This window comes from Apium graveolens, unplaced genomic scaffold, assembly GCF_009905375.1.
Source record: "Apium graveolens cultivar Ventura unplaced genomic scaffold, ASM990537v1 ctg7324, whole genome shotgun sequence".
Taxonomy (NCBI): Eukaryota; Viridiplantae; Streptophyta; class Magnoliopsida; order Apiales; family Apiaceae; genus Apium; species Apium graveolens.
This window is the reverse complement of record NW_027420231.1, coordinates 1-70,123: the sequence shown is the minus strand read 5'-3', so window position 1 is coordinate 70,123 and position 70,123 is coordinate 1. Positions and strand designations below refer to the sequence as shown.

The following is a 70,123-nucleotide window of genomic DNA, read 5'->3' as shown; positions in this document are numbered from 1 at the left end:
AAGTTTCTGTTCATTCAAATCTCATAAGGAGTTTTCATGAAGTCTTTGTTGATTAGAGTTCGATTCTGAGTATAACATGCAGTATTGACAGCTTCAGCCCAAAAGTACATTGGAAGACCGGATTCACTTAACATCGTTCTTGCAGCTTCAACCAATGTACGATTCTTCCTTTCTACCACTCCATTTTGCTGAGGGGTTCTAGGAGCTGAAAATTGTCTGGTAATCCCTTTGTCTGTACAGAATTCATTGAGAAGTGCATTCTTGAAGTCTGTCCCATTATCTGACCTTATTGCTCTAACAGGGACGTTAGAATCTAACTCAATCATCTTGATATGATCAATCACAACTTGTGGTGTTTCATCCTTAGAGTGAAGAAATAAAACCCACGTATACTTGGAATAGTCATCAACTATCACAAGACAGTAACACTTCTTTGACATCGAAAGGACATTAACTGGTCCAAATAAATCCATGTGCAATAATTGCAGAACACCAGTTATGGAAGATGTGTTAGTGCCTCTGTGACTTGCTTTCTTTGACTTTCCTTTCTGGCAAGCCTCACATAGTCCTTCTGGAGAGAATTCCAGCTGAGGCAGACCTCTTACCAATTCTCTTTTTACAAGAGAATTCATTGTTTTAAAATTGAGATGAGAAAGTCTCTTGTGCCATATCCAACTTTCATCTGACGATGCCTTTGCATAGAAACAATTGACTTCAGGATTGCTTCCAGAGTTCATGTCAGCTACGAACAGATTTCCTTTCCGGATTCCCATTAAGGAGGGTTTTTCACTTTTCTTGTGCAAAATCTGACACTTCAGCTTGTCGAATAAAACATTGTAGCCGTTGTCACAGAACTGACTAATGCTAAGCAGATTGTGTTCAAGTCCTTGCACAACATACACATTTTCAATGATAACATTTCCAGCTAGCAAACAGCCATATCCCTCCGTTAAACCTTTGCTGTTATCTCCAAAGGTAACCACTGGGCCAGCTTTCTCAACCACATTTGATAGCAGGGCTCTATCTCCGGTCATATGTCTTGACGATCCGCTGTCAAGAATCCACACTACCGGTTGTACCTGTTTAATGCCCTGCAATACAAATGGATTAGACCTTCTTCGGAACCCAAGCTTGGCTGGGTCCGGCATACTTGTAAAATTGGCCTTTATCAGGCAAAACAACATTCTTAATTTTAATATTCTCAACGTTCTCAATGACTGAACATTTGACCTTGTGAACAGCCTTGACAAATTTCTGTTTAGGCTTAGGCACAAATGTCTCCTTTCTAGCTTTAGGAGGACTAGCAGTTTTAGACCTATCATGCTTTCTATTATTCACATGCTGACGAGGAGTAGTCTTATCATTAGAAACATGCTTACCATTAAAATAAGCAAACATCAGATTAAAAGCACAAGACATACAATCAGGAACACCACATGCTTTATGAGAAGGATTAACAGTAGGCAACTTATGCATGGTAGACATGGCATTTGTGTTATCCAACTCATGTGTGTCTGAGTTAGTCTCAGTTGCTTTCACAACCTTGACAGGAACTTTTGACACACTTGACTTGGAGACAGCTTTCTCATTAGCATTATCTTCAGCACGGATTTCTTCTTGAATAATAAAAGAGGTCTCATCAAATGGTTCAGCAATTGATTCTTTATAGAGGGGTTCATCAACACCCTTAAGCACATGTGGTACTTCTCTGCCTTTAGCACAGACATGAGGAGGGGAGTTTATGCCTAATTTTCCAATAGCAGCATTGTAATCATAACCTATACCAGATGTTTGATTAACAGCTTGCTTATTGTAAAACTCTTTGGACTTCGAACAAGAATTAAAGTAAGCTTTAACCTTAGCCTCAAGACCAGTGATCTTGTCTTTAAGAATAGTTTCAAGTTTTCTATAACAGTCAACTCTATTCTCTAGAAAAGACACTTGATCTTTTAATTTATCTTGATTAATGTGTACAAGTCTTAATTCATTGACCTCTTTCTCAAGGTCTTTGATTTGTTGATTTAACAATTCATTATCACGACGAGCACAATCTAAGGAACCTCCTAGATGATAAACTAATTCAGCATCAGTAAATTTTACCTCTTTTCTTGACGATGAGGTGCTTGCATCACTAGCCATGAGAGCAAGATTCCCAACTTCTTCATCTTCACTGTCAGTATCATCCCAGCTTCTTCCCTTTGCCAGGTAAGCCCTTTCAGATTTACTCTTCTGATTAGAATCGTAAGAGTTCTTCCTAGCTTCTTTTGGCTTCCTGCATTCTGTGGCAAAGTGTCCCAACTCATTGCAGTTGAAGCATCGAATGGTGCTTCGATCAACCATCCCTATTTTATACCCACCACTGCTGGTGTTAGAGGATGAAGATCCACCTTTCTGAAATCTGTTGTAGTTGGACTTGTACTTGAACTTGGGATTCCTTTTGAATCTGACATTTGAGAATCTCTTGACAATCAGGGCCATTGACTCATCCTCCAATTGCTCCAGTTCTTCCAAGGAATAATAATCATCTCCTGATTGATTAGTAGTAGGAGAATCAAATTCTGCTACTATCACATTATCTTCAACCTTGGAAGACTGTACCATTCTTTCTGACTGTTGAGATTGTTGTTGATATTGTGGTTGTTGTTGTTCATCAGCTACTAGAGCAGTAGACGTGCTGACCACTCTTCCTTTCCCGTAAACTTCCTTCTGCTGAATCTGCTCCAACTCATAAGTCTTTAACACACCATAGAGCCTTTCCAAAGAAATCTCACTCAGATCTCTTGCTTCTCTTATGGCAGTGATTCTATGTTCGAGATGAGTTGGCAGTGTTAAAAGGAACTTTTTGTTGACCTCCCTGATGGAATAGTATTTACCATTAATGTTCAGGTTGTTGATCAATGCATTATACCTCTCAAACACTTCAGTGATTCCTTCCTCTGGATTGGATTTAAAGTATTCATACTCAGAGGTTAGGATTTCTAGTTTGTTCTCCCTAACTTCCTCTGTGCCTTCATTAATAATCTCAATAGTTTCCCAGATATGTTTGGAATCTTTACAATTCATCACATGTCTATTCATCAAGGGATTAAGGGAATCTACTAAGATTAATTGAAGGCTAGCATCCAGGGAGGCTTCTTCTATTTCAGCAGGAGAGAAGTCCTCAGGATCCTTCACATAAGTTCTCGCTTTGGTGATCACCACATCATTTTCTATTACCTCTGGTTCAATAACCATAGGAATTTTTGGACCCTTCTTTAACACTTGCAAATATTTGGGATTAGCAACCTGTAAAAACAGTAGCATCTTCTTCTTCCACATAACATAATTTTCTTTATCGAAAAGTGGAATTTTAACGGTTCCAACTTTTTGTGTAGTCATTATGAATTTTTGAGTGAATAAAAAATTCAAGAAGTGAAAGAAACACAAAAGTCTAGGATCTAGATTTGTACGTTAATCAGAAGGCTCTGATACCAATTGTTAGGTCCCAATTTGTTTGTAGAAGGGGGGTTGAATGCAAACAATACCGTTTAAGCGAATAAAATGCGGAATAAAAAAGTGAAACAAAATTCAAGTTAAATAAAACTTTTATTAAACTTGAAAGGTGTTACAACTACGGTATCGGTTACAAGGGATTAATCTCAAATCAATTATTACAAATCTAGAATAAAATTCGACATGAACTTTTTCTATTTTTGCAATTAAAAGATCAAATGCTAAATGCGATCTGAGATTAAGTTCTAGGGATTTTAATCCGCTAGATTGATACACAAGAACAAGATAAAGATTTCTAGTTGATTGGATTTAACTTTACAATCTAGAAATTTAATCTTGAAGAAAGCAGATGAAAAATGAAAATGTTTTGCCTTTGTTTTCTGCTTCTTTTTCTCTTGACTTGTGTGTTCTGTATGTTGAATAATTGCATGAATGACTTCTGTTGTGTTTTGTTGTTTAAGTAAACAAAACAATCCAGTTGAATCAGCAAGACTTTCGGCAAGACAATCAAATGAACTAGCAAGACAATCCTTTGAACTGGAGAGACTTTCGGTGAGACAATCCAATTGTATTGGCAAGACAATCTGTTGAACTGGAGAGACTTTCGGTATGACAATTACTTGACTTGGAAAGACTATCCAGAATGACTTGGTAGGACTTTCGGTATGACAATCTAATTGTCATACCAGTTCAAATCTATTTTGCTGATTATCTTTTTGAATATAATTCCAAAATCATTTCTGAAAAATGCATAATATTAATTCAGATTTAATTAACCAATTAATTCAATTAATCAATAAATTAATCTTTGCAGATTTAATTTATTCTCTTAATTAAATTAAATGACTTAATTAATTAAAAGAGAATTAATACTACTCTTGAACAACAACCACTCTTCTGTAAATCTTCTGAAAATCACTGAAATATATGAATAAATTCCACCACTTCAATGTTGACACTCGATGTACTGACTGGTTCATGAGTGACTAACTTCCGTGACGTTTCTTCAAGCCTTGACCTTGATACTCTTGATTTTCTTCAGACTAAATCCTTGTAATTAATTGATACCCTGACGAGATCTCTGTCACTTGATTAAATCCACAATCTTGATTTATATCACTAAGGCTTGATCAATTTCTTGAGCTTCTTCCAGTGAATTAAGTCTTCAAGTCTGTAGATGAATAATGTTTCTTAACCCTTTGACAGATGTTACTTTGTGAGATCTCTCTGACGATAGATCCACTATTTACTTATTACATTCTTATTTGAGTTGAGTTAAATCCTCGAATATACAAATAGGCTATGCCATATGCCTTTCAAGGCTGGTTCTTCTAGAGCTCAGGAGGGTGCTGGGATGGCTGATGCCCAGTATAGGAGGCTGTCACGGAGGATGGATGTTATGTACGAGACAGAGAGCAGGTTTGCTCAGGAGCTCACCCTTGCGCTAGGGACCGCTTTTCGAGGCCTTGGAGCTGACATCCAGTGGCCAGTTTTTGGTGAGGACTCTGCATATCCGCCTCCTGATACACCACCCACTGAGGGTGATGATGATGATGATCTCTCCGAGTAGGTATACCCTGTGTTCCTTTCTACTACCTTCACTGGGGACAGTGAAGATTTTAAGTTTGGGGGTGGTAGTTAAAGAATATTTTGTGTGTGTGTCATATAGTTGCATATTCATGATAGTTTAGTTCATATAATTGCATAATTTTTGTCATATAATTTTTTTATTTATAGCTTTATTTGTTTATCATGTCATGTAGCTCATGCATATGCCATGATCCCTTTTGTGATGATTTGCCGACTGATTTGTGATGTTGAAGCGAGTGTAGTGATAGCATTAAAGTGATGTTGAGTCGTGTAGGTTGATATACATGCTAGAAATACTTGTATTTTCACTAAGTCTTAGAGAATACTTAAGGACTAGATTGTTGTTATGGTCTGATTGTTTTCAAGGTTAATCTATTTATTATGCTTAGAATTTTATAATAGGTTCTTAGTGATAAAAGGCATGAAAATAAAAAAAAATGGAGTAAAAAAATGGAATTCGTTGCTAATTGTGGCTAGGCGTCAAATGGCTAGTAGCCAGCTCGTATGTTTATGCGAGTAGTCTAGGATTGAGCAAGATGGAGCGAAACGCACTTGCTCAGAAATTTTGAAAAAAAAAAAGAAAAAAAGAAGAAGAAGAAAAAAAAAGAAAGATAAAGAGTTAATGCATAATTGATCACGAGTGGGCTCTTTGGTATTCGAGTTATTAAGTTCTTAGGGGACTTTGTGCCTAGTGACCTAAGGCTTTTAGAGTCTGGGATCCGCTAACCTAACGCTCGCTACATGGATACCATTGTATAAGTCTTTTGTGGACCTCACTCATTGCACGGTCAAATAAGTATTATTGTTATCAATAAAAAGCATGATTCCGTAATAAGCTCCAGGATTCTTGTAGTGTTATAAGTCACTTTGTGCTTAGAATTTTTATTCTTAGTATAATCATGTGATTGCCTTGATGATAGTTGAGTCATAATAATTGATCTAGTTCCGAAGTATATCTGTTAAGCATCTGCACACACCACGTTTCTGGCTGTATGTTAGTTTGCATGATTTGATTGATCTTTAGTCGCTTAATTGCATTTGTTGAAATATCGTGAGTTGGTTGGTTTTGTCGTAGTAAGAGGGATCGCTGCATTTCATATAGATTGCATTCATGCATGTTTTTATTTTGTTTTTGAGTCTGTGACGCTTGAGGACAAGCATCGATTTAAGTTTGGAGGTGTGATAAGTGGCATTTTATACCACTTAGAACGTCTTATAATAGCTTAAATTGGTGTCTTGAAATTAAGTATTTTGTGTATTTGATGCGTTTTTCTAGTGTTTATGCATTTCAGGGTATTAGTTGCATTTCGGGGGAGAATTCATCAATAATCAGCCTTGGCATGTGTCTAGCATTGCAAGAGGGAAGAGAGGAGCAGATTACAGCGAAGAAACGGAGCAAAATCAGACCATTTTCCAGTAGGGGTCTGAGCGCCCGCTCAATAGCTGAGCGGCCGCTCAGCATAGCTGAGTGGGCGCTCAACTTCCCGCGCGAAGGAGATAAGGAAGAAGACCGTTTTAGCACACCGTAACGAAGAGGAAGCATATTTTCTTGTGATTCTTTATTTTATTGTAATGTTGGATGCTAGTTTTCTTTTTTTTGAACCTATTTACTCTTGTGACATACTCTAGTTTAATATAGTTAGTTTAGTTATTATTCTTTTATGTTTATTTATCATGTTTTCATATGAACCCATGATGACGATAAGTGCTAACATGGGCTAATCGTGATCATGGGGTCGTAACGGATTTACTATGGAATTCTTTAGTTAGTTGTTTAATACCTTAGTGTGTGATGATTGTATGATATCTAGTATTGGTTGTGCGTATTCGTCTTATGTGCGTCGCGAACATATAAGATAGGGTGTTAATCTCTTGTGAAGTGACGGTGGATCTTGAGATTTAGAACTTGACATGCTAGCATAGGTTCATGTACGAGTCTGCATGATTAGTGGGTAACTCTAACCGTTTTATTCGCCCTGTGTAATCAAAAGGAATAACTTGTTCTTAAATCATTATGTTGTCAATTTCTGTAGACATATAGGGACTCAACAGAATTGATGCCTATTCAACTTCTATCTTAATTGTGGATGTTTGTTAGAATGGTATTAGTACAATAAAAGTTGGCTTTTATCAGTTTCGTGTTATTCAATTAATATCATCATTATTGCATACTAAGGGTAATAACAATGACTATTGAAGGAAGTAGTAATGAAGTTGTGATCTCATTAGTGTTTTAATATTATTAATTCGAAGTGTTAATTAAGTGGTTAATTTTAGTAGTTAATTGTAGTTAATAATTAGTTAATCAAATCTAAGTGTTATTGTCTTAACATTGAGAAGTAATCATACATTGGTGAGTGAGTTTAATTGAACATAATTAGTCTGAGTCTCCGTGGGAACGAACTAGAAAGTATTCTATATTACTTGTGAACGCGTATACTTGTGTGTATTTTAGCGCGTGATTTTGCCCTAACAATAGACAGAGGTTAAAAAAGACAACTACAGTCTTGAAGCTATACTCACTGACAGGAGTTCATTTATATGTTCAAGCGTCGGTGAAGAACAATGAATGAAGTATTCATGATTGTAATAGCAATAAAGACGTTATCTACAGTACCGGTAAGGATTCCAGTGAAAGTACATTTGTTTGTTGACAGTCAGTGTTCGAAGCGTTAAAGTTGTTGCAAGCTTAACAATATAATCAAGTCTATAATATGAAGACCTGAATTGGAGCTAGTCGTCTGTGAACCAGACCAGTTGTACTAGGCGTCAGCGTTTCATGAAAGGAATCTGAGTAGTATCATTAGAAGGATTGTTAAGTGAGGATTCGTATCAGGGAATACAGGTTTTATGATTCAGACGAAGACTCAATGGAGAAGACTTAAAGATGGGACAGCTCATGAAATACAATGCTCTACAGAAACTAAGTCAAGGTGATCACTACCTTGTAGTAGGAGTCATCCTAATTAGTATATTGATCTTCAGAAGCAATATCACGGATGTACAGTTCAATATTCCAGTACAGGAACTGATCTTGACTTAGTGTGGTACTTAGGGAATAAATGAGAGCAAGAATAATTTCACAAGTGCAGTATCCTGGATGTACAGTTCAATATTTCTAAGGCAAATTCACCCTAGGTTCACCTTGGTCACCACAGAGAAATTGAGTTGAATTTTTTTAAGGCAAAATTCACTATTGGTCGCCACAGAGCTTATATTACCTTGGTCGCCACAGAAACCTCATCCACAACTTTATTGAATTATTAATTAATTTATGTGGTTTATTCAGAGCCACATATTTCAACTGATATAAAGATTACACATCCGAAGCATAAGTAGTCATTTGTATTGTTCTGAGTTTTATCTTCTTCTCCGACAAGAAGAGATAAAAATAGCAGCAAAGATTTTCAGAGAAGCTCAAGCTTTTTCTCTATCTGTTTAACTTCTCACCGGAGTAACGTTATAATGCCTGATTTAATTCTTGTATATTCATAGGGGCATTATAATCGTTACCCGGTAATTAAATCCTTAGACAAACAAAAGCTAGATCATTGTATAGGATTTGATTTGTAAATCTTTGTAGAAGCTAGGAACCTTGTTGTTCTTAGATTGTAGTCGGTTAATTTATTTACCGGAGTATAGCAACACCCTTCAAGGATTTATATATTAATATATACTTCCCCCAATATCTTGTGTTCCTCATTTTATATTCCTAAACACTATTCAGCTCATGAACACGGAACCACTAACCGAGCACTAAATCTTATATCCACTAAAGATTCGAAAGAATTTTTGATTTAGTAATTATCGTATTCAACCCCCCCTTCTACGATAATTCGGTACCTAACACTGTTCATGCATTAAGCAGGGAAATTGAGATACTCGTTCGATCCCTTCTTGAACTTTCAATGTGTATTTGGGATACACAGCATAGCCACAATCAAATCCAAATCAAAGTCCTACCCCGTCTTATTAACCCACTCCTCCTGAGTTGGCTACCTCAGAGGTTGGTTGATAACCCTGCGAATAGCCTCCGGGCTGTAGTCCACCGTCAACCCACGCACTACCGAATACCCGTTCTTATCAGCTTTTGCGTTCGCATAGAACTCGCGAATGATACTCATAGGCACAGTCACGGGTGCCTCACAAAACGAAACTCATCCCATCTCCAAGATCATCTCGAGAAGATTACCATCCTTACCCGAAAGTAAAAAACCCCTATCTTTCATTATCTGCTTAGTTAACAACCTTGTGTACTCAGCTTCAGCCTCCAGAGTAAAAAATCGTGACCTCGTACCCCCAGCGCTCGAAGTATCGGTAGAGGCGGGGTTAGTGTTGCTGCTGTCTTGAGTACGGGCTCTCTTTGGTGCCATTGAAATAGATTAAGTGAGATAAGAGAGGTATGTAGAGATATTTAGGGTTTGGGAATAAAAGTATGGTGGAGATGGATGTATGGAGGTGTATGTATGTATAGAGAATTAGAATTAGATTAGGGTTATGGGGTAGTGATTGTAGGTTAGTGGGAGTAGTGGGATTATGAGAAAATAGAGTGTAAAAATCGGGGGGTTGAGAAAGGGTATAACTGCTGTATGTATATATTTTTTTTCTAATTTTTCTAATTTCTTTTATTTTTCTTTTGTCGGGGTTCAGCGCGACCGCCTCACCTGGGAGCGCGGACGCGCCGTGTCTTTGTTGTTTCAGCGCGGCCACCCCGTTTCCCAGCGCGGACGCGCGCACCTCCTGTAGTTCTAGCGCGGCCGCCCCGCTTCCCAGCGCGGGCGCGTCGTGCTCCTGTAGAAAATCCCCTATTTATTTATTTATTTATTTGTATTTTCTTCTGATTTTTCTTCCTTGTATCTTCTTTACTTTCCTACTAATATACAACAAGCTTGAGTTGCCTCCCAAGAAGCGCTTGGTTTACGTCGCTAGCTTGACGTAGAATTCTGAGATCAAGTTGACAATAAAACGGCACTAACCACCTCACGGTTTTCCGTATCTCCATAACAATGCTTCAAATGCTGTCCATTAACCTTGAATGCCTGGCCTAGATCATTCTCAAAAATTTCCACCGCTCCATGCGGAAACACATTTTTGACAACAAACGGCCCTGACCATCTCGACTTCAATTTTCCAGGAAAAAGATAGAGACGAGAGTTGAAACGGTGACATGCCTAGCGGAGTCTTGAATGCTGTTCGATAAGTCCAAACAACTTCATCCAGCTTCAAAGACCAATCCTTTCTCGATGGACATATAACTTTCTCTAGCATACGCTTGATCTATCTGTTAGACACCTCAGCTTGACCATTAGTTTGAGGATGGTAGACTGTAGCAATGTGATGATTCACATTAAATCTTTGCATTATAGCAGTGAACTTGCAATTGCAGAAATGCGATCCCTCGTCACTGATTATGACTCTTGGAGTCCCGAATATTGTGAATATATGTTTGCGAAGAAAGTTAAGCACTATGTTCGCATCATTCGTTGGTAAAGCCTTAACTTCGACCCATTTTGACACATAATCGACCACCAACAAGATATACTTATTATTGTAATATGAGACAAATGGCCCCATGAAGTTAATCCCCCAAACATCGAAGACCTCAACCTTGAGAAGCACATTAAGAGGCATCTCGTTCTTCTTTGGCATATTACCAACACGCTGACAACGATCACACTTCAAAACGAACTAATGCGCATCCTTAAACAATATAGGCCAGGAGAATCATGCTTGAAGGATACGAGCTATTGTCTTTTCTCCATCATAGTGGCCTCCATACACAGCTGGATGGCAGTCTTGCACGATACCTTCCGTCTCGCTGTACGAAATACATCTCCTGATGATCTGGTCACCTCCTTGCAGAAAAAAAATGGTTCATCCCACATGTACCACTTCACCTCATGAAGAAACTTCTTCCTTTGAGCATAAGTTAATTCCGGAGGCACAATGTCGCTCACAAGATAGTTCATAATGTCTGCGAACCACGGTTCTTCTTCTTGCACCCCAAACAACTGCTCGTCAGGAAAAGACTCAGTTATCAATGTTTTGTCATGTGAAATTGTACCTGGATCTTCTAAACGAGAGAGATGATCAGCAACTTGATTCTCAGTACCTTTTCTATCCTTGATCTCCAGCTCAAACTCCTGAAGTAAATGAACCCATCGAATCAATCTAGGCTTCGAGTCCTTTTTCGAGACGAGATAGCGAATCGCAGCGTGATCAGTGAAAACTGTCACCTTCATCCCAAGCAAATAAGATCGAAACTTCTCAAAATCGTAGATAATGGCTAAGAGTTCCTTCTCAGTAGTAGTGTAGTTCAATTAAGCATTGAGGGTCTTACTAGCATAGTATACCACATGAAATATAATGTTCTTCCTTTGCCCAGGAACTGCTCCAACTGCATAGTCACTCGCATCACACATCATTTCAAAAGGCTCATTCCAATCAGGTGCAGTTATGACAGGTGCCATGATCAAGCTCTTCTTTAAGCTCTCAAAAGCAGCTAGACACTCATCATCAAACTTGAAAGGGACATCTTTCTCTAATAGATTGCACAATGGTTTAGAGATTTTAGAGAAATCCTTGATGAACCCCCGATAGAAACCCGCATGACCAAGAAAACTGTGGATTCCCACAGAAATTGGCGGAGGAAGGTTTTCAATGACCCCCACCTTGGATTTATCCACCTCAATACCCTTACTAGAGACCTTGTGCCCAAGAATGATGCCCTGCTGCACCATAAAGTGACATTTTACCCAGTTGAGAATCAGATTGGTCTCAACACACCTTTTAAGAACTGCGCCAAGATTTTGCAAGCACTCGTCGAAAGAATCTCCAAACACAGAAAAATCGTCCATGAATACCTCCACATTTTGACCAATCATGTCAGAGAAAATGGCCATCATGCATCTCTGAAATGTGGAAGGTGCACCATATAACCCAAAAGAAACTCGTATGAAGGTAAAAGTACCCAATGGACAAGTGAAGGTAGTCTTTTCTTGATCTTCTGGAGCAATGCAGATCTGATTATAGCCCGAATAGCCACCCAGAAGACAATAGTGTTCATGCCCAGCCAACATGTCAAGCATCTGATCAATAAAAGGAAGATGGAAGTGATCTTTCCTCGTGGCCTTGTTCAACTTCCTGTAATCCATGCAAACTCTCCACCCCGTGTCTGTTCGAGTAGGAATGAGCTCATTCTTTTCATTAGCAACCACGATGATGCCTCCTTTCTTCAGCGCACACTGAACTGGGCTCACCCAAGAACTGTCAGAAATAGGATAGATGATCCCTGCATTTAGCCACTTGAGAATTTCCTTCTTCACAACCTCCTTCATGATCGGATTTAACCTCCTTTGTTGCTCAACAGTCGGCTTACTTTCTTCCTCTAGCAGAATTTTATGCATGCAATAAGAAGGGTTGATTCCCTTCATATCTGCTATAGTCCATCCAATTGCCGATTTGTACTCTCTCATAATTCTCAAGAGCTTTTCCTCATCACTACCTGAAAGGTCAAATGCAATAATAACAGGCAAAGTAGATGCATCACCTAAAAATGCATACCTCAAATGTTCAGGCAAAGGTTTAAGCTCGAGTGTAAGAGCTTCCTCAATAGATGGCTTGAGACGCCCCTCAACATTTTTGAGTTCTGACAATCCAAGAGATTCAAAAGGCATATACAACCTTCGCTTCCAAGGAGAAACATTCAAATACTGTAACTGCTCATCACCTTCATCATCTTCACTATCTAAATTCCCTATCAAGGCTTTCTCTAAGGCATCAAACCTTAACATTTGATCAAGTTCTAAAGTAACCATAGAATCAACCAATTCCACCTTTAAGAACTCCTCTTTATCATTAAGGAATTTCATGGAATTGAAAATATTAAAGGTCACATCCTGATCCAATACTCGCATAGTGAGCAAACCCTTGTGCACATCAATCAAGGTTCGGTCAATAGCCAAGAATGATCTTCCCAAGATTATGGGAATCTTATTATCCTCCTCGAAATCAAGAATTACAAGGCCAGCATGAAAGATGAGTTTTTCCACCTTGACCAAGACATCATCCACGATGCCTCGTGGATATGTAATAGAATGATCGGTCAACTGGAAGGACATATATGTAGGCTTTGGATCAGGTAAACCCAACTTCTTGAAGATAGACAAGGACATCAAATTGATGCAAGCTCCCAAATCACACAAACACTTGTCGAATGACAAGTTTTCGACTGTGTTACTCCGACCCGTCACTTCCGGTCATCGTACCCGTGTCGATCCGACCCGACACGGGATACGACACGGGATACGGGGCGGATTCGCCATTCCGAAAACCGACCCTTCGTCCTTGTCGCCGGAAAAGTTACACATGGTGTTTCAAAATTTATGTTTTCCGGTTTGAAATTTATGTTTCCTGCTATGATTGTTTCCACTTTAGTGGTTTATTTCAGGTATTGGTTGATGGTTTTGAGAAGAAAATCAAGAAATATTGGACTAGAACAGTCATAGAGGTAGACAGAAGAATAAGGTAGATGAAGAAGAATAAGGTAGATTAAGAAGACGATGTTGCCTCGTAAGAAGTTCAATTTGAATACAGTTGTCTGATTTATATAGTAATAATGAGCTATATAATATAATATAAAATAGTGCATACACGTTAAAGTCAAATTAGGAGTTCTTGGTTTGTACTACTTTGTAATATCCGACTTGAAATATTTGACTGTGTGTTTTTATTCTCTTATAAATATATTTGTATGTACATTTTTATTCTTTAAAATATTTATAAAAACTCAATTTCTATTCATTAACTTTTACAAATAACAACTCAATTTAAAAATATTATAGATTAAAAAAGTTTTAGCAATTTAAATTGAAACATAATAATATTTTATATATATCGATTAATCCGCTATAAGATACGTGACTGATCTATTTTCTTTAAATCCAATTCAACGACATAAATTATTCTTGATTCATACATTATAAATAAATTATTAGATATATAATATCTTAAATTTATAGTAATATAAAATAACTAAAAAAATAGAGATCTTATATTAAATTTACTTACAATATTACACAACTGGTTTTGTATCCGATTAATCCCCTACCGATTAAACCTAAATTAGTACCTCCGCCGATTAGTTCTAAATACCGATTTTTACATTAACTAAAGTTGTATGTCAATTGTATTTTTTTGTATAAATTACAGAGTACTATAAAATATTATATAATACGGAATACCGAATTCTAAGATTAGTGACACGAAAACACACAAAATACACGGAATGATGGTATAACAAGAACCTGAATAATAACACATAGTGACACGAAAACACACAAAGTATACGAAACAATGGTATATGAACCTGAATAATAATAATAAAACGTAGTGAAGATCGTTTAAAATAAACTACGAATAAACAAACTACGGATCACGTCAAACAGATAATTCCTTCAAAAAATTTATGACTGATCTGAATACTAATCAATACATTAAACTCATTATTTTCGATTTCCAAAATTTTTAACCATGAGCATTACTAAAAAATATTCGAACATCGTTTAAAATAAACTACGGATCACATCAAACAAATAATTCCTTCAAAAAAATAGTTAACTGATTCGATTACTAATCAATACCTTAAACTCACTATTCTTGATTTTCAAAATTTATAACCATGAACAAAAGAATTGTAAAATTTTACAAATATATTTATTATCTTTTATTTTAAATTAATATAAAAAACGTATATCATTTAGAGTTAAACAGTGTCAACTATTACACACATGAATTAGTAAATAAAATTCAAAAAAGCACATGACGTACCTAAATTTTTCACTAAAAAATGTTTATAATTCAAATCAAAATATTTACACTCATATACATTACATACACACCCAAGTGCATAGAAAAGTAACATCAGACTGCCTCTTTCTATTCCAGAGGTAAATTAAATACGATGCCTCTTCATTTTTTACTGTTGAGCCCTAGTTTCATCTATAAATCCTTGGATCTTATTTTACTCCATCTACAACAATACAAGCGTAAATCAGTTTTAAACAAATATAATGGCTACAAAAAAACTTCTGAATCCCGGCAAGGATGACAAACCTTTATGGCTTCATGTCGATGTGTTGGACGTACCAATTAGTGGCGGAGGCAATAGAAAATGGAGATGTAAATACTACAACAAATTAGTAACTGGTTCTTACTCAAAGGTCAAGGCGCATCTCTTAAAAATTCCAAACATAGGTGTTGAGCCTTGTAAAGGAATTTCAGATGATGTATTTCGACAAATTGAAGCAGAGCACATGAGGGGACGTTGCTGATGGTGATAGTATTTTAGAGATTGCTAATTTATCGTTAAATGATCCTGAAATTGAAGCTGTGATATTTGATATTGAAAGCGACCATCAAGGATTCTGAAGAATAAAAAGAATATGTCTGAAGACTGATTGTTTGATTTTTACTAAGTTTATTAAGTTTATCCTATTATGCATGCTGTGTTCAGACTTCAGAGTGTTCAAATTGTAGTAAATTATGTTAAGACTTTTCCACTAAGACTTTTTTGAAACTTTAATATTGTTGAGTTTGGTTTTGCTGAGATTAATTATGAATAAAAAACTATTATAAAAATTATTGTTATTTAAGCCGAGTCCGACACTCGGATACGTGTCATGTCCGACACTTCATACCCGAGTCTAAGTAACACAGGTTTCTGATGGTGTAAGGAATAGTGAAGCTACCGGGATCTTTAAGTTTGTGAGGCAATTTCTGTTGCAGCACAACACTGCATTCCTCCGTAATTACAACGGTCTCTAAGTCATCGAGCTTCACTTTCCTAGAGATTCATAAACTTCGCATAGCTAGGCATCTGTTCAAGAGTTTCAGCGAAAGGTATGTTGATATGAAGTTTCTTGAACACCTCCAGAAACTTAGCAAATTGCTTATCCAACTTTTGCTTCTGCATCCTCTTAGGAAAAGGAGGTGGAGGATAGACCTATTTCTCCCCTGTATTACCCTCAGGAGGAGTGTGTTCCACAATTTTCTTCCTTGATTCTACTTCTGCTTCCATCTGCACATCTTCTTCAACCACAACCTCAGATTCTGGAACTTGAGATTTTGCAGGGCTTGCAACCTTCCCAGACCTCAATGTAATTGCCTTAACCTGCTCCTTAGCTTCCCTCTTGCCTAGAACTTCTGTGTCACTAGGGAGTGTACCACGTTGTCGATTCAGCAAGATATTGGAAATCTGCCCAATTTGATTCTCCAGAGTCTTGATAGAAACCGCTTGGCTCTTGCACATGAGCCTCAAGTCCTCCAATTCATATTTTTCATTAGATTGACTTGTACTTCCATGCGGTAGTTGTTGAAGTTGAAGATGTTGTCTTGATACATATTGTGGTTGTTGAAAACCAGGAGGGTTGAATTGCTTTGTTGCATATTGTTGATAAGGCCGTTGCACCGCATTCTGATTCTTGCTCCAGCTGAAGTTAGGATGATTGCGGTAAGGGGTGAACATAAAAATCCGAAAACCGGATTATCCGAATTTCTGATCCGGTATCCGATTTAAAAAATCCGATAATTAGGATATTCGATCCGAATAATTCGGACTGGATATCCGATCCGGTTTTTTTGTATAGATTCGGATTCGGATCACATTTTTCATAAAACCGGGTATCCGGATCCGATCCGGTTTTTATTTTTTTTAATAAAAATCAAATTATATATATAAATACATGATACATTATATTTATTTTAGATTTTTTTTAACAATATTTAGCGACATTATGACGGTTTCTATCTGGGACTTTCAAAATTTCAGTTTAATATCTAATTTACTCATCATTCCTTCATTAATATCATCAACAAATTTGATATAAGTGTGTAATATCAATATTAGCAAGTTTATATTGACCATGCTTGCAAATTTGACATAAGTGATAGTAAGAAACAATAATTTATGTTTGACGAGTATTTTAAAAAATAAATATGAACAAATTTAATATAATTGTGCAATAAGAAATATGTTTATATTGATCATGTTTGCTAATTTATAATCAATATTTATATTAAATTAATTTACGTGTCACCATTTTTCCCAACTAATAATATGATAACAAAATTATAGTTTCATACATCATCAGTTTCAGAACTCGAATATGTATTACTTATCACGTAAATCATATTTTTTTTAAAAAATAAAAGTTTTAAATGGATCCGGATAATCCGATTTCCGGTCCGGTTTAATCGAATATCCGAATATCTAGATATCCGGTTAAATCAGATCCGGATACGAAATGTACTTTTAACGATCCGAAAAACCGGATATCCAGTTTTAATTTTAAAACCGGACCGGATATCCGGTTTTGCTCACCGCTAATTGCGGTTGTTAGGATGATAAGAGGCTGAAACTAGTTGTTGCGACCTCTGAAAGTTGCTCACGAACTGAGCTGATTCACTAGATATAGCACACTGCTCCGTCTCATGCGCACCAGCACAAAGCTCATAAACACTTGTGAACTAATTAACTCCATAATTAGCCAAAGAATCCACCTTCATAATTGAAGCCTTAAGCTGAGCAACTATAGCAGTAGCTGTATCCACCTCCCGAATTCCTGCTACCTTGCCTTGAGGTAGTCTTTGAGTTGGGTTCTGGTATTCATTAGCAGCCATCAGTTCAATCAACTCATAAGCTTCATCGTAGCTTTTAGCCCATAAGGCTCCACCTGATGCTACATCGAGCATGGGTCTAGACTGTGCTCCCAAACCATTATAAAAATAGTTGATAATCATCCAGTCAGGCATCCCATGATGAGGACACTTCCTAAGCATCTTCTTATAGCGCTCTCAAACTTCACACAAAGACTTTCCCGATTGCTGCGTAAATTGAGTAAGAGCGTTCCTGATTGCAGTTGTCTTTGCCATAGGAAAGAATTTAGTAAGAAACTTCTGAGTAAGATCTTCCCAAGTAGTAATAGAGCCTGGTGGTAGAGAATGTAACCAACACTTGGCCTTATCCCTTAGAGAGAATGGGAGAAGCCCTAGCTTTATAGCATCTTCAGAAACATTGTTGAACTTGAAAGTGTCGTTGATCTCGATGAAATCTCTAATGTGGATGCTGGGATCTTCCGTTGGAGAACCCCCAATCTGGACTGAATTCTGCACCATCTGAATCGTGTTAGATTTGATTTCAAAAGTATTAGCCGCGATGGCTGGTCTGATAGTGCTAGACTGAATATCATTGATCTTTGGCTGAGAATAATCCATCAAAGCTTTCGGATTTGCTACTGATTCTCCCATTACAATAATAGCTTATTCTTCAACTTTCTCGACTTCTTCAAAAACTTCTTCAACTACTTCGACTTCTTCCAGTGCTTCCTTACGAGATTGAGAACGTGTTCGCATGCATGATCTCTAGAGTACCTGAAACAACAACAAGCAAAATAAGTAAGCAAAATAACCTAGTCAGTGAACTTTAACGACCACTGATGTCAAGCACATAAACTAAAAATTAACACCAAGTTTCCCCGGCAGCGGCGCCAAAAACTTGTTAGGACGAAAACACGCGCTAAAATTACACGCAAGTATACGCGTTCACAAGTAGTATAAGATATGAATCAGATTCGTTCCCACAGAGACTGGTTTAGGTTAACTTCAATTTATGCACTTATGCAACAATGGTATGGTTATCGTTCAATGCTAAGACAATAACAAGTTGAGATATTTTTAACTAAGATTAAACTAACATGCAATTAACTAAGAGATTAAAACTGATTGAATTAACTATATGAGACAAACATGAGATTCTAACTTCATTAAATACTTTATTCAAAGTCATTGTTCTTAACCTTATCATGCAATGGTGATGACAACTAATCAGATAACACGAAACTAGTAAACGCCAACTTTCGTTGTGCGAATAACCTACTATTAGGCATCCACAAAAGAGATACAAGTTGAATAAACACCAATTATGTTAAGATCCTATATGTCTATAGAGTTTGACAACATAAAGGTTTAATGAACAAGTTATCTATCGTGATTACATAGGGCAAGTAAGATGGTTAAAATTACTTACGAATCATGCATAACAAATACATGAACCTATGCTAGCATGACAAGTTCTTAACCTCTATATTCATTGTCGCTTCAATATAGATTAACACGCTATCTTATATGTTCGCGACGCACATAAGACGAATAAGCACAACCAATACTAGGATATCATACAATCACCACACACTTAGGTATCGAAATAATTAACTATAAAAATCCATAAGTAAATCCGTTAGAATCCCACGGTAACGATTAGTTCATAACCGCGCTCATCGTCATCATGGGTTCCGATGAAAGCATGATAAATAAACTAGGTCTTTATAAACTGAATAATAATAACAAAGTGCGTTAACAAGAATATTAGGTTCAAATAACAAAGAAAACAAGCATCCAATATTACAACTTAAGCAAAGAATCACAAGTAAAAACTAGATCTTCTTCTCCTTCGTTGTATTGTGCTATTAGGTCTTCTTGCTATTATCTCCTTGCTCTTCTATATGAAAAACATCTTTTTATTGGTATTTATAGGCTTCTGGACGTCCTGGGCCTTCAAACGCTCAAAATTCAAGCAGAAACAGGATTATGAGAAAACGACCTAGCGCGGCCGCCCCCAGATCCAGCGCAGCCGCCCTGAGATTTTGCCAAACGGGCGCGGCCGCTCCCAAGTGTAGCGCGGCCGCCCCGGCCTTCTGGAAAACTAGATTTTCTTATTTTTTTGCCTTCAATTGTTGGCTTCTTTCACGCATTCGACCGAGACTCCATCCTAACACTCTTCTAAGCATAAAACATGTAAAATCCATACCTTCCTTCAAATATGCCCTGAAATACAAAACACTACAAAAATACATCAAAACACACATAATTTGAGTACAAAACACCAATTCGAACCTTTACGAAGCGTTCTAAGTGGATATAAATTCCACTTATCAACCAACCTTATAATATTTTATCAATTCTAAACTTAATTATATTATAATCACACTGGAAACATCAACACTACTTGTATAGATTATAAGCATTTGGATTTCAAAAAATAAAGTGTTTTGATATCTAAAATATTGAAAAATACGTGATATCTAAATTATATAATTAAACTATAACATTTGGGAAAAAAATTAAATATATGAATTAAATGGTTATACAAATTTAAATTGAATTAAAGTGTAGTGCCATTATTCGGAGAAAAAGTAATTAAATTGAAAGTTATGATATTTTTCTAAGTATATAAAATAAGTAAGTATATTCAATTTTAAATTTAATATATTTTTAAATTAAATTTAGTTGATAATCTAATTGAAAATTGAAATAAAGTCAATGACCTAATTGAAAATTGAGATAAACTTGAGAGTATGTCACATCATTTTTTGTTAGAGATTTTAACGGAATTGACGGGAATGATGAATTTGTAAGTTTTTAAATACATTATGATTTGATTAAAAGTTTTTTTAACTTGATAACTTAGTTGCAAGTTAGTACTGATTATTTTAATTATTTTAATTTTTTACTTTATTTTCATGTTTACTTCTAATTATTATATTTAAGGCATGTGTATCTACGTTAAATATAGAGTCATTGAAATTAAATATACAAAGTTATAAATGAAAAAACTCTATAAAATATATTTGAATAAAAAATGTGAGAACTATTTAGAGTTTTTTTTTTTTGTAAATTTGACAACTATCAACGACGGTGGGAGTATTTTATTTCTTTCCTAAATATTCGTCCTTATTTTTGTGCCTCAAATTGCAAAAGGGGTTCATTCTCAAGCTCTAACTTTACTGTTTTTTCATTCCATCTCTCAAGAACACTGATTTATTCACACACCCGAGAAGGGTATGTTCTATATGAATATTTGTTTGTATATTTGTTCTTGCTGATAATCTTTCTTTATTACCTATTGTTTCTTTTTATTTATTTGCTTTTAAATGTGATTAATTCAATCTTTGTTGTACTGATATTCAAGACTTGAAGCAACTCACTTTTACTTAATAAAAATCCTACCTTTATGCATAAACATCGCTGTTAAGCTCTAGATATAAGTATTAGCTGCTAATTCCACTAGGCTAATAGTAGTTTCGAAACCCCGTTTGAATTGGTGTTTAAGAGAATGTAAAGATGCTAGCTTTTCGTAAATAGGGCAGTTTAGTTTGGACTATTAATCAAGATTACTGTCAATTTGTGATCTTGATATGATCCTTGTTGATTGTAATTGTAAATGAATATTTTTGTTGATTATTTCTGAGTACTAGTAGGTATAATGGTACAGTGTAATTTCGGTAACACTCATCTCGTTGTTTAAACTTTTTAATCGTTTGCTAATGTTTTTAATGAACACCTATTATGAATTTGTTATTTAAATGGCTAATATAGACATTTTCAGATTCCCGAAAATAGTCTCCGTGTAAAAGCTTTAGTTTAGATTGCGGGGGTTCGAACTCCTGAAAAGAGTATCAGTTGCATCAGGACCACCTCCAAAATAATCTGTTGCTGAGTGTTGTGTATGTGATGTATTATGATTTTATACATTTGTTAAAATTTTATGTAAGCAAGTTTTTTAAAGTAAAATTTTGACTTCATGATTAATTTTTTTTCCTTAATTTAAGATCATTTATTTTTAACTTAAAAAATTAAGAAGAAAGATGGAAAAAGAACATAGGTTTACAATAGAACCTCAATAAATTAATACTTCTTTTGGGTCCAGACATAATTGGGAGGGCGTATTTTTACCTTGATAAATTGAAAAACTTCTGCGGTTTCGACTTTAGAGGCTATTATTCTAATGGTTTAAAAGCACGTGATATTGAAAAATTATGGATCAAATGAAATTGTTAATTATGGTTAAAAGACAATGGCAAGTCTACATAAGAAGAGCAATGCACACAACCGAAGACTAAGCGATCCTATAAGTTCTATAACTCACCAAGTTACTAAATGCTTACAGGAATAAAATGGGAGATACAAATTCAACTAAAGAGAACATAATGGACTCTGTACGCGAGGTGGTCTTTAAACAATCAGAAAATTTAGAAGATTCTTGCACTAAAATTGAGGGCTATGATTTCAATCAAGGAGTCGATTATCATCAGCTTCTTAACTCCTTGTTGTCCACCGGTTTCCAAGCCTCCAATCTTGGTGAGGCCATTCAAGCCGTCAATCAAATGGTTAGTCTTTTTTTAAACAAACTTATATTTAATTTGAATTATAGTTATTTTATGTTCTGATTTGGTGGTTACTATGGTTTTGAAGCTAGATTGGAGGCTTGCAAATGAGCCTATAGCCGAGGATTGTAGTGAAGAGGAGAGGGATCCAGCATACAGAGAGTCGGTAAAGAGCAAGTTGTTTTTGGGATTCACTTCAAATCTTGTCTCTTCTGGTGTCCGTGACACCATTAGGTATCTTGTTCAGCATCATATGGTCAGTATAGTTTACTTTTCTACTTGTGTTTTTTTAGTAAGTAATTCTAATGCTACAATATACCTGTTTGATGTAATGACCGAATGATTCTGAAATAGCAGTTAAATACTTAAATAATATATTGAATGAATAAAATTACTGATGCACCAGTCAACACTACAAGATGCAACCACTGTGAAAATATATGAATTGGTAAATAAGTTACTCCTATATGCCATTTTTAAAATCAGTTTTGGCATGTCAGATGTCAATGATTGGACAATGAAGAGAGATATTATTTTTTCTAAGGTTGTAACCAGACATAGGTTGAACGTGAGGGCAGAGGCTTCATGTAAAATAACAGTTATATTATTTGGTTCTGGTTTGAAAAAGGGTGTTCTCCTATATGCCATTTTTAAAATCAGTTTTGGCATGTCAGATGTCAATGATTGGACAATGAAGAGAGATATTATTTTTTCTAAGGTTGTAACCAGACATAGGTTGAACGTGAGGGCAGAGGCTTCATGTAAAACAACAGTTATATTATGTACATCCCTAATCTCGGAAAAGGCTCAACTCTGATCTTTGTTATCCATTGGCTACAGGTTGATGTAGTGGTTACAACAGCTGGTGGAGTGGAAGAAGATCTTATAAAGTGCCTTGCACCCACGTATAAGGGTGATTTTTCTTTAGCGGGTGCTGCTCTGCGCTCCAAAGGGCTAAATCGTATTGGTAACTTGCTGGTTCCTAATGATAACTACTGCAAATTTGAGGATTGGATCATTCCGATATTTGACCAGATGTTGGAGGAGCAGACTGCCAAGGTATTTTACTATATGACTAGTTAAAAACAATAAAAAAGTTTTTTACAACTTAGAAAAACAGAACTAAAAGCTGGACACTTAATTCATTTGCTGGTGACTTCTGTTCATTGTTGCTCAACACATACAAGATATGCAGAAGGCGCAGAATTTAAAACAAAGTACTATCTATTTCTGTTTTTAAATATCTCGTGAATCATGATTGCTTAAATATTAAGTATTTGAATACTTTTCATACTTCTACTAACCTCTTCATTTTTGTTTCTGATTTAAAGCTTTGGAGAGAGCAGCACATATCTAACTCTGGGAATTGTTTCATTTAACAGGGTGTGTTATGGACACCATCGAAATTAATTGCTCGATTGGGAAAAGAAATTAATCACGAGAGTTCATATTTGTACTGGGCATATAAGGTCAGTTTTGTAACATATTATCTATCGCAATGATTTAATTAACTGAACTAATCTTTTCTATCCTGCACTTGCCATATATTCGTTGTACTTGGCAAATGTCATTTGCAATTTGAAATTCGGATACTCATGCATCCATATATACACTGTTAACATATATGCATGTTGACGGGCCTTCAATAAAGAGGTCAGCATCCGGAATGCAATGGAGAAATCATTGTTTATCCTTGATGGCTATTGTGTCTGGAACTCTGAAGAAGCTCTGGTTTTAGAATTGGTGTTGTTAACGGTATAAAAAGTGTTCTTTAGGAAGGATGTTTGTTACCAAATTTTGCATGTAAATGGGCCTACGGTAAAAAAAACTGAATCATGAAGCTTTAATCTCATTTTATTGTGATTATTGAGGTGCATGTGGGTTAATGGTTATAATATACAAAAATTTATTAAAGATTGTTTAGGTTCCTTGCTTTACATCAACATCATGTAATATACTTATAGAACCTTGTACAGTTTTGGTAGTTTAAATTGTATATATCTCTAATATATTGTTTACAAAAAAAATCATAATATAATTAGACATTTAATTAGAAACTTGAAGCAAAGTCATAGAAAAGAGTTTGTAATACTATAATTCTGCAAAAGGTTTTCTATGATTCCCAACATTTCTGTTTCCATATTAGTTCAACTTAAAGCTTATTTTTTAATGACTTATCAGTTATCACCCCTGACCTCATGTTTAGACCATAAAATTTACTTGTCTACTTTCAGAACAATGTGTCTGTCTACTGCCCTGGAATAACAGATGGCTCTTTAGGGGACATGCTCTACTTTCACTCTTTCCGTAATCCTGGTCTAGTCGTTGATCTAGTGCAAGGTAAGATTTTCTATTTTCATTTGTGCGGTTATATTAGAAGTTTGTAAGAAAAGGACCGTCATTGTTACCTTGATTTATAGATATAAGAGCTATGAATGGCGAGGCAGTACATGCAAGTCCTAGGAAGACAGGGATGATAATTCTTGGAGGCGGGCTACCCAAACATCACATATGCAATGCGAATATGATGCGTAATGGCGCAGATTTTGCCGTCTTCATTAACACGGCTCAGGAATTTGATGGAAGTGATTCCGGTGCCCGTCCAGATGAAGCTGTATCTTGGGGGAAAATTCGTGGTTCTGCTAAGACTGTAAAGGTTGAACATATTCCTTGTTTTGGATTTCCTCCTATGACTCCTGGCTCTAGTAATATACTAGTAATTTTAAGTCATGATTTGACGATTTCAGTATACCTATACTGTAGGATGATACTTCTGGTTCTTAACGTTTTGCTTGATGTTGTTTGGTTTAATCAGGTACATTGTGATGCAACTATTGCATTTCCTCTATTGGTGGCAGAAACATTTGCTAGGAGGAGAAAGAATTAACCGAAGGTTAAGCCCTGATTTGTTTCTAGGGGATGTAATTTTGTTCTGTACTTTATGTGACTAATTTACAGAACAACCGGTCCTCTTTATTACAAAATACGTCAATGTTAGGTTAGTTGATTTCTGCGGTAGCTAGTGAGGCAGAGCTTGTATTTGATTGCTTGTCATTAGCAGATCTCCAATTTATATGGCTAATATTGTATTAAGGCGGCATATATTTTGGGAACAGAGTGCCATTTTTTGACTGGTGAACATGCACGTTATATTTGTTCGAAAACTGTAATTTTGACCAAAAGAAATGCCAAGCTGTATTTGCATATCAGAGAATATGCAAATAGTAGTTGCAAGAATGAAAGCTACTTCATTTATTATTTAAAAGACCAATTATTTTTATCCCTTGCACAATACGAATGTCTTATTTGTTACATGACACATAACCAAGTACCATATGGTCACTGTAATGGAACGACTCTTCAATCTTGCAAAGCTTCGAGATGTTGCAATTAGATGTAAGAAGTATTTCAGATCAATCTCTTACAGATGGTCATTCCATCACCCAAAGGTGCAAGGCAAATTTGAATGCGAGAATCAGATACCAAGAACTTATTAAGCTCTAATGTCCATTGCCTGCCGGGTTTTTTCCACTCTTCTGCAACATGCTCCTCAGGCATTGCAACAGTACCTCCCCATAGTGTGTTATCATACACGACTACCCCACCAACTTTTAACAATTTTAAGAGTCTTTCATGATAGTTGAGATAATTTATCTTGTCAGCATCAACATAAGCAAAATCAAAACTTCCTTCATTTTCAGACTGCAGGAAAATTCATATAGAATTAAAATGAAGTGTCTAGGATCGATTGCACATGTATTCTATATTGATAATGACAAAATGAGACATTAACATACAGTTTCCAAGAGTTTATCCAAGACAGGCAAGGCCTCAGATTGAATAAAGTTGATTTTGTGTTCTACTCCGGCCTTCCTAATAATTGGCAAACCAATCTCATATGTATCAACATTCAAATCTACTGCTACAATCTGCATGTCATGTCAAAATTGGAGCATGAATGCATATACATATAATTTTTTTTACAAATTCTAGAAGATGAGAAGAACCTTGCCATCACATGGAATTGTCAGAGCAGTTCGGAGCAGGGAATATCCAGTAAAAACTCCAATTTCAATAGTTCTTTTAGCATCCACCAGCTGTAAGAGCATGGACATCATCTGGCCTGCATCTGGGGCCGTTCCCATTGAGGCCCTAAAAGATATTCCAACAAAAAAGGCATATTTCTGAATCCAAAAAGCTCATATTTGTTCGTCTCAGAACATTACAACTTCAAACTAGTTAAGTGAATCAGTATCCTGAAGCTTAGAATATTTCTCAGATAATAAGGGAAAGGCTTTAAATTATAGTTGTCACTTTGTCTGATGGGTTACCTAATAACTGAACAAGGAAGAACTAGTACCTGAAGCATTAGAGTTATCCTTAATAGTTAGAAACAGAGGACAAGTTTACCTGGGATGGCTTGCTGTAACAGCCCTTAGCTCCTTAAGAGGCTCTGGTTCGTTTGGGTATACACTACTCTCTAGGATGTACTGCATCATGGTAATGAAATCTTTAACTTCGGTAATTACCCAAATGCCAAAGGGATCAACTAAGATAGAAATAAGATGAAGACATATTAGAGTAGTACCTGATATAACTCTGGGCTCTGCAATAAACCTTTGTCTGGCCTTGGTACTTCCTTCTTTTCGTTTTCCATTACTCTCGATAATTTGTAATATGAGTCTGGCGAAAGTGAAGACAGATAAAGATAAGGTGTGTAGACTTCCTGAAAGCTAATGTACTATTAATCTGCTTGTAGCTCGTGACTTATCATAATTAGTTCACTTTATTAATCTGCTCGTAGTGCTCAAGTTCCATAGGTTTTTTATTGGAGTATTGTTTATGAGGTATCTTTGTATTGATATAGCAGGAATTGCAGGCCTGTCTATTAGTTCTTAGCCGAGGGGTTTGCCCAGACTTGTTCTTAGTTTATTCTGAGGAACAAAATTTCTTATTTAGAAAAAAGGCTAATGTGGTTATACAGGCAAAACCTGACAAAAGCACCAGGTTATATATTCACAGAAGAATTGGTGCCACTTTTCTTAATCGCTGTAACTTATACTGACAGAAAGAGGCGTTAAACTTTCACAGTAAGTTACATATAAGCTACACTAGGACATGATTTGCTTCCTCAAAGTTCTTTGGTCCACTTCCATTTGTCAAGATTCGAATGTCCACAAATACTAGTTTTATCAACCTGTTCAACCTATCTAACAATATACATAACCAAAAAGATCGATGCAGTGTAATGTCAGTATTAGACAAACTCAATCCGATATCAACGTCTACTTTTTATTATTTAACCGAAAATTATAAAACATGAAGATAAAGAAACAATTAACTCCATCGACCGAGATTCACTAATCGGTATATCCCATACACTTAAACTAAATGTAGTCGTGCAGAAAGATTAATAATTGACATAATATAATCTAATGGAAACAAATATGATCCAGCCATCCAGACTCCAGGGAATGAGAAAAACTAATAATATTCGGCTTATAAATTCAGTGACCTTCTGCTCCTCCTACTGTAGAAGAAGAGATAAAAGCTCCACCGCAGCACAAACATATATTAGAGCAGGGACTGGGATCAAAGGAGGAGGTGTACCTGAGAAACTGAGAAGTCCTTCCTTTTTCTTTGCCTCGGGAATCACAACTGAATCAAGTCGATCAACTAAACCTTTTGGAGATAACAGACAAAATACTTTTAACTTTCACTATTATTAAAACGCACGTGAGGGATACACAACGGATAAAACGTCTCCCTCAAAAAATACAAAAATAACACATTGTTTATAAAAATTAACAAAAATAATTATTTTGAACAAATGACAAATTTTATTCCACTTGGGTCTCAATTATATATACTCGTAATTGTATAGTTTATATATGACTCACTCCACTACCATATAAAATGAATACTTATTTCATCGGCTAAAATTGTCTATATTTTCAGAATTTGGTTATTTTTATTAATTATATCCTATATATAATTAAAGTAAGGAGGTTACGGTTTGGTCGTTATATAGTCCTAAAATATAGCTATAAACTATACTTATTTTATTTATTCTATTATTTTACAATAATATCTAATAATCTGTATAACAAATACAATATGCAATTAATTAAGAAATTGCACTATAATTATATATTCTTGATATAAAATAATATTAAAAATATTATATTATATATATAATACAAGCAACGATTATCTTAATAAAAATAAATATAAGTAACAATTAACAAATCATTTATAACCGAGTTAAAATTGTATCATTTTTTCTAAATATTGGAGTGGGTAAATTTGATTTAAAATATTTTTGAATAGATAGTTTTCATTTGTATCTTATAAAATAACGAAAAAATTTAGATTACATCTAGGTATAATTATTACTATTGCATTGTCCTGTTTCATTTTGTAAAAAGAAAAAATTACAGGCCATGTTATAAAAAATTTAGAGCATATGAATTTTTTAAAACATATAAATAAGGAATACATATTATAATAAATCTATTATAATTCAAAATTGAAATACAGATCTAATAAAATACATTATAGATTACATTTATTATAATAATAAATATCTCATAAAAATTAGAGAAAATATTCTAAACATATATAAAAATATCCATTTAAGGAATCACAAAATTAAAATTTGTGATGTTAATAGGCGATAATTTTATAGGTCGATCAATATATAATATAATTTCAATTGAAATAGACGATGACTTTACTTTTCGATCAATATATGATGTTGTACCTACACCTACACGGAGAGTACTGGTACTTGGAAAACTGATAGGAGTGCCTCTAGTTGCGGAATTTGCTAGAATTCCATTATTATTTTTTTCTTAAAATACCATTTATCTTAATTTATAATTCAGTCACTTGAATGTCCACAATTTTCTAATTTGTTACACATTACAACAATCTCACCACCACAATACCATGTAAAACACTCCAACCCAAACACAAATGCAGTGCCAGCATCCTTTACTTTCAAATCTTTCCTGTTCTTCCATTCCATGCCTGCTTTAGATAATCGACTTTCTTCCACATTGTCACATTACGAACATGGATACTGTAATAAAAAAATAGTTAAAGACAAGATAAGAGGTCAATAATGCTCTTAATAAACCTTCAACTTCAGGTGCCTTGGGAGGGGACATCCATCATATTTTCTATTTAGAAGCATTATTGCATCTTATATCCTTTTGTCCACCTAAAAAGAGATGAGAAGTGTTAAAACTAACAATGATTCGATGCTGTTAATTCAAAGAACAAGAGAGTGAGAACAAACTCATGAAAATGTATTAAGCAAATCACTTGACATTCTACAGAGTAATGAAAAACTCAGAAGAGGAAAAAGATTACTGAAGAAGTTATAATAGTCTTGCCTAAAAACTACTCTTATACCCCTCTATTACAGCTGTTAACTTGTAGGACATTCTAACTTAGGCCCGTCAATGGAGTGAAAATCTGATCCGACCCGATCCGATTCGAGGCCATTTTAGCGGATATGAATCGACCTATTAAAAATCCGATCCGGGATCCGATCCGATAAGAAATATCCGATTATAAATGGATCAGATATAAATTTAGGTCGATCCGATTCGTTAATAACACGATCTGGTTATATATATATATAATAAAAAATAAAAATATTTTTTAATAATTCTAATTTTAAACGTATTATCCTCGAGTGAAGTTCCATTATCTATATTTCGTTCGGTTCGGTCTCAAACGTACAGTCCATTTCTATGACCTCATTTCTATAACCCTAATTCTTTTACCTTTTAGAGCCGCATATCCCAAAGTCTCGATTAATATAACATTTTCATTTCGCAACATCAATTTTTTCATAGTTAGCATTAAAATCGGTATGTTTATTTCAAAAAGCGAATTTTAGTTTGTAATTTTTTTTTGAATTTCGTTGTATTTTAATTTTTTTTCGGAACTGTAAATTTTAAATAAATTTTGTAATAAGTCAAGTTAAAAAAATAAATATACATAAATGGAGCGGATATTCGATCCAAAATCCGTGATCCGAATGGATCCGGATATGGATCGTCCTATAAAAAATCCGGAGCCGATCCGATCCGAATCCGGAAAAATAAATAGATATGAATATGGTTTTAGGCCGATCCAATCCAAAGCCAATCTATATTAACATGCATATAATCTAACTAACTCTATTGTGCTGACGTGGATAACAGACTCCACTACTTTATTCTTCATATACTGCATTGCTGAGCTGGTTTGCTGAGCTGGAAGAAGAGTTAACTTCAATAAGAACAATGCAGCAAGTGCGTAAACAAGAGTTCAACTTCTAAATCCAAGGTCACATGCTTCACTTTGAAAGATCTTCTAATTGAAAAGACTAAACTACCCCTATTTTTAATATTTATATAAAAATTGAAAAGATCTTCACTTTGAAAGATCTTCTAATCTTCTCATTGAAAAGATCTTCTATACAACTCCGTACCACTACACCATATTATCTCATGTGTTTTTTTTATCATATACATAATATGTAAGTGTACTAAAGGAATATTTTATTTAATTTTAAAGATAGCTACTTAAATTCTGCAAAAAAAAATGATAATTACTTGAATATTTGTACAATTAATTTTAAAAAACTGAATTCCAGATATAAAGTTAGGCATCGTACATAAATGGATTATTATTTTATTTATTATTATTTTTTAGTTTGAAAATATATTTTATATATTTTTAACATATCTTTTTATTATAAAAAGTAATTAAAATGTACATATATAATTTCTAAAGAAAATATTGAAAATAGAATCGCCTATATATAAATAATATTGATTGGTATTAAATATTTAGATAAGTTCGAATTATAATGAGTCAATAAATTTTAGTTTATTTTGAATTTAAAATCAGAATTTGGCCCATTATTCAAAAAATACTCGAAATTTGACTACATGACTAACCGAAAAACATTGTCACATTCTACGTTTAGTAAATTTAAATTACAAGTTCGACGAGAATATCTTACCAATAATGTGAATTTTTTTAATATCTTATATTAATATAAATTAATGTCTTTGAGGTAATTATAGGATCAAGTCAATTGATTATTTGTATTAAAATTACTAACTTCACCAGTAGCGCAATAGTGTTTTGGGACTTGTCCCGATTTTAAAAATATTTGAAATTTGATATGAGATCTCACGAGATTTGTAAAAACTACGATGATATATTAAATCGATTTATTTTTTATTTTTCACTTTAAAAAAACTAGCATTTTAAAAAGAATTCTTTTCGATAAATAATATTTATTGATCAATATAATATTGTACATATATTTTAAAATATTTTAATATTTTGAATTATTCAAATAAAAGTTATATCTATACTATATTGTAGCATTTGATTCAATACATTTTATACTATTTAAAAATATATATAATGTTCAATAATTTGAAGGAATTAACTAGTTGTTGAACTAATATTTATAAAACTTTATCGAATTAAAAAATATTTAATTTTAGGAGAATAGTATACAATATTTTCAATTTATTATATGAAGAAATATTAGAGTTGTAATGAAAGAAACTTAAAAATAGTTTAAATAACAATATAACTACAATTTTTCTTTCAAATTTTTGAAAAAATCATGAACATCAATAATAAGTCCTACAATATATAATTTATTTTTATGTTACATGATTGATACTCGGTCGCGGATATGGATTGTTTGTCAATGATAATGTGAATACCATATATAAATTCTTGCAATTTATTTATTACATAATTTTAATTTTTAAATAATTATAAATATATGTTATTTAAGTAATCAATTGCCTCACTAAATATTAATAATGATTATACATATATATAAATAAGATATTTAGCATAAAAATAATTGAAACCATCATAGTTTTCTAAGAAATATAATATACAATAATTCAGATGCTAACATAGATAAATATAACTTAATCTTATTTTGATAAGAGTAGTGTAAAAAACTAACATTTTTCAAACATACATACGTTAAATTTCAGAAACTAACATTTTTCATTAAAATCAACTTTTATATTAACAACAGTGTAAATTTTATATTATTTTATATTATGATTGCAAGTAATTCTGAATTCAGTTATTCATTTTTATCTTTTTAAATTGAGTAAGTTAATTATAAGTTATTAGAGAACTCAATAATAATATAGACCAGTTATACATTTTATTTAAAATAAAATTCAAAATTTTGGTCAACTCTGTATTCAACATATATGTTAATTTTTAACTTTTTCTTTGACATTCTACATATTAAGTTTATTTGTTTCATTTTAAACGTACACTGACTACCCTGTTTATATTCATTCATTAAATACAATTATACAACACAAACAAGAATATATATATTTTTCTTAATGAACTATATTCGAAATGTTGTGTAATTTAGTAATATCTTGTATGAAAATGATATACAGATAAATACGTTAGACATTATACAACATTCACAAATAAGAATATAAATAAAAATATTATAATTGCATGTATAAAAAAACTCTAGAAAATAATCCGTATCTCGCACGGGTTATTATGGTAGTTGAAATTAAAACATCATCTTTCTAGAGAGTTTTGCAACTCAATGACAGGACACAAATGAAACTCATAGAATCACAACAAATTCGTCCTAATAATGAAGCAAACCAATGAGCTTCTCATTGATTTGTAAAAAAACATATATCATTATTCATATAAAAACAGTTAAGGATGATATCAACTAGTACAATACTACCATGGCAGGATAGAGTAGCAAAAGATTAGAAAGATACATCCAGAACTAAAAGTATAATCTATGAATAGACAAAGATCGGCTTGTAAGAAAATTGATGGATCATGTCAAAAGAAATATGAAATGATACATGAATTTAGATCAAAACATATGTATAGAATTTCAAAATACAAGCAGCCTGATTCTATGGACGCTTAAAATTTGAAACAGCCTGAACATGTAAGTGAATGCCTAGGTATAACGAAATCCCCAGAGCCTAGCAGAAGGATGTAGGAAGAAAAACCTGGTAAGACGAGTATACAGTAACTTCTTGGACAACTTGTTGCATTTTTCCACAGTGGCTGGCTTCTGGATGGACTGCTTATTATGCTCTCACAACTGGTTGTAGTAGGAAGTTCCGTGTGTGGCAAAAAATTGTTTGGCTTGGCATGCCTTGGACTTCAATTGAGTCAATTTTGATATTTTAATTTACCCAAAAAGAGAGACAGAAACTACAACTTGAAACAAGTAATTGGGGATTCTTACTTATTACATCTGTATTAGCAGCCTGAAGATTGATAATGTCTATCAGTATGCTTAGCGTGAAGTTTCCTTACCTTAAGATCATCGAGGTAATTCTGATAGATATAAGTTGCAAATCCCCATATAGCCATTAACATCGCTATTATCTTTACATCATTCATTTTATCATGGAAGACTATCACGGAAGCAATAGGAGTAAGCGCTAATGAAAGTGTACTGATAACATTGGAGAACAACGACGAGACCACAAAAATCAACCCCACGACACCAACAGAGCAAATCTGCCATGAAACAGCCGTACCAATCAAAGTCATAATATAAGATGTACTTCCTGCAGTGAAACCATTCATTTCTCCATGTAAGGTCCTCCATTCACCACTTGCAAAAAGGCCAATAATTGCAACACATGTAGCAACAACTGATGTATAGATTTGCATTTCCAAAACTACGGCAAATGTTTCTTTCTGTAGAACACTCTGGAATGTAAACTGCATAAGGGATAGTAAAAGAGAGTAAAGTGCCGAGGCAGCTAAAGTTGTAAGGAATCCAAGGGCATACTTCAATTTAGAGAGGCCTGATGGTCCACTAGAATCGTCATTGATAGCAATTAAAGAAGCGGATAAGGAAAGAACCACGACAGAATTAAAGATCAGGGCAGTAAATTTCTGAGAGTTAATGAAGTAAGAGAAGATCGCATTGAAGGCTAATTGGGTAGCGCAAATCAACGAGTAAGTAGAAGCAGATAAGTATAGTAGTCCAACAGAATACAACATGTTGTCTCCCGCAATCACCACACCGAGGATGACATATATAAATGATATAACAGCAATGGAAGATGATGTGGATTCAGTTGAAGAAATCTGAGAGGAACGGATAAAAAGTAACGGGACGAGGAGTATAGGAAAGGCAGCAGTTTGGACAAGTGTAGCCAACCATTTACTGTTTCCCCCTTTATCATAGTAGTATCTCCCCAGAAGAACAGCAGCACATTGACCAGCCAGAAGAAAGAAAATGTTGGTTGATACCAAAAGCCACCAGTGCCAACGTTTAAATTTGCTTAGAGGCAATTGATCTGATGAAGTTCCATGGTGCACCAAAATTGGAGCTTCATTACCTGCCATTAAAGATGGTGCAAGAACTTTAAAGGACAGAAATATTTAAAATAGTAATAGATCACATAAAACCTGCCATAATTCTTCTAGAAATCCATGTCAGAATCAATTGGATTAACAAGTTCAGTAATACTAACGGAAAATAGCAATGCAATTGTCAATAGCAAATGAGCAAATAATCATAACGGAAAATGGGAATACAAAACTTAGGTACCTTTTTTTAACTGGCCGATTATGTGAATTAGAATACTGACGTACTTATAAGTTTAAGTTAAAAGGACTGTACCTCTACTGAGGTCTAGCACACAACCACCAGTAAACTAGCTCGAGGTAGAGGTGTACACGGTTTGGCAAACCCGACCAACCCTATTTCGGCCGAACCAAACCGATTTTTTTCAACCCAGATTTTTTTTCAACCCGATACATATTTGGGTTGAAAAAATGTCAATCCAATTTAATTGGGTTGGATATGGTTTTCAATAATTTTAAACAAATCCAACCCAACCCGATTAAAAAATATATGTACATGCTATAAGTTAATCCAAAAATTATTTTTAGGCCTATTACATATATCCATTTATCTCTAAATGTAACTTACAACCTCCGTGTTTATAGTTCATTTCGTAACAACAATAGATGTTTGATTAGTGTTATGTTTTTGCATTTATGATTCATTCCAATATTTAAAGCGTAAGCAATATTATTAGTCCTTTTGGTGTCAAAAATTAGATGCTTAAGACTATTCAATATGGAGGATTGTAATATTGTTTTGAACTATTTTCAAGTGTTTTAGACTTTGAAACCTTATATTTTATTATACTTTTTTATATTAATTTTGTAAATTAATAAACCGATCAAACCTGAAGTATACAAATTGGTTTAGATTACAAATTTAAACGGTTTGGGTTGGGTTGAAATTTTGAAAACCCGAATTAATTGGGTTGGGTTGCTAAATTCTCCCAATCCGCCCAACCCGATCCGTGTAGACCCCTAGCTCGAGGGGTACTCGTAGTAGAACTACAAGCTAGCCACTTATAGAAAGAGAGAACTGGAGGATGCACAGTGGCATACAGTGATACAAGTTCTCAAACAAATACAGATACTAACAAAAAAAATTGTATTAAACTACACACGTATCTATTGCTTCTTCCAGATCTAAATTATCAAACATGTTTGTGAAAAGCAACTAAGAGGAGTAGAAGAGTTTGTACTAAATCCAAAGACCTATCATGCATATAAAGCACACACTCGGAGAGATAGAGGTGAGAGAGAGAGAGAACCTGACATGTTTGGAGGGGAGACAACTGACAGGGGATTATTAGTTAGTTCTAGGAGCTTTGGAGATCGAGATCCAAGGTTTATGAATTATAAACCTACCCTTCTATTTTTGGGATTTACCCGAATTATTATAAAATAAGAGAAAAATGGGCCTGAGATTATCTCAGGTAACTCCCGTGCTCTCCTAAGGATATAAACTTCTCCCGTACAAATTTAATGATATTTTTGTAAATACCAGTAACTCATCCCAAAATTATAAATTTACCATCCTATATTTATATGAGAAAATGTTATAATCTCAAGTAATATCTTAAGGTCATCCTCAGGTAAATGATTCTCATAAAATAAATATGTTACTCTTTTAATTATCATTTCAAACACCCGAATTCAAGTCGGTTAACATGAATTAAAATGTGTTTCCAATACAATTTTATAAACACCCGGATTTAAGTTATTAATTAAAATGAGTTTCCAATATAATTTTATATTGAAATTAAAAAGAGTTAATGTGAACATCGTAGAAAATAATTTTTAGAGATATTCTCTGTAGAATTGATTTTTCCTGTAAATTTAGTTTTTCGCTCAGAATACTTCCGTGATATGTAAAATGTAATAGAATTAATTTTGAACCGGAAAACAAATTGTATGTTTGAAATATTTGTAAAAATTTACATGAAATGGACCTTTAAATCATGTAAATTGGAGTTAAAATGAGTAATATATATTTAAACTTCATACCAAATTATTTACTAAAACTATTTTACTCATATTGACTCCATTTTATATGATTTAAGAATCAATTCTACGTAATTTTTCACCAAAATTTCAAATATATAATTTGTTTTTCAGTCGAAAATTAATTCTATTACATTTTACTTAACACAAGTTATCCCCAATAAAAAATCAAATTACGGGATAAAAGTCAATAAATTGATAGTACCGTTGAAAAAAGCCAATTTTACGATGATAGTATTGAGAATATCCCTATTTTTCATTTTCAAGCACACAACAAAATAATCATTTGCGAAAGGGGAAACTGCATTTTGAAGAAAATTGAGACATTTTTCATAAACAACTGCAAATGGATTAACAGATTCGATTAACAAAAGCAACTCTCTGAGGGGTACATAATAGATAATACTGCCGGAAAAATATTATTAAAGCAGCACAATCTAAAAGTTGTTTCTCGGACTCCAAAAAAATGTATGCAGAAATACAGAAGCTTGCATCTATGGTGTCATTGACTGACTAGCGATGAAAGGAAGCTCGTAATTAACTATTTGTCGATAATTTCTCTTTCAACCAAAGCGAAGAATCCCTGCTTTCCAGGTTTCCGGATAATCTGAGGAGTATTTTAGATTAATCACTTACAGATGGTCATTCGGCCACCCAAAGGTGCAAGACAAATTTGAATGCGAGAATCAGATGCCAAAAATGTATTAAGCTTTAGTATCCAGTGTCTGTTGTTTTTCCAATCTTCTGCAACATGCTCCTCAGGCATTGTGACAGTACCTCTTCAAAGTGTGTTATCATACACAACTATCCCCCCCCCCACTTTCAACAATTTTAGGAGTCTTTCATGATAGTTGAGATAATTCATTTTGTCAGCATCAACATAAGCGAAATCAGAACTTCCTTCATTATCGGACTGCATGAAAATTCATATAAATCAAAATGAAGTGTCTAGGACTAATGGCGCACAAGTTTATATTGATCAAGACCAATGAAATGATTATAACTTACAGTTTCTAGGAGTTTATCTAGGACTGGTAAGGCCTCGGATTGAACGAAATTGATTTTGCGTTCTACTCCGGCCTTTCTAATAATTGGCAAACCAATCTCATATGAATCAAGACTTATATCTACTGCAATAATCTGCATGCCAGTGTCAAAATGGATGAGCATACAATATATGCATGTACAATTTAGATACTGAAGAAATTTTATAAGATAAGAAGAACCATGCCATCATCTGGAATTGTCAAAGCAGTGCGGAGCAGGGAATATCCGGTAAAAACTCCAATTTCAGTTGTTTTTTTGGCATCTACCAGCTGTAAGAGCATAGACATCATCTGGCCTGCATCCGTAGCCGTTCCCATGAATTCCCTAAGAGATAATCCAGCAAAGTATTTATGTCTTTGAATCCAAGAATTTCATATTTGTTCGTCTCAGAACACTACAACTTGAAACTAATTAAGAAATCATTATTACCGAAACATGAAATATTCTAGGATACCATGGGAAAGCCTAAGACTATTCTGATGGTTTGCATGATAACTGAACAAAGAAGAACTAGTACCGGAAGCATAAGACCTATTCTTTTTAGCCTGTAATAATAACTGACAGAAGATAAATTTACCAGGGATGAGTTGCTGTAACAGCTCTTAGCTCCTTAAGAGGCTCTGGTTCGTTCGGGTACACACTACTCTCTAGGATATACTGCATCACAGTCATGGAATATTTAACTTCGGTAATTTTACCACGTGCCAAATGGATAATAAGAGACATAAATACGATGATGCTATATTAGATTAGTACCTGATACAACTCTGGGCTCTGCAATAAACCTTTGGTGAGGATTGGTACTTGCTTCTTTTTGTTTTCCATTACTCTCGCTAATTTGTAATATGAGCTTCACAACATTGAAGACAAATAAAGATATAGTGCAACAAATTTACTGGATGCTAATCTGCATACAGGCAAAACCTCACAAAAGCATTATCATCAAACACATCAGATCACACAATTTATATGACGTACACTCCTTCCGTCCCAAAATACAAGTATCTATGACTTTTTACGCGTATTTTAAGATGCAATTATTTTTCAAATTGTTTTTTCTAAATAAAAATATACATGTTAAATTTTAATTTAAGATTTTTTTTTTAAAAAAAATCAAGTATAGCAATGATTTTTATACGCATTAAAATACACATAAAAAGTCAAAGACACTTACGTTTTGGGATGGAGGGAGTAACATATGTTCACAAAACAATTGGTGCCACTTTTGTAGATCGCTGTACTTATAATACTGAGAGAGAGGCGTTAAACTTTCATAGTAAGCAATACACTACACTGTGACATGATTGCTTCCTCGATTTCTTTGGTCGCCTTTTATTTGTGAAGATTCAAAGTCCACAAACACTACTTTTATCTAGACCAAAAATGTCCAACCTATCTAACAGTATATAAAACAAAAATGTCCACAAATACTCAGTTTTATCTGGACCGAACCATCCAACACAACCTGCTCTATTATTATATGTTCTTTGACCGGCTAAATTGTACATCATCCATCGTATGTCAGCTGACCAACCCATTAGTATGTACAAGTACAACTAAAAAATTGGTGCATTATGATCTCAGGAATAGAACAAATTAAACAAGCACTTCTCGATATCGTCTCTGGTTTCTGTTTTCCAAAGAAAATTCAGAAAAAGGAAGATAAAGAAACAGGCAACTCCATTGACAAAGATTCAATCTTTCCCTCAAATTTTCAACTTATCTCTTGCATACACTTGAACCAAATGAAGTAATCATAGACAAAGATTCATTTGGACAATCAACCAAAACAAGCATAGACGTTTGTCTAGTTTGGCTCATGGGTTTTCTACAGTATTTTTTTTTTACTACAAGAGAGACTAAAGCAGGATTCATTTGGACAGAGAACTATAAGTAAATAAAAACAAATATGATAAGGGAACATTTTTTCAATTCCCGGAGCTGAGCTATATGTGTTGCATTAGCCGCTGCATGCATAATTTGTAGCATATCTTTTATCTAGTGCTACAAATAGCTCTGGCAATTAAAAATATGCTCAAGAAATAACATTTTCATAAAGATAACTAGCTACAATTCACATACGTGTGTGTGATACAGGGATCCTGATGCCAATATAAGGAGCAGAAATTTGGATGAAGGGAGGTGGTACCTGATTGCGTTAGAAATGACACTTGAATGAACTGAAATATTGTAATAAATACATTAGGTTCACTCAATCAAAGACAAATAATAATTATTCATCGTGTAAAATGAGATTCTATTTTTGGAAAAAATTGGTCATACTGTAACGTAATCGACAAGGATCCATGTATAATTGTATATCACTACCATATGATATAGAGAACATCTCTCTATCAGGGCCGTCTCGAGTACCTTACTCGGGGACCGGGTCATAAGCAAAACAATTATAATAGGCCTTTATTAATTCATATATATTTTTAATTTTTTTTATGTAAATTTATACTATTATCAACTTACCTCAGTTTCAAGTATATCTAAATAAATTGGTATAATAGTTCTATAGAAGAAAATCAAATAAATGGTTAGACTTCTAGGTTCATGGAATAAAATGATAATGCTTCAAATTTAGAATGAATAAGATAATATCTCCAGGATTATAATCTCGTCAAACAAAAGATGACTTAATAGTATAATTTGTTAACAATAATAATAATAATAGAAATGTTAGAACTTTCAACATTGTTCCTGATAATAAGAGAAATAAGTATATTCCATTTATAAATATATTTATGTAGTATTTTACACTCCAAGATCCTGAATGAGCCGCCAGTAGCATATTGATATTAATATGATCAAAAATTGGAATTTTCTTTATACTACATTACTATGTATGTATATATTCAATCTATGCTATAGTAGCAAGAGAAAATGAATGTCAATCACAAAGACTTTCAAGGTATTAACAAAAGCAGACACAGTCAGTAGTATACTTCAGTGACGATTCGACCGAAGAGACTGCATATGTGCAGCTAAAGATTGATAGTCTGGAAGCTTTGGATGGACATGACTAGCTCTCTTGGAAGGCTCCTCTTTCTTTGGTGGCTCTGCTTTTACTGTCGGTATCTGTACATTTTCAAGGTTATTTTTTGGCTCTGTGTGTCTGTACGGGCTGGATGGTTGTCCGACTGCTGACCGCTTGAAGTTCTCCTCTCGTGTGGATGTCTTTGATACTGGCGTTTCCTTTGAAGTTGCTTGTGCTGTGGCACCAGGCTGTTTTTCCCTACCAGTGTGACTTGAGGTCATACTCTTTTGGTACTTGAGCTCGGTTGAAGTTGATGCACCATAATTACTGCTATTGGGTTTTATTTCATTATGAGACTGGAGGTTTACTGATACCACAGACTCGGGAATATAGTTACTGCTACCGGTTTGTCTTTCATTACTGGCTTTTGTCCTTCGAGACACTCCACTTACCAAGTGATCTCTGTTGGGAAACGTCTTTTCCGGAACATCTTCTGTGGAAGCTTCATCGTCGTCAAAATAAGAGGCAACTGGAGGCATGAAATTTGACTTCTTGGTCACTTTCAGCGATTGTGGAGCTTTTCTGATGCTAGCAGCCTTTTGGATAACTTCGTCCACATAATCATCAGCAGAGTCTGAACGGGTGGTGAGAACGCTGAAGCTTGGCTTTTCTTCTGCAGTATTAATCAATTTGGAATGCGAAGAGTTCCTACTGGAATTTTGTTTAGCCATTTCTTTAGGAAAAGATGAGGCATCACCTGAAAGCTTCCTATAAGGTGGATGCATGTAACCCTTGTTTCGAAATCCACCTGTCAAAACCCCAAAACTCATATTATTTTCACCCTCCATGCTGTTTTGAGTTGCCAACCTATCACCTTTCGGTGCATCGACTGAGCCGGTTGCATGAACATCATCCTCGTGTATATGGATCTCTTTGAAAGCCAAGGATCCGGTTGATCCCTGAGTCTCAACCTTTGCTGGTTCAGGGTACTGAGAGAAAACTTTTTGGTTTGGAGAATACATTCTAGAATCATTTGTCTCATCACCATGTGTAGAATTATCCGACTCATCTTCGCTATCAAATTTTGGTGCATCCATAACATAAGTCATGGGTACTTTATCTGATTCGGTAGGATTCATAGATTTCGCAGGGCTTTCAGAAAATCTAGGAGAGAACAGGTTTTCAGCAGACAGATGTGATTGTGATATTACTGGTTCTGGTGAATTATATGAGTCCCTTCTGGGGTTCCAGGAGTCTAACCTTGTTTGGGAAAAGGTGGCTGATGTCCTCTCCGGAGAAGGAGCATACGATGTAGACTCTCCTTCATCATACTTGGGTCCTTCACCAAACTTATGGTTGTCATCATTGGACTCATATTCATCAAATGCTGCAAAATAGTCATTATACGAGCCTATCTTTTTACCGCCATTCTGAACACTTTCTTGGTAATTCTTAACATAAGGGTCCTCAGAAGCTGCAGATTTGCTGTTGCTATGATCTAGGGTATTATAAATTTCAGTGTCAGTGCTGGAACGGGAAAGAGACGAACTACTATTACGTTGTCTTCCCATGCTTGGTTCTCCAAATTGATCAACATTTTCAGTATCAAAATCATCTTGCCAACCACTTACTCTTTTAGTTCCACCCTCAAAAGACTGATTATTGAGATTGTTTTTCGGAGATAATATATCATTTTTTGCTCTAGGGGTCTCTTTAAATGATACATTGTCTGAATATCTATCTGGCTTCTGCATATTCATAAATTTGTCGTCATTGATAGAAGCTTTGCTATAACTCCGAGAAGAAGATTGACTAGATCTTCTATCTTCCTCTAGAACATTTCTGTTTAAGTCTTCACCATTTCCTGCGGCATAATATCCTTCCCGTGAATTGTGTCTATTTAAATTTTGTGATTCAGTTGAATACTTCTTCGTAATATCTTCCCTAGTAGAAAGTTCAGCAGCAGCTCTAGCAGCCATACTTGCTCTTCGAGAAGCCTCTGCAGCTGCATGTGCTGCAGAAGTTGCATCCTTAAATTCAATATCCCAATGTTTTCTATCCGAATAAGCATCATCTCTATCGAAAGACTGTCTAAATTCCACATTCTCATCCCAGCTTCCTGAGAAGAATGCAAAATCCAAATGCTTATGAGTATAACAAGTAAAAGAAAATAAATAATCAACCAATCATACATCACATTTAAATATTCTGATCAATAAATATGTACCTGAGGATCTCAGGTCAGGATTGATTCCAGTGTTTGGGTTTAAAACACCGAGATCTGCAAAGGAATACTTTGGAGTATTTAAAGATGATCTAGAATTTGACTCTGTGAAATTTGATTGTCCAACAGGTTTGTCATGACTAGATGCAGCTTTTACATCTGGAACTTGAATCTTGGAGACTGCATGCATCTCACCAGCCTTCTCAAAAGTACTTGGTCCATTCTGTTCAGTTAAATCAACTTATCATATTCTTAAATCATCAATATACTTATATAAAGGAGAAGACAGGGGCGTTTAGGTGGCACCTCTCAAATCGTCTCATTCTATTTTATTTTTTAATTTTCTCAATTTTTTGAGTTAATAAATGTCAAAAACTACAATTACCTTATATTTTCCTAAATATATTAACATCGTTCGTAATACTCTCCTATAATTTCTACAATATGTTCCATTAAGATTTTTGAAATCAACTTACCATCATTATATTCTCCTAAAACTTCTACTTTCTATTAAATAAACTTACCATCTTGATATTGTCCTAAATTTATTTATTTTAAATACAATTTCTCCTAAAATTAACTTACTATATTATATTTTCTTAAAATTTTTCTTTTAATTTTTAGCCAATGAAATACTACGAAGACAAATATCTATAAATATGAACTCTCAATATTTTTTTAAATCATTATATTATAGTGATGTAAAGGGGAAGACGAAGACGGTGAGGTGGCGCCTCTCATATCGTTTCAATTTTTTTTTTGTAATTTTCTCAAAATTTTATATTATTAAATCGAAAAAATATTACATTGATTATTGACTAATAAATAATTTAATTTTATGATATTAGATTTGTGAATAATGAGAGACCGACTCATAGGTGTAAACATATTTAATGAGAGTAACGGATTATATTTATTTATTATCCATAATTTCATAGTGACCAAGATCAGATAAGAAATACAAAAAAAACAAAAAAAAAACGGGACATTAGTTTAGAAGACCGCTGCGAAGCGCGGCTTAATAACCTAGTTCTACTATATATTAATCATGTCATCAGTATAATTGAGTCTCGACAAAATTCAACACCAACCACACTCCACAAATACCAATGCAATTAAACAAATGAAACTCTGACATGGCAACTTTTACACTAATGTCTTACCAATAAATCCTCTGCAGGTTTTGATTCTCTCTCTTCAAATGATTTAGAATCCCAATTGATGTTATGTTCTTTTGCTATGGCATCTAATACTTTGGATTTTGTTTGCACATCTGGTGCAACTGCAGATAGCTTCTCAACTACCTGAAATGTGTAAACAGATAATGGTGACAGAGGGAATAAATTAAACATGTTCAACTCAGTTATGTTACTCCCTGACCGCATACATAAACCAAAGTGATCAGCAAGTGGTAGAAATTTACCATGCGGCCTACACCAGAATTTGGACGAAGGTCGAGAGCTGCCTTAGTGAATTCTTTTCCATATTTTGCTGTGAAATGCTTCTTAACATCTATAAGTTCTGGTATGTCTGAACATCTTGGGGATGCAAAAATTACACTTGCAATTGCTTCTTTTAGGTCAATAGGGCAATTCCTGCGAATTGACAGTGAAACTCAATGAATAGCAAATCGTTGCTTTATACACTTTCAGAAAATAGTAATAAGGAAATTATTTATTTAAAAATAGAGCATTTTCGATACAATTCTGACACTAATGCAAAAGCGATAAAAATTCTACAATGTGTAAACAATCTAACATGCCAGTATGCCACTATTTCAAGTCTTCCATGGTCGCATTACATATGCACTTCATATATTTCAAATCGATCCATAACTCCTTGACAGAAAAGACATGCGATTTACTTAATTAAATATATACTTCTTTCTGTGCTTTTCAAATTCACTAGGAACTAATCTTTTAATGCGTCCAATACAGGAAGGCGGAAGCAAAGGAAATTAACAGACGCATTTATTAGGTGAAAGACCAAGCCAATGCAAAATTTGAGAAAAAAGATGCAAATATCTTTCAAGATAGTAATATACATACTTTTGTGACTCGATAATTGGTAAACGTGCTGCAATGAGCTCACAATAAATCTCAATAAGCTCGTAAGCAGCCACCATCTTCTCTTCCCTAATTAAGTGCTCAACCTGAATACAAGTGATGGAAAAGTAAGAAGTGTTGCAAGATGCAATAAAGATACAATATATATACACATAAGACTACAATAAAATTTAACAGTTGGTTTCAGACATCAAGACATGTGTGATAGGTCTTTGGATTTAGTACAAACTCTTCTACTCCTCTTGGTTGCGTTTCACATACATGTACGATAATTTAAATAATGAAGAAGCAATAGATGTATATATGTGTAGTTTAATACATTTGTTTTTGTTAATATTTGTTTAATAACCTGATATCACTGTTTAATACTGTGCATGTCCAGTTCTCTCTTTCTATCAGTGGCTTCTATATCTCTGTGACGAGTACCCCTCGAGCTAGTTTACTAGAGGATATGGGCCAGACCTTAGTAGAGGTACAGTCCACATAACTATACCAGTTTTCTAATTCACATAATCGGCCAATTAAAAAAAGTTACCTAAGTTTTGTTTTCCCATTTTCTGTTATAATTATTTGTTCATGTGCTATTGACAGTTGCAATGCACTTGGGGGTGGGTTCCAGGTCATGAAACAACCTAAATTTCAGATGGCTTTTTAGTCCTGCCATGGCTCCTTCTACAAAACCATAATTGGTACAGCTATGTACTTGGGGAAGGGTGGTTAGGAAATCCGCTATATCAGAGCACTAAAAAATTCAAAACTCTTATTAAAGTCAACAAGTACAGTAGTAAATCATGTTCAATCATTCATCCAGTTTATCTTAAAGTATAATTTTTTGCAATGATATAAAAAGATGACATTGACTACAAAACTAAGCAGCCATTTGTATTAACCAAAGCAAAAGCTCTCATTATCAACAACTTATGGAAGAAAAAGCAAAAAGGAGCACATAGAAGCACACTTTTTATATATGTAGAGATTACAACCGATAAGGCCATCTTTTGGCAAAAGCTTTGTAACAAACTTACGACTCTAATACTTAACTCTGTACACAAATCCTACACTACACAACTTACAACCTAAAGTCTCCGACTCAGACACCTATACAATTAGTACAATATATTACATCTACATACAATTTAAGGCTTCTACGCAATACACCAGACAAATTTTACACACAAATTACGTTGTAAACTAACATTATAAGTCGTGAATTAACATCATCATCATCTCTGACTCATATGACTACACAACCATAGCATATTCATGATTCATTTACTTGATAATTAACATTATTAGTCGTAAATTAACATCATCATCATCATCATCATCATCATCATCATCTTCTCCGACTCATATGGCTACACAACCATTCATTAATCACAAATTAACACATTCATTCTACAAACAAAAAACAAATACACAATCACAAATTCAATTCACACATAATTCACGAGATTAAAAATTAAAAACATACACGAATTCTCGCAGTACGATCCTGACCAGAATCAAGCAATTGAGCTAATTCTCTCTTCATCTGAACCATCTGCAATCCTTTCTTATTCTTCATTATTTTTATTCGAGACGTCGCTAATTTTAACGACGTCTTGCTGCATCAAACACCACATAATTCATCATCAAAAACACAAAAATCATCATAAAAACACACACACACAAACATAATAAAGCAATAAAAACATATTACAAAGATATAAAAAATACATGTGATTATGTGAATTAATTACCACTGAGAGGACTTGAAGCTCCTGGAAAGCATTGTTTAAGGTCAAACAGATACAAGTTGTGTGAGTTTTATTGTGTGATTACACATGTATTTGTGTGTGTGATTTAATTGTGTTTATGTAGTTAATTAAGGATGATTTGATTTACGAGATTGACAGTTGAAAAAGAGGAAACCAAGTAGATGAAAGAGACAGGAAATGATGGGTGTGAAATCTTAAGTTCTGTAATGATTCCGACTACTTAGAAGCTTCCGTTTTGTTTACCCCAGGATTGCACCAAAACTTTGCCCATTACATATTAAATAAATATTCGATAATCTTTGCTTAAATTTTGATAAACAAATATCTGATAAATGTTAATATATAATTTGATATTATATTAATAATTTATTTATTTTTAAATAATATTATTTATGAACAATGGGGAAGATTGAGTATAATTTATTTATTTTCGTAAAACTATAAATAATGTTGGTGATTTATATTTGAAATAAAAAATTGAGAATATAGTGTCAGTTAGTATGGGATTATATATGTTGACGGATTTGTAAAGGTGGTATCTGTCATGAGTTGTACTAACTCTCCTGTCCTAATTCCAAGTGATATAATATATGTTTGGTTTCGAGCAAGAATAATTGATCCCTAATGATGCATTTTTTCATAAAATAATTGGTTTTACTATGTGCTTATAAATGAATATGTAAAAAAAAAATTGATAAAATTTGAGAATCGAATTCAATCGGAAAAATCTTTACCATCCTTATCATGATAGTAGTTATCATTATGTCTTTTATTATTGTAGTTTGTTTTTCAATGTTTAAAATATGATATGTATACAAGTATAGAAGTATTTTCACAAACAAAATATAGCAGTAGCATATAGTCCTTTGTAAATTACAATATTTTTAAGTAAAATGAAATCTTTTATGTTCGATAGTATATTCTAGTACTAAAATAATGCAATCGATATTCATTCCATAATTTAAAACGGAATATTTATTATTTAAATATTATTTATATTTCATCTGCTGCGTGACTTAAATGTGACAAACCATCTCCTACCACTTTAACTAAATATTGTAAAAAGAAACAACAACTACAACTTGCACAAATTAGCAGTTTTGCACAAATTAGCAGTTAAAGTCTAAAAGATACACCTCATAATAAGGGACACGCAAAGTGAAATAATAGCACGGTTCCTCTTGTCCTGTTACTAATTATCAGGCCCACGCTAAACAACCGTTAAAATTAAACTGCAATATTAAATTCTTATAGTTGATTACAGAAAAGAATGACTATACTGAATCAAAGTTCAAGTGTTGAATGAGTGTGTTATTTAAATCAAAGTTCAAGCTTGGAGTTGCCAAACTGGCTAAACATAATGGCCATGTCCATACCCTGATCCATTGTAGGAACAGCCACGTCGACAGGACAGACCGTTGAAAACCCGGGCTTTCCAGATTTTTGTACTTTCTTTATGCAGCGCTTGAACTTCTGATGGCATTTTATGTTATTCATACCTGGAAATATGGAAATGTTGTAGTTACAACAGCCATTGCTGGGTGGAGAGAATACTGTTATAGTACAATTGAATTTGAAGATGAAGATTTTTAACAATTAATCTACTGTACGTGAAAATAATAGTATCATTTCACATATATGTCTCCTGCATAGGGCACGGACCAGGGAAAATCCCGACAAGCACATATATCAAGTAGACACTTGACAATCACACCAAGCAAGCCTTCGAACACAATCAAATGACAAAAATGCGCGATTATAAGTGTGTATTGGTTTCATCTTTTTGACCTAATAAGTGATATGTTAGAAAGGTTAGGAAAGCATATTGGACTCTCACTTTTGAGGGTGTGGAACAATACAACTAACTTAATATAGAAGGAAACAATGGATAATGAAAGGCACATCTAGGATTTTAATATTATAGAACTGTTTATCATTAATTACAAATATATATCGTTACCCCTGATTATTTTGGGACTGTTTAATGTTTACTCGAAATTCCTAGCTTGCAGTTTAAAGAATATGATCTATATAAATAAAGCCGCCAACATTATGCATTTGAAGACTCGTGACCAGACCACCTCAATAGATGTTATACCAAGAAAAAAAGAGATAATAGCTAATCACATGGCACATGAATTTTCAGCTTTCACCTCTTGTCAAGAAATAAAATTTAGAAGTTCCCTTCACAATCCTAATTGCTATATTATCACACTTTGCCTTCAAAAAGCCTTGACCCTCTTACAGGCTAAGAGAAGGACCGCTATGACGAGAGCCCATTTGATCATGTTTACTTGTAATAAAAATGGAAAAAGCATCGAGGAAAGTATGGGTAAAGTCAAAAGAGACACGATAGCATTTTTAACAAACGAGTATAGTATTAGAAGGACAAATTATTCTGGCTAATTATCCCCCCCCCGGTGTAAATCGTCTTCTTTCCATTAAAACTTGTTTGGTTAGACAGAAAGGGATTACAAAATGTAAGGGAGCTTAGAGATGTAAGAGAAGGGGTACAGGACGAAAGGTTGAATAAAATGAGACATTTCATATTTTCTATGATAAATTTTGTGAAGTATACGAGTAGGAGGAATGAATGACCAAAACACTCTTGAAGGTGGCATTTAAATTTAATTATAGTTTAAATTTGTGTAGAAAAAATATGAATTAATTCCTGCAAATTAGTACACATCTCATTCTATCCCCAACAACTTCATTATTCCCAAGCAAACGGAGGGTAGATTATGACGAAACAGCAAAGTGAAAACACTACTTGATCGTAATGATACATCATATTGATCCTTTTTGCCTTACCGGATCAGCCTAATCGTGAGACATATAATCTCATCGACCATAAAAAATCACTCCACCTCAATAACAAGACCTAAGCACTTCTACCTCCAATTACTATCCTAATTAAATGCTGCAGCAATATTATTAATAAACAAGCAATTTCCTTCAATTAAGTTGAACACATGACTTCCAATTATTGTTTAACGTCACAAAACCACACAGAATCGACCTTAAAATCAAAATATCTGAATTGTCGATAACAGAAATTAGGAGTACCTTTTTGTCCAACGCAATCATCGTGAACTTTACAACAAGCATCGAGATCATCACAAGGCTTCTCACCGGGACATCCGGACCATCCAACTCCACAATACTTACCGTACCTTATCCCAATTGCTTAAAACACAATGCACAAGTCACAACTATCATATACATTGCTCAATGCAACAGAATACTTAAATCCATTAAAAAAAACTAACATAAAACTTATACTATTAATTAAAAGTAAAAAAAAAAACAGAACTCACAATTGCAATTTTGAGCCACACATGTTGTACTGCATGTCACCTCCTAGACAACATCGCACGATTTAGAATTTGTACAAACAGAACACACAGTTACACACACACATATATACATATATTGTAATGAAAAGGACATGTACCTGCGAATTTTCATTGGATTGTCCGATTTGGAAGAGAAAGGACAAGATGATGACGGTGAGGATAGATGCAGGTGATAATGTTGCCGGAGAAATACGCCGGAGCATTCTCCGATCTTGTTTGTCCGGTCTTGTTTTATGCTGCGCGCGAGATTTTATATGTATACAAAAAAATATTAACCTATGAAACTGAAAGTGGATTGTTAGTTACATCAGTTAGTTCCAGAGGCTTTGGAGATCGAGATCAAAGGTTTATGAATTGTAAGTACGTGTTTGGGCTCTTCTGATTGGTGCAGAAAAGTCTACCCCCTCTATTTGACCAAGTTATGTACCTTTTTAAATTTATTTTTGGGATTTACCAGAATTATTAGAAAATGAATATTACTTTTAAGTATAGTTTCAGTCACATGATTTGATTCAAGTCGATAAAAATAAATTTATGATATAATTTTATATTAAACTTTCATTTTAACCACATTGAAATTAAAAAAGAATTGATTAAAAAAAATTGGGAGAGACGGAGGATAATTTTTGTTTTCAAGCATGCAACAAAATAATCATTTGCAAGAGGGGGCAACTGCATTTTAAAGAATATAGAGACTTTTTCAAAAACCACAGCAAATGGTCACATATTCGATTAACAAAAGCAACCCGCTGAGGGCTACGTAATACTGCCGGATATATATATTATTAAAGCAGCACAAGCAAGGTTGTTTCTCGACTCAAAAAAATGTATGCAGAAGTACAAAATCTTGCATCTATGGTGTCAATGACCGGACCACTAGTGATGAAAGGAAGCTCATAAACTATTTGTTGATGATTTCTCTTTCAACCAAAGCGATCATACTTTAAGGATAGTAGCCGGTGAATGTAAATCCCCTTCCAACAATCTCACCAACACAATACCATGCAAAACACTCCAACCCAAACACAACTGCAGTTCCAGCATCTTCCACTTTCAAATCTTTCCTGTTCTTCCATGCTTGCTTTAGATAATCAACTTCCTTCCACATTGCCTCGTTACGACCAGGGATACTGTAATAAAAATATATAAAGGGTCGACAAGAGATCAATAATGCTCTTAAGAAACCTTTCTGGAAGATATAACATGTTCAATAAAGATAATGTGGGTACTTCTCTTCTAAAAGCTTATCAGTACAATATAAAATGTGTTGAAACACGAGAATCTCAATTCTCAACCTACCTCAATTAGATCCACTATCTACACTGAAAAAATACTTATCCAAACATCTACATTGAATAATCAAGTTTAATCCAGTACAAAGAACAATATTGCATCTTAAACAAAAAATTAATGTGTTTATTCTTTTGAATTCAGGTGCCTTAAAAACATCCATCATATATTCTAATTTAGAAGCACTATTTCATCCTCTATATTTTTGTCCACCTTAAAAGGGGAATGAGAAGAATACAGCAAGTGCATAAAATAGAATTCAGCATCTAAATCCTTAACCACATGTTTCACTTGAAAGATCTTGAATTCATAGCTTACTGGAAAGTCTTTATCCTTCAATGCATTTATTGATTTTAGATATGCGCTTGCAAATGATCTAATATATTTCAGAAGAAAAGCTGTAGGTTATATATAAAAGATCATCTTTCTAGAGAGTTTTGCAACTCAATGACAGGACAGAAATGAAAGTCATAGAATCACAAAAATTGTGCAGTAACAATAAAGCAAACTAATGAGCTTCTAGAAGACTTGATTTACCAAAACCAACTATCATTATTGATATAAAAACATTAAAGGTTGATATGAATTACTGTAATAGTCCAGACAGTACTACCATGGCAGGACAGAGTAGCAAAAGATTAGAAAAATACGTCTAGAACTAAAAGTATAATCTTTAAGAAGACAAAGTTCGATGTGTAAGAAATTTGACGGATCATGTCAAGAGAAATAAGAAATGATACATGAGTTAAGATCTACACATATGTATAAAATTTCAAATACAAGCAGCCTGATTCTATGGACGCTTAAAATTTAAAACAGCCTGTACATGTACAGGAATGCCAAGGTATAAAAAAATCCCCAGAGCCTAGCAAAAGAGGGTACGAAGAAAAACCTGGCAAGACGGGTATACAGTAACTTCTTGGACAACTCGTTGCATTTTTCCACAGTGGCTGGCTTCTGGATGTACTGCTTATTCTGCTCTAACAACTGGTTGTAGTAGGAAGTTCCATGTGTGGTGTTATAGCCAAAATTTGGTATTGGATCATCTCGGGTCAAATACGGGTCAATTGGAATTGAATTGGGGCAAAAAGATGAATAATTAGGTTTTGGTCTACATTGTATGAAGCGAAGACGCGCCCTGTATATGTAGGATGCATCCATGATTGTGTAGGCTGTATTTTGGGTTGTCATGTAAAGAGATGAGGAGGAAGATATTGAAAGGAGGAGGACGCGCCCAAGGCGCAGGACGCGCCCTGATAAGTAAAAATAATGAGATGAGCTGTACAGGTAATAAGGTTGTCATGCAAGGAAAATATGTGTATTTTACAAGGGGAGGACGCGTCCTGCCTCCTGGAGATGCACACTTTGGGATGGTTGAGCTTGTTCTCATTCAAGACAAAGCAAATAGAGATACTTGGAAGATATAGCAATATGTGGAGTTCGTAGCGTCAGGACGTGCCCAATCGTTCAGGACGCGTCCTATGTGTGAAGAATGCATGATCAAGAGTAAGTTTAAAGCAAGACAAGCGTGGAAGGAGCAATGGAGGATTATTTTCACTAACATATTTGTTGCAGGTACTCTTTGAAGAATTCCCTCCTTGAGACGGTCAAGGAGGGGGATGTCCGTGAAAAGCTTGAAGGCCTCCAGGGGTATGCCTGATGATTGAAGGCCTCCTCCTGTATTCAACGGGTGTCCTCGTTGGGGATGCGGGGTTAACTTTGGTGTGTGCTTTGGGAACTCTGTTCTTATATTCAACGGGTGTCCTCGTTGGAGAACTTTGGAGTCATCCTGCACTTTGCACCCAAGAGCTTGGGATCACCTGTCCTGCTATCTGGTGGGTTATCCTCATTCGGGGGGCAGGGACGCGTCTGGCATTTGGGGTGAACCGTGGCTATACCTGCGTTCGTAATTCAAGGGAGATAGCTGTAGTGGAATGTTATCCTTGCCAGGGAGATGCATTATCCGTGAAGTCCTGCGATTACAAACGAGCCTTGGGCCTTCGCGGTTGGGCCTCATAGTTGGACATTCCTAAAGCTAGCGGAAGATGGATTCTGGATCGGGCCTGGGAATAAGAAGTCTAAGCCCATTAGATTTCTTGTTCCCCAAGAACTACGTGGGCTTGATTCCCTATAAATAGGGATACGTAGGCAAATTGTGAGGGGTGGGAAGCGAGAGCCATAAGGAGCCACCACCAAACCTAAGCAATCTCAGCCCCCAATTTATCACAACCACCGTACTCCGCTCACTTCAGGCGAAGAACCACCATCATAGATCTTGATTCCGGCGACGAACCTCAAATTTTGTTGATACCAAATTCCTCCGTCAACAAATTGGCGCTAGAAGGAGGGGTGCTCATCAAGATCATAATCTCAGGAGGAAGAGATGTCTCGTCATGATGAAGGTTCTTTGACGCAAGAATTGAAGGATAGCCACGGAGGAGTTGCATACAACGGCCACGAAGGAGATCTGTAAAATAAATATTTTTGGCCAGGGGGTCGAAGGAGATTTGAATGTAGTATCCACAGCCACGAGGGAGATCCATGGATGATGATTTCCAGCCATGAGGGTTGAAGTTTACAACCATGGCCACAAAGGAGCAAAGTTAGATGAAAAATTCGGATTTGGTGGGTTAAGCGATTTGCTTACACTGTTTGGGCCGTATCTCGAGTTCCGTAAGTTAGATTTGAACGATCTTACAGCCTACGCGAAGCTTATTGAATTCTCTTTAATTCAGAGATGATATGGATAGGACAATCCAAGTTGAGAAGCCCGGAAACAGAGGAAAACAGCAGCTACGAATTTTTACCAAAAAATCCTATTTGGCTTAGAAGATTGCAAGAAACCCATTCCATTAAGAAGATTGGGAGAAACCTATTTGGTATAGAAGATTGAAGAATCCTATTCTAATTAGAAGATTGAAGAATTCTATTCTATCTAGAAGATAGGAGGATCATGTTCTAATTAGAAGATTGAAGAATCCTATTCCATTTAGAAGATTGGAGAATCCTATTCCAACGAGAAGACTGAACAATTCTATTTGATTTAGAAGATTTGAGAACACTATTCAGTCCAGAAGACTTAATCAGGCGCAAATCTGAGGACGATCGGCAGGAGAACACTCCAAGAAGGCATTACTAACATGAGCTAGTCATCGCCTTTAACAAGATCCCTCAAGGTAACACTCAACTAGTTTCGTTGTATTTTCCATTACTTGTTTTTGGGACTTGTGCAGGAAGAGGATTGGGAAAGAGATTTGCATGGAGAAAATCCCCAAAAACTCTTAGGACGCGCCTTGATTAAAAAATTTGGGGCCCAGATGACTTTCAGCAAATTCCAGGAAAATTCACCGACTGGACACGTCCGTCCCTCTAGGACGCGTCCTCCAGGTAACATTCCAAGCTCCATATTAATTGTGTTTATTGTAGGTAGGAAATCTTATCAGGAAAAAATCTCATGAATTACCAAGTGCTGCGTCACAATATATTAAGGCGCACCCTCTGCATGTGAAACATTCAGTGGAGAATTGCCCTCCCAGGGCGCGCCCTCAGAAGAAAAAGTCTATGAAAGTTTTCAATGAAGATGTCATGATAATCAGATGAGTTATAGTCACTACTTGAAGAATGGCTCGACTGGAACTAATTCCTCATCTTTCAAGACGCGCCCTTTCTTTAAGGCGCGCCCTCGAAAAAAAAAATATTGATGGTGAGGTGAACTTTATTGACCACAAGGAGAATCTTAATATTGGAACTTCAAGAGAAAAGAATCTATCAGATTAGAGGTACCATGAATCCTAGGACGCGCCCCTTGATTGTCAAGGTGAGGCCCCAGGACATGAATGAGCTCCTCCATCTAAGGATATAATGTTATATCCTCAACAGTTATAAGTAAACTCTCCAAGGCTATCTCTCTCAAGGCGCGCCTTCATTGAAATACCCATGTGATCTTCCTCGGCATTACATACATGATTTATAAAGAAGCGAATGAAGTACAATGATCTTCCTAGTATGTCGAGAGTTTAGTTTCAGCGAACGCGCCCTCACATCCTCAATAATCTGAGTGAGTTTTCAGGACGCGCCCTGAGCATATCTGGCTCATATGTTAAGGCTTCTTCTTTCGATATGACTACCAAGGTCATCTGGTTGTCTTTAGCAAAAAGGGAATGTGGGAGTTGCATTAGTTCAGATGAGGAAGATGAGGCTACAAAGTACTTTTGACAAGGTGCACGCTCGGGGGGTAGGTTACCTCTCATTAGTTCTGTGGTGTTACATATTGCCACATGAGTAAGGTACATGGCTTTTCCTAAAAAGAAGAGAGATGCTTAAGGTCGGAAAAATACTCATGTTTAAGGAAACGCTCAACTTCAAGAAAATATCTCTGAGAGGGAGATGCCCTTTATCAGATGCCACTTCGTGAGATGCCTCGTTGGGAGATGTTTCAACAAGAGATAGTTTCTGTATCGCTTGAGCTTTGTTGAAGATAAAAGCCTTCTAAAAATATTGATCTTTGATTTAGTTTTGTTACATGGAGATTTTGTAGAAGACCCTTGTCGAGGTAGATGCTCCTCTTACAGAGGACGCGCCCTCCAAGGATGTTAGCTTGTCGAGGTAGACGCGCCTCTTACAGAGGTAGCTCCCTCCAAGGATGAAGACCTTGTCGAGATAAGACGCTCCTCTTGGAGAGGACGCGCCCTCCAAGGATGAAGACCTTGTCGAGATAAGACGCTCCTCTTGGACAGGACGCGCCCTCCAAGGATGAAGACCTTGTCGAGATAAGCCGCTCCTCTTAGAGAGGACGCGCCCTCCAAGGATGAAGACCTTGTCGAGATACGCCGCTCCTCTTAAAGAGGACGCGCCCTCCAAGGATGTTAGCTTGTCGAGGTAGACGCGCCTCTTACAGAGGTAGCTCCCTTAAAGAATGATTTCCCTTGTCGAGGTGGATGCGTCTCTGACAGAGGACGCGCCCTCCAAGGATGATTTCCCTTGTCGAGGTGGATGTGTCTCTGACAGAGGGCGCGCCCTCCAAGGATGAATACCCTTGTCGAGGAGGATGCGTCTCTGACAGAGGACGCGCCCTCCAAAGATGAAGACCTTGTCGAGATAAGCCGCTCCTCTTAGAGAGGACGCGCCCTCCAAGGATGTTAGCTTATCGAAGTAGACGCTCCTCTTAGAGAAGACGCGCCTTCCAAGGGTGATTCCCCTTGTGGAGGTGGATGCTCCTCTCATAGAGGACGCGCCCTCCAATAATGATACCCTTGTCGACATGGACGCTCCTCTCATCGAGGAGGACGCTCCTCGTAAAGAGGACGCGCCCTCTAATGATATTAATTATTTGATGAAGACGTCGCCTCTTTAAAGGGCGCGCCCTCTAAAAATAGATGATTGAAGAAGATTGTAAAAGTTTTGACTTTGATTTGAATAAATGAATCATGCTATTTGTGGAAAAGATGAGATCAGCGGTTTGGAGTCATGATTTGGAAAGAAGCAGGAAATCAAATATAGAATGGTATTGTGTCATCGGTGGAAGGATCACTATCACCAACAAGGCACATCCTCCTTGCGTCAAAGATTATTTATTACTTGAAGATCAGAGAGCTAGTGTTTTATTCTGGTCGCGCTTTCCTTAGAGTGCGCCCTCATATGATGACCCTTTCAGTTTAAGGCGTGCTCATGGGAGACCAATATTGGGATGAAAAAGTTAGAGAATCCTCAAACCTTTGTTAATGGATTGTGCTTTTCCAAGGTATGTGAGGTGCACGCTTTTGTACAAATTCTCTTGTTTCTTACGCAGAGTTAACTCATGTAAGCTTAGATATATGGTACATAAGTGGTAAACCTGTCTAGACAAACCAAGGTTAAAGTTATCAAAAAGAGAAGGGGTATTCATAGGTGAAGGCAGGAAGAAATGTGAATGACAATTATGAACGCGGCAAAGAGTGAGAGCGCGCCGTCATGGTCAATAAGGAGGATAAGATTCCGAAGACGCGGCCTTAATTGAGAATGCGCCTTCATAGAGGAAGATGCAGAAGATGCATACTCATACAAGTGGAGGATGACACAAATTTTTGCTTGGATGTAGATATTAGAATTCCAATTTTGTTTCCAACTTCATATGGAATTCGGGGGGTAGTTGTTATAGCCAAAATTTGGTATTGGATCATCTCGGGTCAAATACGGGTCAATTGGAATTGAATTGGGGCAAGAAGATGAATAATTTGGTCTACATTGTATGAAGCGAAGACGCGCCCTGTATATGTAGGATGCATCCATGATTGTGTAGGCTGTATTTTGGGTTGTCATGTAAAGAGATGAGGAGAAAGACATTGAAAGGAGGAGGACGCGCCCAAGGCGCAGGACGCGCCCTGATAAGTAAAAATAATGAGATGAGCTGTACAGGTAATAAGGTTGTCATGCAAGGAGAATATGTGTACTTTACAAGGGGAGGACGCGTCCTGCCTCCTGGAGATGCACACTTTGGGATGGTTGAGCTTGTTCTCATTCAAGACAAAGCAAATAGAGATACTTGGAAGATATAGCAATATGTGGAGTTCGTAGCGTCAGGACGCGCCCAATCGTTCAGGACGCGTCCTATGTGTGAAGAATGCATGATCAAGAGTAAGTTTAAAGCAAGACAAGCGTGGAAGGAGCAATGGAGGATTATTTTCACTAACATATTTGTTGCAGGTACTCTTTGAAGAATTCCCTCCTTGAGACGGTCAAGGAGGGGGATGTCCGTGAAAAGCTTGAAGGCCTCCAGGGGTATGCCTGATGATTGAAGGCCTCCTCCTGTATTCAACGGGTGTCCTCGTTGGGGATGCGGGGTTAACTTTGGTGTGTGCTTTGGGAACTCTGTTCTTGTATTCAACGGGTGTCCTCGTTGGAGAACTTTGGAGTCATCCTGCACTTTGCACCCAAGAGCTTGGGATCACCTGTCCTGCTATCTGGTGGGTTATCCTCATTCGGGGGACAGGGACGCGTCTGGCATTTGGGGTGAACCGTGGTTATACCTGCGTTCGTAATTCAAGGGAGTTAGCTGTAGTGGAATGTTATCCTTGCGCAGGGAGATGCATTATCCGTGAACTCCTGCGATTACAAACGAGCCTTGGGCCTTCGCGGTTGGGCCTCATAGTTGGACATTCCTAAAGCTAGCGGAAGATGGATTCTGGATCGGGCCTGGGAATAAGAAGTCTAAGCCCATTAGATTTCTTGTTCCCCAAGAACTACGTGGGCTTGATTCCCTATAAATAGGGATACATAGGCAAATTGTGAGGGGTGGGAAGCGAGAGCCATAAGGAGCCACCACCAACCCTAAGCAATCTCAGCCCCCAATTTATCACAACCACCATACTCCGCTCACTTCAGGCGAAGAACCACCATCATAGATCTTGATTCCGGCGACGAACCTCAAATTTTGTTGATACCAAATTCCTCCGTCAACATGTGGCAACAAATTGTTTAGCTTGGCATGTCTTGGACTTCAATTGAGCCAGTTTTGATGCCATCAATTCCCCGAATCAGCCTAAAAAACAAACATAAATAAAATTAATACAGTAGTATTTCAGCTGCCGATGGTTCCAGCAAATAGCTAATTGATAGATCATAGATTCATAGTAATAACATCGATAACCATTTCAACTGCACAGATTAAATAGAAAATCCGATATTTAGCAATAAAATAACCCCTCCCTGCCTCCCAAACCAACCTTCGAACCAAACACATGAAATAAAAAGCTACACTACCCACAGCTGAAAAGATAAACATCCATAATGAAGTGGATCCAAGTCCCCAATTCATAACTCAAAATCCAGACACAATACAGCCGGATAAAATATCCATATACATTCACTGGAACAAAATTATCCTACATAAAAGAGCGTAAAAAAGTTTTTTTTTTTGAAAAAACCCATATACATTACTATGATATGCAGAGATAGAGCTGGATACATTCCTTTCAATCACTGAGACAAAACCCAAACGAAATTACGCCCCATGAGATGTTGAATTATAAGCTAAAAAAATTAAAGAACACGGCACTGTCCCGAAAATGTAAAACTAAATGCATCAGGCTGAAATTAAAAAATTCATACAATATACAATAATTCAACTATTTAAGCACTTCAGAAAATAAAAATCAGCTAAAAACCTAATTCCTATTCCACTAAATCAGGCCCTAAAACCAAAAAGCACACTAAAAGATTCAATTTTTTACCCAAAAAATTAAAATTCATATGCATTAATCAAGAAAGATGAATATTAATAGCTTAATTCGAGTGAATACATATAAAGGTACAATCTTTAAGGTAAATACATATCAAAACCATTAAAAATTAAATGAAATGAATTGATTAATTAGAATAAAGATTCTTACTTGGAACTTGGAAGAGCAAAGTGAAATGTTTCGAGCTTTCTGTTTCTCTCACTAACCCCTTTTAGTATCAGAAGTTTTTAAGCTGACTTAAAAAAATCAAATCATTAAATAATAAATATTAATTTAGCAAAAAAAATGTTTTGCTACATTCGAATGTCAACATAATGGTTTTATTATTTATTTAATTATCTTCATAGTTATAAGTTATTATCATTTAATTAATTAAATATATTCAAAAATGTTCTTCCTTTAAATTAACTTTGTGTTTGATGGGTGAGTTTTTTGGATCGGAACTTGGGGCCAGATTTAATATCCAGCTTTGAATTAGGTGACCAATTACCAAAATATGGTGACAATTGCGATTTTTTTATTATTTTGTAATACGAAGGAATTTGGCTATGTTATATAAAATTTAGCCATCATTTTGCCATGTAATCTATGATGAATAATGATTATTATGGAATTTACTTATGACCAGTGTTGAGAACAAATTGAACAATGGTATTTAAGAATCTTGTGTTGTAGTAATAATATTGGTACTACACAATTTAAACAAATTTGGTGTCTATCCTCAGTGTCTGTAATATACATTAATGCTCACAGACAAAAAGAATATTGACTGTAATATTATATAGTCAATGGTCCGGGAATCGATTAACCATACCTAAGATAAATAAGAAGCTGCAAATTGAAAATAATAGGAAGAGTTTCAAAATACAAGGATCAACAAGATCAATGCAAAAGCATTCCCGCAAGGGGATATGATACTGCCGGCCGCCGGGTATAGATTATTACAGCAACAAAATCTATCATTGTTTTCTTTGCTCAAAATATTAGTATGAAACAATGCAAAATCTTGCCTCTATTAGTGCCAGCGACTTGCACTAGTGATGAAAGGAAGATCGTAACAACTAATTGTCAACAATGACTTTCAACCGAACTGATCATATACTTCAGGGATAGTAACCAGTAAATGTAAATCCTCTTCCAACAATCTCACCGACACAATACCATGCAAAACACTCCAATCCAAACACAACTGCAGTGCCGGCATCTTCCACTTTCAAGTCTTTCCTATTCTTCCATGTTTGCTTTATATAATCGACTTCCTTCCACATTGCCTCGTTACGACCGGGAATACTGAAATATAATAAATAAAAGAGGTCAATAATGCTAATTAATACCTTTTTACATCTATACTTGATAATAGAAATTAAGGTGGTAGCTTATCTTTCAATTACATACTGGTATGATATAAAATGCATAATTATCTGAAACTTGATTTTCTCATCCATGCAATAATTAGATAAGATTCACTATATACATCATAATATATTTGGGCACGGACTACTGCAATGAGTCACTCACTCCAATCCCGGTACTTGCAAGTTGCAATCATCATTTTCTAACAGAAGCATTATATAAAGCTTCTTCTCTACCTTTGTTCAACACCCCAAACAACAGCCCCTACTCCCAAAATAAGCAACCCGCTCAGCGAACAGAGATGATCTATGAAGTTTTTCTGGTCAAGAACAGTCATATCTAACCAAGAAAATGATACAGAAAGTGCTACCAAAAAGAGATTAACCATTTAAACTCTTCAGCGGTCATCACAATTATTGTTTACTGATATACACTTGCAAGCAATCTAATATATTTTCTGACCAGACGCTGCAATTTGAATTTAAAATAAGGTATCCCCTAGGATTTTGCAAATCAATAATAAATCTAAGTAATAAAACTCATAGAATCACAAAACTCTATATAAGCAAACGAATGAACTTTTGGAGGTCTATCTAATTACGCATAACATATATCATTATTTACATGCTAAACAATGAAGAACATATATAAACTAGTACTACCATGGCAGGACAGAATGGCAAAAGATAGAATTATATCTTGAACTTATATTAAAATCCAAGACCACGTATAATTCCAACTTGTGCAATACAGCATAATACATGGCTTCAAATCTCAATACATTTGTAGAGGTTCGCATATAGGCAGGTTGACTCTATGGACACTAGAAATTTGGAACAGCCTATACATGTACGTGATCCCACAGACACAGGGAAAAAATTAAAGCACCAAAGAGTAGCAAAGGGTAAATGAAGTATAACCTGGCAAGACGAGTGTACAACAACTTCTTGGACAACTCATTGCATTTCTCCACAGTGGCTGGCTCCTGAATGTACTGTTTATTCTGCTCCAACAACTGTTTGTAATATGAAGTTCCGTGCGTGGCCACAAACTGTTTGGCTTGGCATGCCTTGGATTTTAATTGAGCCAATTTTGATGCCATCTATACCCAAATAGACCTAAATCCAAACATCATACATATCAATACAGTAAATTAACAGTTAACCGTTCCCGTAAATAGCTAACTAAGGGAACACAATGTTAACATCTCCTCCCACTCCAACTTACGACCTCAATTTTGCAATGCTAAAATGAAGTGAAAATTCAGATAGCTTGGTTACTAACATCATAACTTCATCCAAATAAAAACATCCATAACTTAGGAATCCCAATGAAGTCGGAAATAATATCCATACACAATCGCAATCACCACGACAAAACCCCAATAAGAAACACTACATAAAACCTTATATAAGGTCTGTATACATCACAGTGAAATGAAGATATGTAGTTGGATATCCATATTTCATTTCAGCCATACTAAACCCCCCAAATAAATTATACTTCACAGTTCATAAGAACTCGAATCGAAATCTAAAGAAACAAAAAAGACCCAAAATTTAAAACTACTTATACCAAGGTAAAATTCATAGGAAAGTAAATTTCAACTATATAAACACATCACAAATTAAATTAAGCTAAAACTCTAAATACCCATTTCACTAAATAAAGATTCAATCAGGAAGAACAAATCAAAATAAAAAAAATTAAACTATTTACACATCAAAAATAAAATTTAGCTAAAACCCTAAACACCCATTTCACTAAATAAAGATTCAATTATGAAGAACAAATCAAAATATAAAATGATGCTACAAAAAAACACAAATCTTTATGAATGAATCAAGAAAGATTAAAATGGTTGGATCTGAGAGTGCATAATTGTTGTAAAGATTCAATCTTTACATATAAAGAGAATGTTAAAATGTATGTATAGATCAGAAACATCCAAAACAAAATAAAAATCAATTGAAAATAATAAAATTTACTTACTCTGCTTGAAGAAGAACTGATAAAAAGCAGGGTGTGTGAAATAATTGGAGCCCTGTATTTCTCTCGCTTCCCTTTGCTTGAGGGAAAGAGTTACATAAATTAGTAAAAAATAAACTTGGCTTATTTGTAATAAAACTAGCTCTAATGGAGGACATAATCTACGGGTATTCGATCAAGATTTTAAAGTATTTTTTTGAATTTTTAAAATCGAGATATATTTAATTTGAATTTTAAAAAATCTTTTAAAATTTGACGGTATTCAATAGAGACTAAAAATGTCTTTTAAAATCTGAGTGTATTCAATTTGGATTTTAAAAAGTCTACCGAAATTTGGTGGTATTCAATTTGGATTTTTAAAAATCCATCAAAATCTGATGGTATTTAAAAGTACGTGGATTTTTTTATTTGAAAAAGTGGTGGATTTTAATGGATTTGCTAGTTCATTTTTAAACTTTTGAAATCTCATTAAAATATATGAGATTTTGAAAGATTTTTGAAAATTTCATAAAATCAGCAAGACTCTGCAAGATTTTTTTATCAACTCCGTCAAAATCCAAGAACAAGTAAAATCAACGATTTTTTTTTTAAAATCCATGGATTATTATCGATCTTTTAAAATCTAAAATGAATACACCACCCCAAATTGTGCTAATTGAAACTTTTTCGCCGTAATTGTTGGCGATATATTTATGTTGTTACCTAATGGATTAATAATTTATTTGTTTATGCATATGGGCACGAGTTATTGAGTTATATTTGCAATGATGCATCCGCAAAAATTAATAGATTATGTTAATACATTTTTGGACACTTCATAATTAAATGGTATTTGTAATATGTTAATACTTAGAAAATAAAATAAATACAAGTGATTACGTGTTTCTGATGTATATCAATCACTCTAAATATAAAATAATTACTAATTTGTTTTCTAATTATTTAATGCGTTTATGTGTTAGAAATGTGATTGATGAGTCATACGATATAGGCATTGACGTCACTACTGTAAGTGTAGTCACTGAACTTTCTATTTTGCGATGTTCCAAAATATTGTTAACATTTTCAAAAATATCATATTATATCTATAATGGCTCCAAAATTTACCCCCGTTTTCTTAATTTTTTCTTTAACATAATTCATTTTTAAATCTCTCTATCTAACAACGATGTTATTAACAACCTATGGGACTGTGAAAGTATACGATATATGTCATAGAATGATTAATGGTGAAGTATATATCGTACATATATGTACAAATAGTTCATTTTATTTTTTTATTTCATTGAATTTTAATATAATATTTCGCCATTTTATTATGTTGGAGGACGGGGTTAGATTGATGACAAATAAGAATATACGAGTATGTATGTGTGTATGTCCATGTATTAAATTATATATATGCATATATTTATCGTATGCATATATGTATGTATATATGCACATATTAATTATATAACAATTGATAATTTTTAATAAATGAATGACGCGGTGAATTAAATATTATATAGATATTAATGTAGAGGCATAATTGTCATATGAATTATTTTGCTCAACAAACCCCTCTAACGATGTTGACAACCTATGGGACAGTGGGAGTATACGTTATATATCACATAATTAATTATTACATATGTGTATAAACAGTTTATATTATTTTTTATTTCATATAATTTAATATAATATTTGGCTATTTCATTATGTTGGAGGACGATGTTAAATTGATGACATATAAAAATATATGAGTATGTATCTATGTATGTATGTGTGTATGTGTATGTGTATGTATGTGTATGTGTATGTATATATGTGTATGTGTATGTATGTATGTGTATATATATATATATATTATCGTAGGGAACCCGCAACCGCTACCCTTCGGATGCGCACTGGATAAACCCCACGGGCTCACGCAATACCCTGCAAACCCCGTGAACCGCATTTTTGGAATTAAAAATAAATTTTAGAAATTAAATAATGAATTTCTGAATTTATTTTAAAAAGAAAACCTAGAGACGGTTTTATAAAAATGAAATAGAATTGAAATGGATCAAAACCGGGTTGGGAAGAACTATCCTCTTGGTCACAGGTTTGAATCCCACGGGAGGAGAATTTATGATTATGCCTCCTGAGCCAGAGCCTATCGCTTAAATGCAGTTTACCTTGGTTCACGTGGTTTGCAGGCCATTGCGTGAGCCCGTAGGGTTTACCCAGTGCATACCCGAAGGGTAGCAGCTGCGGGTTACCTATGATAAAAAAAGAAAAAAGAACATGCCGGAGTTCTTCCCAGATTCCGACGACTAAAAACCTCGGCCAAGCTCCATTCTTGGCCAAAACGTGATCATTTGGCATGGTTCACGTATGGTTTTCTTTCTAAATCATTCCATGAACATGAATCGAGCAACAAATAACACAAATAATTGCTGGAACTAAAAATCCGACCAATTCGACCTAAACACCGGCAAACTCGTTTCTTTTTCCGATTTGCACAACCCACGAATCCTCTGTACTTTAAACTACCGTTAATCGATTCCTTTTTAAATGCTTTATAAATTGGTAACAATCAAATCAACCGATAACCCTTAAATCAAAAATGCCTAAATTCCAATTAAGAACATCCATACTATATAAACCCTTATTTCATAAATTCGAGAATCAAACTCAATTTTAAAGATGTTATTGAACTCAAAATTCAACATATAATATACCAAATTGACCAGAATTCAATTATCTACAACATGCAATCATCAAATCACATAAACGACTTCAAAATCAAAAAGTCATAATTTAATCATGATTAAATTCGAATTTAATAAAATAATCAGTAAATAACCTGTTGAATCTGCAATAATATGGATTATGAAACTTGATTCTACTCGTCACGAGCTTCAATTCGACTACTTGCACGCCCAAATCGGAGTTCGATAACGCCTTCGAATCCTCATTTGATTATGAAGAACATGATAAATTCTAGGGTTTTTCTTTGGAAATTATATAATTTTACCGTTTCTTATGATTATCTATACAAAATAAGATATTGTATTGGCTATTTATATTTACGGAATATTGGTACTGATAAGTGGCATTTTATACCACTTAGAACGTCTTATAATGGCTTGAATTGATGTCTTAAAATCAAGTATTTTGTGTATTTGATGCGTTTTTCTAGTGTTTTTGCATTTCAGGGTATAACTTGCGTAATTAGGGAGATTTCATCATAATAAGCCTAGGGGAGTACTTGGAATCAGTTGCAGGGAGTTGTGCGAAAAAATCAGCAAAATCAGAAACAGAAAGATAATTTTTCTAGAGCTGTGCAGGCGCCCGCCTGGGATATGCAGGTGACCTCCTGGAGATGCAGGCGCCCGCGTGGGAACTGAGGCGGCCGCCTGGGGTCGTAATTTTATATTCTGGATTTTTATAATTCAATTTCTATTGGGCTTCTGAGACTGCTGTTTCTTGTGGACTCTTATATAAACCTACTTGAGAGACGTTTCACAATAACAAGTAAGTATCAAACAAGAATAAAACAAGCAAGGAGCAAGGAGAGAAGATTAAGAAGACCGTTTTAGCACACCACAATGAAGAAGAGGAAGCATACGTTATCTTGTGATTCTTTTTATTCATTGTAACAGTGGATGTGTTAGGTCACACACACACTGTAGAGGGGGTGAATACAGTGTATAGTACACTCAAATCGAACTTTAAGAACTTAAGTAACAGAAAACAAACTTTATTGAAACAATAAACTCTGTTACAGTATGGAACTGTTACCTCTCAGTGATGAACAAATATCACGAGAGCTGCTAGGGTTACAATGAATAATCTTCTCTAATAATGATAACACTTTTAGTGTAAACCCTATGTCTGTGTTTATATACTTCACAGTTACAAGATAATCGCTAATTAATATGGAATATAATTCTGCTTCCTAAAATATATCAATAAGATATCTTTTCTTCCAAGTATTCCATTCTTCACGGAATTCCTTCTTCATGCATATCTCTTCTTATGTTTATCTTGATCTTCTTTCCTTTAATCAGCTACTGTCCTTATCTGATTGTCTTTCTGCACTTAAGTTGTGATATCTAACTTCTGATGATTATCTCCTGATAATATAAGTACTGATATCCTTAAGTCCTGACTTCCAGTATAAGTACTGATCAACAGTTAAGTACTGATTTATCCTGTTCAAGTAAGATCTGAAAGCTAAACATAAAACATATTAGCCATGACATTATCAAATATATCTAACAATCTCCCCCAACTTGTAAATTAACATAATATACAAGTTTAACAGATATTTGATGATGTCAAAAACATTAAGTACAAATGCATGAGAATTAGACTAGATAACTACAACTTACAGTCCTTAAAGCTTTTACCAATTTCAACTTCTGATAACAACTTCAGTCTGTATAAATATCAGAATTTAAGCAGTTGTAGATCTTCGACTTGGCTTCATCATTTTCTGATCTCCCTGATGTCAGGATTTGTTCTGAGATAGTTCTTTAACAAACATTTATCAGCATATCTTAGTTCATCAATCATTCTCCTTTTGACATCTTTAAGCTCTGCAGTATCTTCACCAGTTTGAAAGATTGCAGCTCTGAGATCATTGATCTTTGCTTTTCTCAACTCCTGATCTAGTCTTATGACATAAGCTTTGTCAGACTCCAGATTGAATTCAAGTCCCTTAATACCAAGATATGTTCTGATCTGTGCAGTATTAGGCTTCATATCAACAATATCACCATTGTGATCTCTGTACTTTGGAACATATATGATGTCAGACTTAACAGAATAAAGCCTCTTCTGTCTCTGAATCTGTTCTTTTAAGTAGTTTGCAGCAGTCTCTGTTATTCTGTCATCCACTTGAAGTAAGAAAAGTACATGCTCCAATTCTTCAAAATACTTCAATGGAATGGCATTTTGTCTTATATGATAAACCCTACCATCTGTCATGAAATACAACATGATGTATTCTTTCAAGTAGGTATGGTAAACCATCTGTACAGATTCCAGTTGATTCAATCTCTCAGGAGTTGCTCCAATACCTGGTTCACTCAAAGAAGTTGGATCATTGGTAGTGTTGTGTACTCTTCTTTCATCAGCACTTCCCAATCCAGTTTTATCTTTAGCTTCCTTTCCAGTAACTACTCTTGCTTCAAAACCACTTGCAGTAGTCTTCAAAGATTGAGTCTGTTTTGCTTTAGTGAATCCTGGTAGGAGTGTCTTTGATCTTTTTTCTGATATCAAGTTAACTTGAGCTCTGTCAGAGGTTACTTGCTTCTTCTGAATATCAGAACTTACAATTTCTTGACTCTGAACAACTTGAGCCATGTCAGAGGTTGTTTTAAGAACTTTTCTTGAAGTCAGAGCAAGATCATCCTTTTCATCAGTAATTTCTTCTTCCTCAGGAGGTACATAAACCTTGATAGGTTCACCAACCTTTTCTTTACCCTTGGATCTTGGATCTATCTGTGGTTGTGATCTAGCCAATGTTGCTTCAGTATGTGTCCTTTCTTTGATCACAATGCCTTTGAGTTTTGGAAGTGAATTTTTACCAGAAGCTTCAGATTTAGATGTGACTTTCTCTGATTTAAGTCTAGCTTCTTCTTCCTTTAAACTTTCCAAGTCCATTCCTGGATTTTCTTGAAGAAATAACTGTCTTGACATTTCCTCATCAAGATCTAGAAGTTCATCAGAACTTATCCTTTTACCAGCAGCAGAACTTATTCTTTTCCCAGTATCAGAACTTGTCCTGTGACTAGCTTGTCTTGATGTAAACCTTCTACCTTGATTATGACCGCTACCCATTCCAGAGTATCCTCGATCATCATTTCCATCATCCTTTCCTTGCAGTGTCTTGTTAGTGTTGCATTTGGACTTAATTACCTTCTCCCCCTTTTTGGCATCAGCAGGTAGTAAAAGAGAGATAAGTAATTCCACTGAGGATTGGATTTCAGTAAGTTGCGATTGCTGAGAAGCTTGATTTGTCAGAATTTCATCAATCTGAGCTTGTTGTTTCTCTTGAGTTTTCTCAATATAAGCAATCCTGTCAATGGTAGGTTGAAAGAACTTTTTCTTATCAATTTTCCAAACTTGTTCTTGTTTGATAAAGTTCTCCTGAATCTTGTGTAGCTCTGCATGAGTAGTTGAATGAAGACCTTGTAGATGTTTAGTACTCAATGCAGTGACTCTAAGCTGAGTTTTTAAATCATCAGAATTTAACATTTCATCAGCTTTAGTCAAGTGCTCAGCAAGATGTATTGCAGTTGGAACACATGAAACTGAGTTCCATTCCTTAGTCCACTCCTGACCTGCAGGAGTTTCACTCCAAGGTACTGGTGCATCCCCGGTAACAAACTTCTTTACCAGTTCAGACTTAGGAAGAGTGTTTTGAGGAGTATGTCCGGAAGGACCTGCTTCATCAGCATCTACAGTTGGAGCAGCTTCACCAGTATCTCCAGCATTTGCAGCATCAGAACTTAAAGAATCAGTATCTTCTGATAAGACAACAGTGTGAGTAACAATGGAGGCTTCATCATCCTCTAATTGTTGATCTGATACTAAGTTCTGATCAACAGCCATATCCTGATGCTCACCTAAAGTCTAATCATCAGCATCTTGATGCAGAGAAGGTGTTGTTGATAACTCTGGAGTTTGAACAACATCAGTAACGGGTGTTGTGGAAGGATTATTTGCTGTTGGAGCTTCTAAGAGAAATACTTCAGACACAACCAAGTGTTGAACATCAATATCAGCACTTGTGCCTGGATCAACAAGAGACACAGATGGTGAGTTAGCCTTGTCAGATACAGCTTCCTGAGATGGAGTTGATGGAGAAGAAGTGACTGGAGCAAATTCCTTGTCTTGTGAGATCAAAGATTCCTGATCCCCTTCCTTAGCTGCTTCCTCTTCATCATCTGAAACTGGCCTTTGTGCCCTCTGTTTCTTGTACTTCCTTGTTGATTTGGATTCCTTGGGAGTTTCAGGACCTGTCATTCGTCTAAGCCTCTTGAGAAGCCTAGAACCCCCAATTTCAGAATCCTTCTGAGAAATCTCTTTCTCAGCTTCAGATACAACAGGTTCTCTAGCAGGAACCGGTTCCTCAGAATCA

The 70,123-nt window shown here is 35.0% G+C and overlaps 7 protein-coding genes, 1 non-coding gene and 1 pseudogene across 12 annotated transcripts; 2 read left to right on the top strand and 7 right to left on the bottom strand.

Annotated features, from left to right (window-relative positions):
- The first annotated feature begins 17,890 nt into the window (after positions 1 to 17,890).
- Positions 17,891 to 17,997, top strand: LOC141704033 (small nucleolar RNA R71). Its single transcript, XR_012567796.1, has one exon. It is a non-coding gene; the product is annotated as a small nucleolar RNA R71 (small nucleolar RNA).
- A 2,880-nt stretch (positions 17,998 to 20,877) lies between these two features.
- On the top strand, positions 20,878 to 25,416 carry LOC141704029 (deoxyhypusine synthase). 2 transcript variants are annotated; one of them, XM_074507377.1, is made up of 8 exons: positions 20,878 to 20,976; positions 22,085 to 22,304; positions 22,390 to 22,557; positions 23,142 to 23,360; positions 23,684 to 23,770; positions 24,536 to 24,641; positions 24,722 to 24,957; positions 25,117 to 25,416. In XM_074507377.1, exons 2-8 carry the CDS (start codon positions 22,092 to 22,094, stop codon positions 25,186 to 25,188), a joined length of 1,101 nt encoding a protein of 366 aa, XP_074363478.1. In that variant the 5' UTR covers positions 20,878 to 20,976; positions 22,085 to 22,091; the 3' UTR covers positions 25,189 to 25,416. The 2 variants fall into 2 exon arrangements, with proteins under 2 accessions (XP_074363478.1, XP_074363479.1); XM_074507378.1 differs by having other exon boundaries at positions 20,893 to 20,997.
- A 113-nt stretch (positions 25,417 to 25,529) lies between these two features.
- On the bottom strand, positions 25,530 to 28,037 carry LOC141704030 (putative caffeoyl-CoA O-methyltransferase At4g26220). 2 transcript variants are annotated; one of them, XM_074507380.1, is made up of 6 exons: positions 27,912 to 28,037; positions 26,890 to 26,984; positions 26,712 to 26,791; positions 26,309 to 26,453; positions 26,099 to 26,230; positions 25,530 to 26,003 (listed from the first exon to the last, which is right to left on the bottom strand). In XM_074507380.1, the coding sequence occupies exons 2-6, from the start codon at positions 26,956 to 26,958 to the stop codon at positions 25,710 to 25,712; spliced, it is 720 nt and encodes a 239-aa protein (XP_074363481.1). In that variant the 5' UTR covers positions 26,959 to 26,984; positions 27,912 to 28,037; the 3' UTR covers positions 25,530 to 25,709. The 2 variants fall into 2 exon arrangements, with proteins under 2 accessions (XP_074363481.1, XP_074363480.1); XM_074507379.1 differs by lacking the exon at positions 27,912 to 28,037 and having other exon boundaries at positions 26,890 to 27,069.
- A 5,115-nt stretch (positions 28,038 to 33,152) lies between these two features.
- Positions 33,153 to 36,164, bottom strand: LOC141704028 (putative purine permease 11). Its single transcript, XM_074507376.1, has 2 exons — positions 35,987 to 36,164; positions 33,153 to 34,708 (listed from the first exon to the last, which is right to left on the bottom strand). Exons 1-2 carry the CDS (start codon positions 35,991 to 35,993, stop codon positions 33,612 to 33,614), a joined length of 1,104 nt encoding a protein of 367 aa, XP_074363477.1. The 5' UTR covers positions 35,994 to 36,164; the 3' UTR covers positions 33,153 to 33,611.
- Positions 36,165 to 37,161: 997 nt separating this feature from the next.
- On the bottom strand, positions 37,162 to 38,640 carry LOC141704031 (putative caffeoyl-CoA O-methyltransferase At4g26220; annotated as a pseudogene).
- Positions 38,641 to 40,479: 1,839 nt separating this feature from the next.
- LOC141704027 (uncharacterized) lies at positions 40,480 to 47,029 on the bottom strand. The gene is made up of 7 exons (XM_074507374.1): positions 46,782 to 47,029; positions 46,514 to 46,646; positions 45,022 to 45,125; positions 44,397 to 44,568; positions 44,137 to 44,277; positions 42,977 to 43,196; positions 40,480 to 42,868 (listed from the first exon to the last, which is right to left on the bottom strand). The coding sequence occupies exons 1-7, from the start codon at positions 46,811 to 46,813 to the stop codon at positions 40,719 to 40,721; spliced, it is 2,952 nt and encodes a 983-aa protein (XP_074363475.1). The 5' UTR covers positions 46,814 to 47,029; the 3' UTR covers positions 40,480 to 40,718.
- Positions 47,030 to 47,908: 879 nt separating this feature from the next.
- On the bottom strand, positions 47,909 to 50,540 carry LOC141704024 (putative phospholipase A2 homolog 1). 2 transcript variants are annotated; one of them, XM_074507371.1, is made up of 4 exons: positions 50,254 to 50,540; positions 50,117 to 50,156; positions 49,866 to 49,985; positions 47,909 to 48,298 (listed from the first exon to the last, which is right to left on the bottom strand). In XM_074507371.1, the coding sequence occupies exons 1-4, from the start codon at positions 50,356 to 50,358 to the stop codon at positions 48,120 to 48,122; spliced, it is 444 nt and encodes a 147-aa protein (XP_074363472.1). In that variant the 5' UTR covers positions 50,359 to 50,540; the 3' UTR covers positions 47,909 to 48,119. The 2 variants fall into 2 exon arrangements, with proteins under 2 accessions (XP_074363472.1, XP_074363471.1); XM_074507370.1 differs by having other exon boundaries at positions 50,117 to 50,159; positions 50,254 to 50,535.
- A 292-nt stretch (positions 50,541 to 50,832) lies between these two features.
- On the bottom strand, positions 50,833 to 59,890 carry LOC141704026 (uncharacterized). 2 transcript variants are annotated; one of them, XM_074507373.1, is made up of 4 exons: positions 59,812 to 59,890; positions 58,887 to 58,961; positions 52,338 to 52,461; positions 50,835 to 51,285 (listed from the first exon to the last, which is right to left on the bottom strand). In XM_074507373.1, the coding sequence occupies exons 2-4, from the start codon at positions 58,942 to 58,944 to the stop codon at positions 51,099 to 51,101; spliced, it is 369 nt and encodes a 122-aa protein (XP_074363474.1). In that variant the 5' UTR covers positions 58,945 to 58,961; positions 59,812 to 59,890; the 3' UTR covers positions 50,835 to 51,098. The 2 variants fall into 2 exon arrangements, with proteins under 2 accessions (XP_074363473.1, XP_074363474.1); XM_074507372.1 differs by lacking the exons at positions 58,887 to 58,961; positions 59,812 to 59,890 and having other exon boundaries at positions 50,833 to 51,285; positions 52,338 to 58,872.
- A 586-nt stretch (positions 59,891 to 60,476) lies between these two features.
- On the bottom strand, positions 60,477 to 63,137 carry LOC141704032 (uncharacterized). The gene is made up of 3 exons (XM_074507381.1): positions 63,007 to 63,137; positions 61,935 to 62,132; positions 60,477 to 60,951 (listed from the first exon to the last, which is right to left on the bottom strand). Exons 2-3 carry the CDS (start codon positions 62,114 to 62,116, stop codon positions 60,765 to 60,767), a joined length of 369 nt encoding a protein of 122 aa, XP_074363482.1. The 5' UTR covers positions 62,117 to 62,132; positions 63,007 to 63,137; the 3' UTR covers positions 60,477 to 60,764.
- Positions 63,138 to 70,123: the final 6,986 nt, after the last annotated feature.

Bases quoted from the DNA above. Each gene is read 5' to 3' on its own strand.
- LOC141704029 (XM_074507377.1), top strand. From the start codon at position 22,092: ATGGGAGATACAAATTCAACTAAAGAGAACATAATGGACTCTGTACGC. The intron at 22,305-22,389 runs GTTAGTCTTTTT...ATGGTTTTGAAG, and splicing joins TTCAAGCCGTCAATCAAATG to CTAGATTGGAGGCTTGCAAA. The intron at 23,361-23,683 runs GTATTTTACTAT...TTCATTTAACAG, and splicing joins TGGAGGAGCAGACTGCCAAG to GGTGTGTTATGGACACCATC.
- LOC141704030 (XM_074507380.1), bottom strand. From the start codon at position 26,958: ATGGAAAACGAAAAGAAGGAAGTACCAAGGCCAGACAAAGGTTTATTG. The intron at 26,792-26,889 runs GTACTACTCTAA...ACCATGATGCAG, and splicing joins AGAGCCCAGAGTTATATCAG to TACATCCTAGAGAGTAGTGT. The intron at 26,454-26,711 runs GTAAACTTGTCC...AATATCTTTTAG, and splicing joins GTTACAGCAAGCCATCCCAG to GGCCTCAATGGGAACGGCCC.
- LOC141704027 (XM_074507374.1), bottom strand. From the start codon at position 46,813: ATGCTTTCCAGGAGCTTCAAGTCCTCTCAGTG. The intron at 44,569-45,021 runs GTATGTATATTA...GTCAATTCGCAG, and splicing joins CCAATTATCGAGTCACAAAA to GAATTGCCCTATTGACCTAA. The intron at 42,869-42,976 runs GTACATATTTAT...CATTCTTCTCAG, and splicing joins TCCTGACCTGAGATCCTCAG to GAAGCTGGGATGAGAATGTG.
- LOC141704024 (XM_074507370.1), bottom strand. From the start codon at position 50,358: ATGCTCCGGCGTATTTCTCCGGCAACATTATCACCTGCATCTATCCTC. The intron at 50,160-50,253 runs GTACATGTCCTT...GATGTTGTCTAG, and splicing joins AATCCAATGAAAATTCGCAG to GAGGTGACATGCAGTACAAC. The intron at 49,986-50,116 runs GTGAGTTCTGTT...TTGTGTTTTAAG, and splicing joins TGTGGCTCAAAATTGCAATT to CAATTGGGATAAGGTACGGT.
- LOC141704026 (XM_074507372.1), bottom strand. From the start codon at position 52,636: ATGACAACCCAAAATACAGCCTACACAATCATGGATGCATCCTACATA. The intron at 51,286-52,337 runs GTTTTTCTTCGT...TTTTTATTACAG, and splicing joins CTGTATACCCGTCTTGCCAG to TATCCCTGGTCGTAACGAGG.
- LOC141704032 (XM_074507381.1), bottom strand. From the start codon at position 62,116: ATGGCATCAAAATTGGCTCAATTAAAATCCAAGGCATGCCAAGCCAAA. The intron at 60,952-61,934 runs GTTATACTTCAT...ATTATATTTCAG, and splicing joins TTGTACACTCGTCTTGCCAG to TATTCCCGGTCGTAACGAGG.